At 37.6% G+C, this 72,089-nt stretch overlaps 2 protein-coding genes across 2 annotated transcripts; both read left to right on the top strand.

The window, feature by feature from the left end:
- Positions 1-8,121: 8,121 nt before the first annotated feature.
- Positions 8,122-8,924, top strand: LOC127012150 (uncharacterized). Its single transcript, XM_050890370.1, has 2 exons — positions 8,122-8,745; positions 8,801-8,924. Exons 1-2 carry the CDS (start codon positions 8,149-8,151, stop codon positions 8,810-8,812), a joined length of 609 nt encoding a protein of 202 aa, XP_050746327.1. The 5' UTR covers positions 8,122-8,148; the 3' UTR covers positions 8,813-8,924.
- A 26,530-nt stretch (positions 8,925-35,454) lies between these two features.
- Positions 35,455-42,593, top strand: LOC122817990 (uncharacterized). The gene is made up of 3 exons (XM_050890371.1): positions 35,455-35,880; positions 41,530-42,387; positions 42,443-42,593. The coding sequence occupies exons 1-3, from the start codon at positions 35,455-35,457 to the stop codon at positions 42,452-42,454; spliced, it is 1,296 nt and encodes a 431-aa protein (XP_050746328.1). The 3' UTR covers positions 42,455-42,593.
- The last annotated feature ends 29,496 nt before the right edge of the window (positions 42,594-72,089 follow it).

The raw sequence follows: 72,089 nt of genomic DNA, 5'->3' as shown, positions 1-72,089 counted from the left end.
CTAGGATCCTAGGATCTTGAAACTCAATCAAGAACTGAGTGTAACTTGACAGGGGATAACGTGATCAGCTGCATGCTGAAAAATTAAGGCATCTTCCATCTCATCTCCTATCCTTTTTATTTCCCTTTTCTTTGCTGCTGTATACAATTAAAATTTCTTAAATAAAAAAAAGGAAATTAATTTTGGCAAGCCATGGTTTCTAGCTAATAAAATTAAATTAAAAATAAAGAACTCATGTTCTAATGTAATTTCTAAGCTTAGCAGGTTAACACAAAAAAAAAAGATTATTTTGTAATATTATTTTCCACTAATTTTCCGATCGTTCATATACAAGCTATATGACATAGTCGTCCGATTTCGATAAAAATAAATACGACATTAAGAACTAATTTATTTTTTTCTTGTGTTCTAAAAAAACACCAAAGCTTCTATGGGAACTATAAAATATAGTTGTCCGAACCGGCTGGTTTCGATAAAGAAAAAAATACTTTTGGGAAAGTTTCAGCCAAATAGTTTTAAAACTGAAAGACTAAGTTGCGTAGAAAAGGACGGACAGTCGGACATGGCCAGATCGACTCGTCTGTGGTGCTGATCAAGAATACTATATTTATCCTTTATGGAGTCAGCGACTTCTTGGCTTTGTTGCAAACTTCTTACTGAAATCAGTATACCCTCTGCAAGGGTATAAATTCTATTGAAGCAATTTGTAATGCGCGTTAGACTCGGATTATCATAATTATGTCCTTTAGGTCCCTAAAGCCGACATATAATCGACAAACAAAAAACGTTCAGCGTTCAATAGGAGGTAGCCGACAGCCATAAAACGTAGAACGTTGCGACTAAGTTACTCAAGATTGACGGATTTCGGAGAAGTCACTTTGGAAATGTTCGAGGTTCTGAGCTGCAAAAGTTTAGTATATGGAATAAGTTTCGTTACACTTTGCATTAAAACGTTTATCCCCCAATTGGATCAGATAGTCTGCTGTGATCATAAATTGTGTTAAATCAGATTTTACTTATAAAGCTATGACGTAAAATAATTTTGAAATTTAGTTTAAGGGAAAGAAGACAATGTGTAAAAATAAGCAGCCACACTGCTTTAATAATTATTAATTAGATCAAATGATCTGAGTTTTGCTAAAAATTACAGACCTTAATTTGGTTCATTTGAAACGAAGATATATTAGAGACCTCTACTCACTGTCCGCTGCAGACAATGATATTGTCATGTTTGTGTGTACCCTTGCGTTCTTGTGAAATTAAGAATATGTCCGATGAGTTTTCATCTATTCTCTTCACCTTTTCACATTTATAAAAGTCAATAATAACACAGCGATTCCATAAGAATATTATGTTGCTAAGCTATATTCATTTATTATGCTTTCTGTTATTTCCAGTCTAAACCTCTTCGTTTTGATACTTACAAAAAAACCAAGAACCTTGGTGGTCAGATAACTTCTGTTTTTGGTTTTGAAAATTTAGCATCCTTTGAAATATAGAATAAATCGTTGCACTTTCATTGTAGATTTGTGAAGTTTATCTTTAAAAGGTGAAATATGTTGTTCTATTAAACCTTTAGAATAAAAAGATATGAAAAAACACTTAATTTAATAAAGGACCAAACAGCGATGGGATTATTGTAAAAAAAATATTGTACAATACAACCAGTTTTGTTTAACTATGTATATTGAAACACGAAAATCAAAATAAATAAGTAAATCAAATATTAGTAAATAAAAATTATAAATTTATTATATTACTAGTGTTGGAGCCCAAATCTTAATCTTATCTAATTTTATATCCTGGAATGTTAAAAGATCTAGTATTCTTCTATAATTCTTACGGTCACTTTGTAAGACTTGCCTTAAAGGAAGCTTTTTTGGGTATAAGAGAAAAACACGACGTGAAAAATAAAACTAAAGCTTAAGAACGTGAAGAAAAAAGTATTTTTTTTTCTATAAAAACCCATGCACTGTCTGTGCTTCCGAAAATGGCCCCATACCCGAAGAAATTCAGCAGATTATTCAGAGGAAGGTAAGAACATTATTTTTCGAGCGTGACAGGACGAGCGATCCGTCCGGCGTATCAAGTTGTTGGTGTTGTAGAGGCCATGCTTTTAATTTCCGCCAGACCAAAAAAGCCCCTCGCAACCAAGCTCAGGCAAAAGTGCCGCAACACAAGCCAACCAGTGCCCACAAAGGCATCAAGAAAAACAATCCAGGCAGCACTTCCAGCTCGTTTAATAGGAGGATCAAGGACTGGTACTCCATCCAACACATACCATCACACATACATGGGATGGCAATGAACCGTTCACAAGGAAACAAACAGAAACCGTAATTAACACATCCCGTTTGATCCGTTTGCATACAGTTTTTACTGCTCAGCGAAACCACTCTTGCTGGGTCTCAACTGTCTGGACGTAGATCATCGTCCAACCAATTGCCATTATACCAAGCTGATCACACCATGCTTCACAGAAAAACATTAAGAACCCAATCTGGTTGATCCGGACCTGTTGTCAATCTACCCTAACATAAAGCTATACCTCTCAAACAAACAAAGTTAGTTTTTCAAGTAAGTACTTATAATTACGCCAGCCAAAGAAGAATAGATGTGAAAACCCAAAACAATGAGCATATCCCAAATTCTATCACAAAAGTATATGTATGTACCCACACCTCAATGATTAAACCCCAGCTGAGACCACTGCGGCACAGAAAGCATCAAAAACGCTGAGCACACGGTATTCATCTACCCCCTATACGCTAGGAACTAAGCTGAATCAAGAACTGAGTGTAATTTGACAAGAGATAATGTCTTCTATCACATCTACGCCCCTCTCATTAGCATATGTAGGTTCTGGGAAAATTACCATAATCCATAAATTAAAAGATTTTAATGGGTTTCAAGGTAATAAATATGTCACGATCATATTCATAAAGAGTATACTTAATGGCCAACAGCCCCACATACCAATTAACAGTATTGATATAGGTGTTGTTGTATACGTGAGGAAGGTCCTTATTATGAGTAATTATTAGTCAACAGGTGTTACCGTGCAAGTTAACAACTTTGAGCCGAGAGCTAATTTCCAAATAACTCTGACAGACCCGAGATAAATCCGTGGTCAGCTATTTCTGTCAACCAGGCCTCCAAATCATTCCCAACCAGATCAATTTCACGCAGTCCGCATCAAACGGATGCTGTAAGCATCTAAGCCGATATTGAAAACATCGGAGTCCCAAGTGAGCCCTGAGCCCGCTAACGTTAACAAAAGAACCCCAAAGCGAGCCCCGAGTCCGCTAACGTAAGCAAAAAGATCCCCAAAGCGGTCCCTAAACTCCGCTAATGTAAACACATTCTCTTTATAATTTTTTCGGGATAAATCTCTTAGCCGAGATTTGATTATTGATTATTAAACTAGAGAGTGGGCAGTCCATTTTTGAGATCCGAATCGAGCAGTAGAACAAATTGAGAAATGGTATGTATCGAATCAACTAAGTTCCACCTATCGATAAATTGAATTAGTAAATAAAAAAAAAACAATTGTTAATAATTCACTAGTGAGAAACTTAATTTGAATGTGGAAAAGTATCCAAAGGCTGTTTTGACCATGTTTGAGAATATTATTTCCTGTGATTGTAGAAGTCATTTAGAAATCAAAAGCACCCCAATAAAACAAAATTCACAAGTAAATTATTCTTAGATTTAAAATATTTTCAAACACACAACTCTCAAGTATACCTGTAATTCAAACTCAAAGTAAAAATCAGATTTTTATTTTGTAGTACTATAATAAATTCAATTATTTAATTTGGTAATGTGTTCAAGTTTTTGCTATATATTGATATTCATTTTCTTGCTATGTTCCGGCTATTTACTTAGAAGAAACAGGCGCACGTTTTCGATGTTAATTCAGGATTACAAGATGTAAAGTGTTTATCAAGTTCTTTTCAAATCATGTCCACCTTGAATTATGAACATAGTTCTTGTTTTTAGAAGTTATTGAAAGTGTTGATCCATTATCTGCGCGTTAGATTACTCGACAAATTGGTACATTTTCTCATGAAATTTTCTTTTAATAATGTTGTTGTCTTGTAGCTCTTTATACATCTAGTCTTAACATTAAAATTATGTAGATTAAATAAGGTTCTTGTTTTGGTGCTACTTGTATGCATTGTGTACAGTACAAGCACCGCCCTTAAGATGTGTCTAGCAACATAGAAACCGGTTTGCCTTAAATTTCCTTCTCCTATTGATGATCTGATAACTCCGAAAAACTTCTGTAGAAACAGTTTCTTCCACATTTTCTTAACGTTAAACGACCGCAATAACAGGGTCCTTCAATTTAAGTTTATTTTGGATCAAAAATTATGGAGATTCACGACTATAGTAAGTAGATTGATATCTTGTATATATTTCATATTAATAAGCATATTCATTGTTCGTAAAAGCGACATTCAAGTGAACTTTTAAGTTTCATAAGTTTTATGTGATAATAGTGAACCCAATTATTACGAATCGAGGTTTTTCGAGGTAAGCCGACTATTTCAGATTCCACCTTTATTGGTTACCAATCCCAATTTGGGGTTAACAAATGAATCCCAACTACGAAATGCGATTGGTAAGTAAGAATGGTAGGAATTTTCCAGGTTATATTCGTTATTTAAAATTTGATCATTTCTGGTTTGTTAAAACACATTTTTAGTTAGTATCAATACTAGTTCTTGGTTTTAATTTAATAAAACTTTTGTATAACCTTCAGCAATTCCCAGAATATTGTTTAATAGTTCAGAAAATTTGAAGTTCGTCTCCAATGCTCCATCCAGAGTTTAATAGATCTTGGCTTTTAGGATTCTCCAACTTTAGTTGTATTGCACTCCGCCTTAAGGATCGGGAATCTTACATTTTCAGGTCCTTCTCTTCGATATCAACGTCTTTTTATTACGTTTATCAAACTCTTTAATTATACTGTTCATCTAAATTTCGTGATTCATAATTGTGGTTGAGCTTTTCGAACTTGATACAATTGTAGCTCGTTGTATTTAGATGTTACCTTGATAGATTAGACTTTGTTTTGAATGGTTACTATTTCTTTAGACTTGTACACCACCTGTATAGTAACTGTTAAGTTATTGTTCAAGATAGTAACTAACTGTTATTAAACTGTCTATTGTTTAGTATGATCAGATTTCACAAGTAAATGTTCGTCAAATGCCTTATCCATTCCGTTTTAGAATCATTATCTATTAAATGAGAAAGATTTATTTTTGTCGACAAGTATCTAAAAACATTTTACTGATAAAAGGGATGCACACCTAACTACTCTACCGTCATAAAAGTCACACAAAAGTCACACAAGACGCAATCCGCAGTACCGCTAATAAGATAATACTTTAATTTCATGGCACGTAGATTTTCGATTGATTTCAATAGATAGTTGTAAATATTAATAGATTATTTTTAAAAGATTAATTTGTTCCATCCGACATTACTAATACAACGTGTTTCAGGCATCATCAAAGACATCATTGACCTAATATAGGATTTCTGACTCAAGTCTATGGTAGAGGTGTTGCGGACTGGAAATACATGTTTTCTAGATATATTTTATATATACACTATTTGTGAACATTGTGGTTTGAAAGCTGAAAAACAGTGTAATGGGCCTGTAATTTGGAATTTGGAATAAGTAGTTTTATTCTACCGATGATCAATTTTGATTCATGTTATCAGGTTACAAAATAACATGACATGAATAACATTTAATTCTCATTCTTGTATCTTATACAGATACAAAATCGAAAGCTAGTTTTACAGCCAAAAGCCCAGTTATTAGTTATGAAGAAGAAGAAGAAAAAGGAGATTTTTAAATTTGGTAAAGTACACAGAGAGAGAAAATTGTAAATTTCACAGTTGAAAATATTCTAAAAAAAGAAAGGAAGTTAACTTCGGAAAACCGAAGTTTGTATACCCTTGCAGCTATAAAAAATAATCAATAATTTTATAAAATTGAATTCGAAATTCTTAAAAATATAAAAATTTATATTTACAATATTAAAAGATAATAAGTCAAAAAGCCTCAAAGCTATAATTTGTTTCACATTATTTTCCACCAATTATCCGATCGTTCCTATGACAGCTATATGATATAGTCGTCCGATTTTAATAAAATTTAATTCGAAATTCAGAACTAATTAAAAATGTTATTTTTAAGAGTAGGAGGTTATAAGTTAAAAAACACCGAAGATATAATTTTTCAATATTATTTTACCACTAATTTTCCGATTGTTCCTATTGGAGCTATATGAATAGTTGTCCGATTTTGATAAAATGTAATGCAAAATTCAGAACTAATTTAAAAATGGTATATCCAAGCTTAGAGAGGTATATGTTAAAAAACACCTAAGATATAATTTTTTTACAATTTTTTCCCCGATAGTTCCTATGGGCTCTATAAGATATAATTGTCCGACCCGGCTGGTTCCGACTTATATACTACCTGCAATAGAAAGAAGATTTTTGGGCAAGTTTCAGCTTTAAAACTGAGAGACTAGTTTGCGTAGAAACGGACGTACAGACGGACATGGCTAGATCGACTCGTCTTGTGATGCTGATCAAGAATATATATACTTTATGGTCCGACCCCATACTTCTCCTTTACTGCGTTGTAAACTTCTGCCTGAAATCATTATACCCTCTGAAAGGGTATAAAAAATATGATATTTCGGAAGTTACAACTTTTTTTTGTGCTTGAATCAAGTTAAAGTGATTGATTATCTCAACTACTAAACTATTAGTACAGTCATAAGTATAAGTATAATTATCAAAAAGTTTGTTTAAAAAACGTTTTTAATTTTTCTTTTCGTTCTTATATAGAGAGCATTTATATCAGAATATTCTTACAAGTTTTTTAAGAATGAATATTCTGTTTTCAAAATAATACACTTAAATATGGTTAAAATCGCTCTGGTGTAAATCTGTAAAAACAAAAACTCAAACTTATCCCATTTTCTACCACCTTAGCAAATATGTGTACACACACCTAAATTGTAAATTTGTATTGGGAGGAACTTCCTTTGTAACATGTGTAGTAGGATAAGTGACTTGATATAAGTATAACTAAGTACAACTCTGCTATGTATAGGTATAGGTAACTTTAACCTTTCGATGTAAGTGTATATTATTTAGTATTTAAATGTAACGGCTAGTGTCTTTAATAGTCTCTAGCAATTACAAGTATCTTCTGTGATAAAGCGGCCAATCTGGCAACTCTGGTAAAATGCTAAGTATCGATATTGATCGCAGCCAACTTCAAGTAATCGTATGTAAAACCAAGCAATTGCGTATAGGAAGTGAAAGAGAACGGTCAAGTCTAATAAAGTTAATTAATTCGTGTAACAGTTTATACTGCTATAAACTTCAGAAGTGGTCCTGACCCATAAAATGGATCTAATTGATGCACAACAATTTACGGTCGTCCAGCTCGAACGGTGGTTGGCGGCACTGAACTTGCCGACAATCGGCAATAAGGCCGAACTCGCGGCCCGACTAAACAGTGTGGACCCGTTAGTTCGTGGAACTCGCCCGGAGTCCCCAGTACCGGTGGACGCTGAAAACGAAGACTTGGCTGAGCACGTTCAGGAGTTTGATCTAGAGGATGACTTGGGGGAGCATTTCTCTGCGACCCTAGTCGGCCCTAGGTCGGATCAGATTCCTGCCGTGGCCGAAGGAGTATCGTCGCTACAACAAATACGCGCTGAAATCGAAGCTGGAAGAAAGGAGCTCCAGAACATTCTTGGGCAAGTAAGAGCTGCGTCGCAAGCAGTTGCCAATGACGTCATCAGCAAGCCCGAAAACTGCAATCAAGCAGTGAGCATCAAGGGAGGTAAGCAAGCAGTTCAATGCGAAAACTTCCAGGAAGCTGTGAGCGGAAAAATACCAAACGCCGATGGGAGTGCTCATATCGATAGCGGCACCGATAGCGATCTAGGCAACGGTGTTGAGCAACGACGAATGGCAGTTGTAAACAAAGAATCAGAATCGCCAAGTTTGTCACTTTCGTTTGCCAAAGAAATGATCATGGATTACGATGGATCATCTTGCGCAAACGTTTGGACTCAGCAAGTACGCAACATTGCTGAAATGTACAACTTGGATGCAGTGTGCGTAAAAATGGTGATTGTGGCTAAACTAAAAGGCATCGCCCAGCGCTGGTTGCATGCAAACGCAACGCGTATTATGGAGCCGGCAGAGAATCTGTTGGAACAGCTGATCCTAGCATTCGGCGATAAACTGTCCAAAGCAGAGGCGCGACGCAAATTTGAGGACTTGAAGTGGCATTACGGCGAAAAGTTTGCGGTGTATTTTGAGGCAAAGACAATGCTGGCAAGCAGCATCAACATTGATCCAGACGAATTGGTTGACCAGATAGTCGAGGGAATACCAGCACAGAATTTGCGGGATCAGGCCCGGATCCAATGCTTCACAAATCCGAAGCAAATTCTCCGTGCGTTTGCTGGTATCCGTTTGGATAAGTCAAATGAGTCAGCGTCAAAGGAGCTTAACAAGAATAGGAGCAGCACCAGAGGATTCCGCTGCAGTAACTGCAACGCCAGAGGACACATCGCTAAGGATTGTCGAAAACCAGCAAGGAAGCCAGGATTCTGCTATGCTTGTGGCAAGTTTGGCCACTTTGTAGCCCAATGTGAGGAAAGAAAGGGAAATGCTGTAAATAAATATGTAAGGTATATTAAAATCCATTTTGACAGTCAAATTATATCTCCTATGGTTACAGCATGCATCTTAGACTCTGGCAGTCCAATTTCGTTGCTTAAAATATCTTTGTTGCCCAGGGAGGCCCAATTACATGAAGTCAAAGAACAATATTTTGGTATAAATAGAAGCCCATTACAAATCTACGGAAAAATTTTATGTTTTGTATTAAAAGGAACAATAAAATATTACTTTAATGTAACAGTTGTCGCCAATGAGTCTATGATACATGATGTGATTTTGGGTAGAAATTTTATGCAAGCTTGTGATTTAAATTTAGATTTAAGAACTTTAAAGATGATAACTGTAGAAGATACAACCAAAATGGACACAACGACTGCCGCTAGGGATCTGTCTTTGCGCGTCGCTGAAGTAAATCATAATATTCAGTGTTTAGATGACTGTTTAACCGATAATGTTTTGGAATTGCCGACTAAAGTTTTAAAGGCAGAACACGCAGTCGTAAAAAATCATAATGATCATAATGAAGAAACGAGTCAAACAGTTATGAGACAAAATAGTGAAAATGTAAGTCAAACAGTTATGGGACAGAATAGTAGAAGCATAGGTCAAACAGTTATGAGACAAAATAGTGAAAATGTAAGTCAAACAGTTATGGGACAGAACAGTAGAAGCAAAGGTCAAACAGTTATGAGAAAAAATAGTGAAAATGTAAGTCAAACAGTTATGGGACAGAATAGTAGAAGCAAAGGTCAAACAGTTATGAGACAAAATAGTGAAAATGTAAGTCAAACAGTTATGGGACAGAATAGTAAAAGCAGAGGTCAAACAGTTACAAGGCAAAACAACGAAGATATTGATCAGATAGTTATGAGATTTAACGGTGAAACAACTGAATTAACAAATGCAAAGCAATACAGTCAAAATATACAGAAAACGGTTATTAAAGAACCAACGACTACAGGTACAAAAGGGCAACTGGAAATTGAAAATTTTGAAACCGAAATACTTAATATCGACTTTACAAGCAGCGAAACTATAGATTTTAACTGGGACAAAAGCACTACCTATGAAATACAATGTCGTTTCTTAAAAATACTGAAAAACAGTTATGTGAAAGCAACTAGACCTGAAAAACCAATGATTAGAGCAGAAATGAAACTATGTCTAGATAATGCAAAACCTTTCAGTTGCAGTCCTCGACGATTATCATATACAGAAAAGGACAAGCTTCAAAAATTACTAGACGAATATTTGAAAAGTGAGATAATAAGACCAATCGAATCAGAATTTGCATCTCCGATAGTATTAGTGAAGAAAAAAACAGGTGAGATTAGATTATGCATTGATTATAGGAAACTGAACAAAACACTGCTGAAAGACAATTACCCTCTGCCACACATAGATGATTTATTAGATAAATTAGTTGACAAAAAAGTATTCTCAAAGTTAGATCTTAAAAATGGATATTTTCATGTTTTTGTTGATAAGGAATCTGTAAAATATACTTCCTTCGTAACACCACTAGGACAATTCGAGTTTTTAAGAATGCCAATGGGTATCAAAAATGCACCAGCTGTTTTTCAACGCTTTGTTAATAAAATCTTCGATGATATGATTAGAGAAAACAAAGTAGTAGTGTATATGGATGATATAATGGTCGCCAGCAAAGATATTAATGAACATTTAGAAACATTAGATGAAATCTTTAAAAGGCTTACACAGAACAGATTAGAACTTAAAATGGATAAATGTGAGTTTTTGAAAGCAAATATAAAGTATTTGGGATTTTTGATTTCTGAGAATGGCATTAGGGCAGATGATAAGGGCATTGAAGCCGTAAAAAATTTTCCAGTTCCCACGAAGGTTCAGGCAGTACAAAGTTTTTTGGGACTTTCTTCATATTTTCGAAGGTTTATAAAAGATTTCTCTACAATAGCAAAACCATTGTATGACTTGTTAAGGAAGGACAAACCATTTTAATTTGGTGAAGAAGAAATGAGTTGTTTTCTCACGTTAAAGGAAAAACTTATTGAGTCACCAGTACTGGAGTTATATAATCACAAGGACGATGCGGAATTACATTGTGACGCAAGCGCTCTAGGATTTGGTGCTGTACTGTTGCAGAGGAAAGATGATGGCAAGTTACATCCTGTGTTCTATTTATCTAAGCGTACTACAGCAGATGAGGCTAAGTTACATAGTTTTGAGCTTGAGACTTTGGCGGTTATCTATGCTCTTCGTAGATTTAGGATATATTTGCAGGGGAAACATGTAAAATTGGTAACCGACTGTATTGCACTTAAGTTAACACTCCATAAAGCAGAACTTAACCCGAAGATATCAAGATGGGCTTTGGAGATGGAAAACTATGATCTTGAGATATGTCACAGAGCGGGAAATAAAAGTCATCTGTCAAGGAATGGATTTAAAAATTAAGAAGCTTAAAACGATTTTAGAGGAGGCAGAACTTAAATTATTTGAAATGAGAAATGGGGTAGTGTACAGAAAAGCAAATGACGATAGGATACTATTCTATGTGCCAGAAGAAATGGAAGATCAGGTACTATATAAATACCACAACGAAATAGGACATATAGAAAGAGATAAAATGATGGACATAATTTCAAAAACTTATTGGTTTCCAAATTTAAAAGAAAAGTGCGTTGCACATATAGAAAATTGTTTAAAGTGTGTAGCGTTTTCACCAAAATCAGGTAAACAAGAAGGTTTTTTGCACAGTATTCCCAAAGGAAACAAACCATTCGAGTTAATACACATTGACCATTATGGTCCAGTAGACTCGTCAAGAGCAAAAAAACACATTTTTGTGGTAGTTGACGGATTCACAAAGTTTGTAAGACTTTATTCAACTAAATCAACAAGCACTAGGGTGGTTATAACGGCATTGAAAGATTACTTTAGGGCCTATAGTAGGCCAAAATGCATAATTTCAGACCGGGGTAGTTGTTTTACATCTAAAGACTTCGAAGAATTCATGGAAGAATGTAATGTGAAGCACATCAAGATAGCCACAGGCTCACCACAAGCCAATGGTCAAGTTGAAAGGATTAACAGGAGCCTTGGACCAATGATAGCAAAATTAGTTGATCAAAGTAAAGGTGTATACTGGGACAATGTTATAGATAAAATAGAACATGCTTTAAATAATACGTTGCACAGAAGTATAAAACAACTTCCGAGTAAAATGCTGTTTGGAGTAGAACAAAAAGGAAAGATTGTGGATGAACTTAAGGAAAAGCTGGAGGACATAAATGAAAATAAGAAATTAGATAGTTTAACAAAGATAAGAAAAAAAGCTGAGGCCTACCAAAAGCAAGTTCAAGATTATAATGCAAAAAATTGTATAACAAAAGTCGAGTAAAGGCTAGAAATTATAAAAAAGGAGACTATGTAATGGTGAAAAATTTTGACTCGACTGTTGGAACTGCTAGGAAACTGATTCCCAAACATAAAGGACCATATGTGATTGCAAAAGCGATGCGCAATGACAGATTCTTATTAAAAGACGTCGAAGTTTTCCAAGTAGCACGTAGTCCTTATTTAGGTGTTTGGAGTGCGCAAAATTTAAGACATTGGATAAAAACTAAAAAAGCTAAAAAACAGAAATAAAAATGTACCCTATAACGAGAAAATACCACTTAAGTATCTATATATTGTAAAGATAAAATAAGCATAAATTTTAAGTCAATATGTCTTGATCAGGTGATCAACCAGTCAGGATGGCCGAATTGTAGTAGGATAAGTGACTTGATATAAGTATAACTAAGTACAACTCTGCTATGTATAGGTATAGGTAACTTTAACCTTTCGATGTAAGTGTATATTATTTAGTATTTGAATGTAACGGCTAGCTATTTAATAGTCTCTAGCAATTACAAGTATCTTCTGTGATAAAGCGGCCAATCTGGCAACTCTGGTAAAATGCTAAGTATCGATGTTGATCGCAGCCAACTTCAAGTAATCGTATGTAAAACCAAGCAATTGCGAATAGGAAGTGAAAGAGAACGGTCAAGTCTAATAAAGTTAATTAATTCGTGTAACAGTTTATACTGCTATACATGTGCTGCCATTGCGAAGCAGCTCCGGAGGGTTCTTGCGGTTTCTTGAATAACCATGGATAGGCTCCTCGCTGGTAGAGTGTCAGGAGCAAAACTTCCTTAATTATAATTATATATATTCTACAATTTTCGAATGCATTTGACCTTAGAGCGTTTTAAAAAAAAAAAAGGGGGGAGAATCCATTCTGGTGTCTTGCTGACGGAAGACGCCAGCTCCGAGGAAAGGCGACTTTCCCAGGGGCAGTCGTCCACGGTGACCTCTGCCTCCAGGATCAGCCACCAGGATCCAGCAGCCCTTGAGGAGGACACAAATAGCTCGAAAGATTTTCATGTGTCAGACTATCTCCGCTATTATAATCAAAGAAAGAGGGAAGATCAACCACATGCTTGTGGCCGCAGTACTCGAAATCCTCATGCTTCTGATGATTGTTCAGCTGTTTCTTAGATAAAGTCCACTTAGGGACGACGCATGCCTCAGGCATATTGCATATGTATATTCTCGTCGCACTGGATAAAAAAGGGCGGTAAGTTTTTCGGAACCCGGTTCCTTTCTAAAAGCATATAAGTATTCGTGCAGTTCACAACAGTTTTATAGACTTTTATTAACTTTTCGACGGCCAGTATCAGCCTTGTAGTTGTATGTTCAATTGCATGAGCCCTTTGATCGATGTTTGCAGTCCTGAATAATCAGCGTTTTGCTGATGTGTGCATGATACTCTCCGCTAATAAAATAATTGTCAAGTAGATTACATATGCTTTAGCCCACACTTTACCATGGTATGCTAGAGCTGTGCATATGCAAGAAGTGGAGTAGGTCAAGAACAATGACATAACTTTCGACGAACAACCTTGACAATAAAGTACACAGAGAGGACCTTGATCGTATTGTGCGGCCTGCGACGATCTCTTAAATGTGTGAAGGGGAGGGAATATGGCCGAAACATTACACGATCGTATTGCGATCAAGCGACAGCTAAGCTTGTGGAGTGTGGACTGACGACTGACGAACTTTACGCACTAATAATATTTTCAATGCACTTTAAATATTTATACTCGTAATGTTGAAGAGGAGAGAGGCTGACCAAGATCCCATGACCCAACTACGACGTTAATTATGCCGGCAAAAACGATGCCTCTCATAATGTCAAAGAAAAATTTATTTTATCCATATTTTCTGTTTGCAGGTATAAATATGTATGCATATTTGTTTCCGTGCGAGGCCGGAAACCTTTCCTTTTTCAGCCACAAATATATATACTAATGCCAGATATGATAATAATACAATACCATACTACTATAATATATCTTAATATAATAAGCACGACTATCTCTTCTGAGACCATACAAAGGCTCATGCCAGATAAACAACCGTCTTAAGTTGAACGTAGGTGCCGCTTATGAATAACCGCACTCAGATAAGGGCAGACCATGAATATAATTTGACAACTCCCGGGTGTCGCGCTGCCAGAGCAAAGACCATGATCGACCATAACCGTACTTCGGCAGGTAGTAAAGTGCACCAGCCTGTATACAATTTTGATATATCCATATAAGTCACACAGATGTTGTTCACCTTATTCATTCATTTATCAACCTTGTTGATGCGTTACAAAGCCTATTACCAGAAGTAGGAAGTAGAACCGCGGAGTTATGAGTGCGTTGATAGCTGATTTATTCTTAAGTTGGTACTTGCTTATATACTACTTAGAACACGGAACTTTACTAACAAGAGTTATGTTCTAGAGTAGGTCAGTGGTTTGATTCGGCTGAAAATGCAACAATGTGCTGGCCGCTTCGGTGGGTCAGTCTGCCGTCGAGTTAGTGAGTCGGGATTAAATATGATCAGCAATTTTCATAGCCACTTGGTGATTCTGAGCGTCTAGTACTGTTACCAACTGGGCTACTGCTTGATTTGTTGGGTGCAGCTCATGTTGAGCACCCTTGGGTACGAAAAAATTTAGTAATAAACCTTTTAACATAAATATATACCAGAGCAGCTGTGCCTATTATCAAGTCGTTACCATAACCAGGAATAAAATTGAGGCCCACATCGAGCGTTGCTGGTATCACAGCATACTGTAGTTAATTTGGATGTCATTCTGGCAAGATTAGACTGCGCCTACGCAGATCAAAGTTCGTTGCGGCTGTTGCGACAACAGCTTGAGGCGGTTCGTCAAAGTGACCAAAGCCTCAAGCAATACTATGAAGTTGAGCGTAAACTAACCGAACTACTGAAAGAGCCACACTGCTCAACACTGAGGTAAGGGCGGACGCTTTACACGTGTTTATCTCAGTACCAAAAAAAAAAAAAAAAACAGAGGGCAGTTGTATTTGCGGCACAGCCAAAAGACTTTTCATAGGCAATGGCATTAACTAGGGAGGCTGAAACCAGAACTCACAGAATTCTGACTTTTCGCGCAATTTTTTAGAGAGTGGTCCTGGCTACCGTTCTTTGAACGACGGCTGGCTGGGAGAACTTTAAAAATTCTTCTTGACACAGGGGCAGCGAAAAGTTATATAAAGCTTAAAAATGTAACGCCAGTAGCCTCACCGTTTCGCATGAATTCAATTCACGTGTCCAGCGGCATACATTTGAAGTGCCTAGTAAACGTCTTGGGAACAACTTTCCCATTTTGTATATTAGATTCCCTAACAACATTTGACGGAATCATAGGCTTCGACGTGCTAACGCAGGTGGGAGTCACCCTCGATATGCAAACTAAAAAAATTTTGTATGGTTACGTGTCCGAGGACCTGCAGTTCCTTGAATGCGACAATGTAATTTATCAACATAAAGGACGTAGTCGTTCTAGAGTCTGTGAAAAATATGTTGATCGAAATGATGAAATAAGGATCTAAAGTCGTCTCCAACGCAACTCAAACCTTGCTGTACAACACAAATGTTGTGACAGCTATTCGCACTGATAATAACAACCCAGTATACTCTAAAACGTGCAATGGGGGTCGCAGAGTTTGTTAATAAAAGAAGTCTACTACTACTAAAGTCTAATTTTATTACCCCATCGAGATCGCCGTACAATAATCCAACTTGGGTGGTCGATAAAAAATGGTCAGATGAGACAGATGGTAGGTAGAAATGTTTGGTAATCGTTTTCAGGAAACTGAACGAAAAAAACCATTTCTGATAAATACCCCTGGCAAAGTAACGAGTTAATACTGGCAAACCTTGGCAAAGCCAAATACTTTACAACCCTGGACTTAAATTCCGGCTATCACAAAATTTTCCTGGTGGAGCAAGATTGTGAAAAACCCTGTCCACGGAGGAAAGTATGAATTCTGCCGGTTGCCTTTTTGGCTAAAAAAATGTTAGTATCATGTTTCAAAGGGCAATTGATGACGTATTGAGAGAGCAGATAGGGAAATCGTTTTATGTCTATGTTGACGATGTCATAATCTTTTTGGAAAACGAAAAAGAGCATGTCAGTCAAAGCCATTTTTTAAAGAAAGTGTCCAATACCTCGGCTTCGTATTAACCCGAAACGGGGCTACAACTGACCCTGAAAAGGTAGCAGCCATTAAGCAATACACAGAACCGCCAAGCTTATACTCACTAAGATCATTCTTAGGACTGGCTAGCTATTCTAGGTGTTTCATAAAGGATTTACAAAAGCCAGGCCACTTACCAACCTCCAGGAGAAAACGGTTCCGTAAATAAACACATGTCTAAAAAAATTCAAATAAATTTTAACGATCAGAAAAAAGACGCATTATTTTGGCATCAGAAATGTCACTATGTGATGTGACTCAAGTCAATATTTGTATGGCACACGTGACATAAGAGTCTACACAGACCATAAGCCGCTAACGTTCGCTGCCCCGGACAAAAAGCCCAAATGACAAATTAAAGCGTTGGAAAGGATTTGTTAATGACTACGGCGAAAAGGTCATATACACTCCGGGCAACAAAAATTATGTCGCCGACGCTCTTTCGCGACAAAACATCAATAGAAAAAACAGAAAAACCTTTAAATTGTTTTAGGTATCAGACAATCATATAAAACGCAAAGTAGTGCCTGAACCGATACTTTATACTTTATACTTTTTCTGATAAAAGTAAACATATTAAAATAATTACAAATTTATCGAGCACGTAGAGCTGCTCAGGAAAATATCAAACAAGTCCTTCGTGAGTGTTATTTTCCATAAATGTTCATACTAGCGTCCGATGTAGTATGACAGACACCCCAAGAAACAGAACTTGGGGTAACTCCAATTCCGTCATACGTCGGCGAAATGCTACATACTGACCTTTTTTTCCACCGATAAACAACTATTTTTATCGGCCATCTACAAATTTTCAAAATTTGCGATAGTACAAGCAAGAAAAAGGAGATTTTTTAATTTGGTAAAGTACACAGGGAGAGAAAATTGTAAATTTCACAGTTGAAAATATTCTAAAAAAAGAAAGGAAGTTAACTTCGGAAAGCTGAAGTTTGTATACCCTTGCAGCTATAAAAAATAATCAATAATTTTATAAAATTGAATTCGAAATTCTTTAAAATATAAAAATTTATATTCCCAATATTAAAAGATAATAAGTCAAAAAGCCTCAAGCTATAATTTGATTCACATTATTTTCCACCAATTATCCGATCGTTCCTATAACAGCTATATGATATAGTCGTCCGATTTTAATAAAATTTAATTCGAAATTCAGAACTAATTAAAAAATGTCATTTTTAAGAGTAGGAGGTTATAAGTTAAAAAACACCGAAGATATAATTTTTCAATATTATTTTACCACTAATTTTCCGATTGTTCCTATTGGAGCTATATGAATAGTTGTCCGATTTTGATAAAATGTAATGCAAAATTCAGAACTAATTTAAAAATGGTATATCCAAGCTTAGAGAGGTATATGTTAAAAAAACACCTAAGATATAATTTTTTTACAATTTTTTCCCCGATAGTTCCTATGGGCGCTATAAGATATAGTTGTCCGACCCGGCTGGTTCCGACTTATATACTACCTGCAATAGAAAGAAGATTTTTGGGCAAGTTTCAGCTTTAAAACTGAGAGACTAGTTTGCGTAGAAACGGACGTACAGACGGACATGGCTAGATCGACTCGTCTTGTGATGCTGATCAAGAATATATATACTTTATGGGGTCGGATACTTCTCCTTTACTGCGTTGTAAACTTCTGCCTGAAATCATTATACCCTCTGAAAGGGTATAAAAAATATGATATTTCGGAAGTTACAACTTTTTTTTGTGCTTGAATCAAGTTAAAGTGATTGATTATCTCAACTACTAAACTATTAATACAGTCATAAGTATATAATTATCAAAAAGTTTGTTTAAAAAACGTTTTTAATTTTTCTTTTCGTTCTTATATAGAGAGCATTTATATCAGAATATTCTTACAAGTTTTTTAAGAATGAATATTCTGTTTTCAAAATAATACACTTAAGTATGGTTAAAATCGCTCTGGTGTAAATCTGTAAAAACAAAAACTCAAACTTATCCCATTTTCTACCACCTTAGCAAATATGTGTACACACACTTAAATTGTAAATTTGTATTGGGAGGAACTCCCTTTGTAACATGTGCTGCCATTGCGCTGCAGCTCCGGAGGGTTCTTGCGGTTTCTTCAATAACCATGGATAGGCTCCTCGCTGGTAGAGTGTCAGGAGCAAAACTTCCTTAATTATAATTATATATATTCTATAATTTTCGAATGCATTTGACCTTAGACCGTTTAAAAAAAAAGGGGGGAGAATCCATTCTGGTGTCTTGCTGACGGAAGACGCCAGCTCCGAGGAAAGGCGACTTTCCCAGGGGCAGTCGTCCACGGTGTCCTCTGCCTCCAGGATCTGCCACCAGGATCCAGCAGCCCTTGAGGAGGACACAAATAGCTCGAAAGATTTTCATGTGTCAGACTATCTCCGCTATTATAATCAAAGAAAGAGGGAAGATCAACCACATGCTTGTGGCCGCAGTACTCGAAATCCTCATGCTTCTGATGATTGTTCAGCTGTTTCTTAGATAAAGTCCACTTAGGGACGACGCATGCCTCAGGCATATTGCATATGTATATTCTCGTCGCACTGGATTAAAAAGGGCGGTAAGTATTTCGGAACCCGGTTCCTTTCTAAAAGCATATAAGTATTCGTGCTGTTCACAACAGTTTTATAGACTTTTATTAACTTTTCGACGGCCAGTATCAGCCTTGTAGTTGTATGTTCAATTGCATGAGCCCTTTGATCGATGTTTGCAGTCCTGAATAATCAGCGTTTTGCTGTTGTGTGCATGATACTCTCCGCTAATAAAATAATTGTCAAGTAGATTACATATGCTTAAGCCCACACTTTACCATGGTATGCTAGAACTGTGCATATGCAAGAAGTGGAGTAGGTCAAGAACAATGACATAACTTTCGACGAACAACCTTGACAATAAAGTACACAGAGAGGACCTTGATTGTATTGTGCGGCCTGCGACGATCTCTTAAACGTGTGAAGGGGAGGGAATATGGCCGAAACATTACACGATCGTATTGCGATCAAGCGACAGCTAAGCTTGTGGAGTGTGGACTGACGACTGACGAACTTTACGCACTAATAATATTTTCAATGCACTTTAAATATTTATACTCGTAATGTTGAAGAGGAGAGAGGCTGACCAAGATCCCATGACCCAACTACGACGTTAATTATGCCGGCAAAAACGATGCCTCTCATAATAATATGTCAAAGAAAAATTTCTTTTATCCATATTTTCTGTTTGCAGGTATAAATATGTATGCATATTTGTTTCCGTGCGAGGCCGGAAACCTTTCCTTTTTCAGCCACAAATATATATACTAATGCCAGATATGATAATAATACAATACCATACTACTATAATATATCTTAATATAATAAGCACGACTATCTCTTCTGAGACCATACAAAGGCTCATGCCAGATAAACAACCGTCTTAAGTTGAACGTAGGTGCCGCTTATGAATAACCGCACTCAGATAAGGGCAGACCATGAATATAATTTGACAACTCCCGGGTGTCGCGCTGCCAGAGCAAAGACCATGATCGACCATAACCGTACTTCGGCAGGTAGTAAAGTGCACCAGCCTGTATACAATTTTGATATATCCATATAAGTCACACAGATGTTGTTCACCTTATTCATTCATTTATCAACCTTGTTGATGCGTTACAAAGCCTATTACCAGAAGTAGGAAGTAGAACCGCGGAGTTATGAGTGCGTTGATAGCTGATTTATTCTTAAGTTGGTACTTGCTTATATACTACTTAGAACACGGAACTTTACTAACAAGAGTTATGTTCTAGAGTAGGTCAGTGGTTTGATTCGGCTGAAAATGCAACAATGTGCTGGCCGCTTCGGTGGGTCAGTCTGCCGTCGAGTTAGTGAGTCGGGATTAAATATGATCAGCAATTTTCATAGCCACTTGGTGATTCTGAGCGTCTAGTACTGTTACCAACTGGGCTACTGCTTGATTTGTTGGGTGCAGCTCATGTTGAGCACCCTTGGGTACGAAAAAATGTAGTAATAAACCTTTTAACATAAATATATACCAGAGCAGCTATGCCTATTATCAAGTCGTTACCATAACCAGGAATAAAATTGAGGCCCACATCGAGCGTTGCTGGTATCACAGCATACTGTAGTTAATTTGGATGTCATTCTGGCAAGATTAGACTGCGCCTACGCAGATCAAAGTTCGTTGCGGCTGTTGCGACAACAGCTTGAGGCGGTTCGTCAAAGTGACCAAAGCCTCAAGCAATACTATGAAGTTGAGCGTAAACTAACCGAACTACTGAAAGAGCCACACTGCTCAACACTGAGGTAAGGGCGGACGCTTTACACGTGTTTATCTCAGTACCAAAAAAAAAAAAAAAAACAGAGGGCAGTTGTATTTGCGGCACAGCCAAAAGACTTTTCATAGGCAATGACATTAACTAGGGAGGCTGAAACCAGAACTCACAGAATTCTGACTTTTCGCGCAATTTTTTAGAGAGTGGTCCTGGCTACCGTTCTTTGAACGACGGCTGGCTGGGAGAACTTTAAAAATTCTTCTTGACACAGGGGCAGCGAAAAGTTATATAAAGCTTAAAAATGTAACGCCAGTAGCCTCACCGTTTCGCATGAATTCAATTCACGTGTCCAGCGGCATACATTTGAAGTGCCTAGTAAACGTCTTGGGAACAACTTTCCCATTTTGTATATTAGATTCCCTAACAACATTTGACGGAATCATAGGCTTCGACGTGCTAACGCAGGTGGGAGTCACCCTCGATATGCAAACTAAAAAAATTTTGTATGGTTACGTGTCCGAGGACCTGCAGTTCCTTGAATGCGACAATGTAATTTATCAACATAAAGGACGTAGTCGTTCTAGAGTCTGTGAAAAATATGTTGATCGAAATGATGAAATAAGGATCTAAAGTCGTCTCCAACGCAACTCAAACCTTGCTGTACAACACAAATGTTGTGACAGCTATTCGCACTGATAATAACAACCCAGTATACTCTAAAACGTGCAATGGGGGTCGCAGAGTTTGTTAATAAAAGAAGTCTACTACTACTAAAGTCTAATTTTATTACCCCATCGAGATCGCCGTACAATAATCCAACTTGGGTGGTCGATAAAAAATGGTCAGATGAGACAGATGGTAGGTAGAAATGTTTGGTAATCGTTTTCAGGAAACTGAACGAAAAAAACCATTTCTGATAAATACCCCTGGCAAAGTAACGAGTTAATACTGGCAAACCTTGGCAAAGCCAAATACTTTACAACCCTGGACTTAAATTCCGGCTATCACAAAATTTTCCTGGTGGAGCAAGATTGTGAAAAACCCTAATTTTCTGTCCACGGAGGAAAGTATGAATTCTGCCGGTTGCCTTTTTGGCTAAAAAAATGTTAGTATCATGTTTCAAAGGGCAATTGATGACGTATTGAGAGAGCAGATAGGGAAATCGTTTTATGTCTATGTTGACGATGTCATAATCTTTTTGGAAAACGAAAAAGAGCATGTCAGTCAAAGCCATTTTTTAAAGAAAGTGTCCAATACCTCGGCTTCGTATTAACCCGAAACGGGGCTACAACTGACCCTGAAAAGGTAGCAGCCATTAAGCAATACACAGAACCGCCAAGCTTATACTCACTAAGATCATTCTTAGGACTGGCTAGCTATTCTAGGTGTTTCATAAAGGATTTACAAAAGCCAGGCCACTTACCAACCTCCAGGAGAAAACGGTTCCGTAAATAAACACATGTCTAAAAAAATTCAAATAAATTTTAACGATCAGAAAAAAGACGCATTATTTTGGCATCAGAAATGTCACTATGTGATGTGACTCAAGTCAATATTTGTATGGCACACGTGACATAAGAGTCTACACAGACCATAAGCCGCTAACGTTCGCTGCCCCGGACAAAAAGCCCAAATGACAAATTAAAGCGTTGGAAAGGATTTGTTAATGACTACGGCGAAAAGGTCATATACACTCCGGGCAACAAAAATTATGTCGCCGACGCTCTTTCGCGACAAAACATCAATAGAAAAAACAGAAAAACCTTTAAATTGTTTTAGGTATCAGACAATCATATAAAACGCAAAGTAGTGCCTGAACCGATACTTTATACTTTATACTTTTTCTGATAAAAGTGAACATATTAAAATAATTACAAATTTATCGAGCACGTAGAGCTGCTCAGGAAAATATCAAACAAGTCCTTCGTGAGTGTTATTTTCCATAAATGTTCATACTAGCGTCCGATGTAGTATGACAGACACCCCAAGAAACAGAACTTGGGGTAACTCCAATTCCGTCATACGTCGGCGAAATGCTACATACTGACCTTTTTTTCCACCGATAAACAACTATTTTTATCGGCCATCTACAAATTTTCAAAATTTGCGATAGTACAAGCAAGAAAAAGGAGATTTTTTAATTTGGTAAAGTACACAGGGAGAGAAAATTGTAAATTTCACAGTTGAAAATATTCTAAAAAAAGAAAGGAAGTTAACTTCGGAAAGCTGAAGTTTGTATACCCTTGCAGCTATAAAAAATAATCAATAATTTTATAAAATTGAATTCGAAATTCTTTAAAATATAAAAATTTATATTCCCAATATTAAAAGATAATAAGTCAAAAAGCCTCAAGCTATAATTTGATTCACATTATTTTCCACCAATTATCCGATCGTTCCTATAACAGCTATATGATATAGTCGTCCGATTTTAATAAAATTTAATTCGAAATTCAGAACTAATTAAAAAATGTCATTTTTAAGAGTAGGAGGTTATAAGTTAAAAAACACCGAAGATATAATTTTTCAATATTATTTTACCACTAATTTTCCGATTGTTCCTATTGGAGCTATATGAATAGTTGTCCGATTTTGATAAAATGTAATGCAAAATTCAGAACTAATTTAAAAATGGTATATCCAAGCTTAGAGAGGTATATGTTAAAAAAACACCTAAGATATAATTTTTTTACAATTTTTTCCCCGATAGTTCCTATGGGCGCTATAAGATATAGTTGTCCGACCCGGCTGGTTCCGACTTATATACTACCTGCAATAGAAAGAAGATTTTTGGGCAAGTTTCAGCTTTAAAACTGAGAGACTAGTTTGCGTAGAAACGGACGGACAGACGGACATGGCTAGATCGACTCGTCTTGTGATGCTGATCAAGAATATATATACTTTATGGGGTCGGATACTTCTCCTTTACTGCGTTGTAAACTTCTGCCTGAAATCATTATACCCTCTGAAAGGGTATAAAAAATATGATATTTCGGAAGTTACAACTTTTTTTTGTGCTTGAATCAAGTTAAAGTGATTGATTATCTCAACTACTAAACTATTAGTACAGTCATAAGTATATAATTATCAAAAAGTTTGTTTAAAAAACGTTTTTAATTTTTCTTTTCGTTCTTATATAGAGAGCATTTATATCAGAATATTCTTACAAGTTTTTTAAGAATGAATATTCTGTTTTCAAAATAATACACTTAAGTATGGTTAAAATCGCTCTGGTGTAAATCTGTAAAAACAAAAACTCAAACTTATCCCATTTTCTACCACCTTAGCAAATATGTGTACACACACCTAAATTGTAAATTTGTATTGGGAGGAACTCCCTTTGTAACATGTGCTGCCATTGCGCTGCAGCTCCGGAGGGTTCTTGCGGTTTCTTCAATAACCATGGATAGGCTCCTCGCTGGTAGAGTGTCAGGAGCAAAACTTCCTTAATTATAATTATATATATTCTATAATTTTCGAATGCATTTGACCTTAGACCGTTTAAAAAAAAAGGGGGGAGAATCCATTCTGGTGTCTTGCTGACGGAAGACGCCAGCTCCGAGGAAAGGCGACTTTCCCAGGGGCAGTCGTCCACGGTGTCCTCTGCCTCCAGGATCTGCCACCAGGATCCAGCAGCCCTTGAGGAGGACACAAATAGCTCGAAAGATTTTCATGTGTCAGACTATCTCCGCTATTATAATCAAAGAAAGAGGGAAGATCAACCACATGCTTGTGGCCGCAGTACTCGAAATCCTCATGCTTCTGATGATTGTTCAGCTGTTTCTTAGATAAAGTCCACTTAGGGACGACGCATGCCTCAGGCATATTGCATATGTATATTCTCGTCGCACTGGATTAAAAAGGGCGGTAAGTATTTCGGAACCCGGTTCCTTTCTAAAAGCATATAAGTATTCGTGCTGTTCACAACAGTTTTATAGACTTTTATTAACTTTTCGACGGCCAGTATCAGCCTTGTAGTTGTATGTTCAATTGCATGAGCCCTTTGATCGATGTTTGCAGTCCTGAATAATCAGCGTTTTGCTGTTGTGTGCATGATACTCTCCGCTAATAAAATAATTGTCAAGTAGATTACATATGCTTAAGCCCACACTTTACCATGGTATGCTAGAACTGTGCATATGCAAGAAGTGGAGTAGGTCAAGAACAATGACATAACTTTCGACGAACAACCTTGACAATAAAGTACACAGAGAGGACCTTGATTGTATTGTGCGGCCTGCGACGATCTCTTAAACGTGTGAAGGGGAGGGAATATGGCCGAAACATTACACGATCGTATTGCGATCAAGCGACAGCTAACCTTGTGGAGTGTGGACTGACGACTGACGAACTTTACGCACTAATAATATTTTCAATGCACTTTAAATATTTATACTCGTAATGTTGAAGAGGAGAGAGGCTGACCAAGATCCCATGACCCAACTACGACGTTAATTATGCCGGCAAAAACGATGCCTCTCATAATAATATGTCAAAGAAAAATTTCTTTTATCCATATTTTCTGTTTGCAGGTATAAATATGTATGCATATTTGTTTCCGTGCGAGGCCGGAAACCTTTCCTTTTTCAGCCACAAATATATATACTAATGCCAGATATGATAATAATACAATACCATACTACTATAATATATCTTAATATAATAAGCACGACTATCTCTTCTGAGACCATACAAAGGCTCATGCCAGATAAACAACCGTCTTAAGTTGAACGTAGGTGCCGCTTATGAATAACCGCACTCAGATAAGGGCAGACCATGAATATAATTTGACAACTCCCGGGTGTCGCGCTGCCAGAGCAAAGACCATGATCGACCATAACCGTACTTCGGCAGGTAGTAAAGTGCACCAGCCTGTATACAATTTTGATATATCCATATAAGTCACACAGATGTTGTTCACCTTATTCATTCATTTATCAACCTTGTTGATGCGTTACAAAGCCTATTACCAGAAGTAGGAAGTAGAACCGCGGAGTTATGAGTGCGTTGATAGCTGATTTATTCTTAAGTTGGTACTTGCTTATATACTACTTAGAACACGGAACTTTACTAACAAGAGTTATGTTCTAGAGTAGGTCAGTGGTTTGATTCGGCTGAAAATGCAACAATGTGCTGGCCGCTTCGGTGGGTCAGTCTGCCGTCGAGTTAGTGAGTCGGGATTAAATATGATCAGCAATTTTCATAGCCACTTGGTGATTCTGAGCGTCTAGTACTGTTACCAACTGGGCTACTGCTTGATTTGTTGGGTGCAGCTCATGTTGAGCACCCTTGGGTACGAAAAAATGTAGTAATAAACCTTTTAACATAAATATATACCAGAGCAGCTATGCCTATTATCAAGTCGTTACCATAACCAGGAATAAAATTGAGGCCCACATCGAGCGTTGCTGGTATCACAGCATACTGTAGTTAATTTGGATGTCATTCTGGCAAGATTAGACTGCGCCTACGCAGATCAAAGTTCGTTGCGGCTGTTGCGACAACACTTTGAGGCGGTTCGTCAAAGTGACCAAAGCCTCAAGCAATACTATGAAGTTGAGCGTAAACTTACCGTCGTCACGAATAAAATTGTCATATCCCACGATACTGAAAGAGCCACACTGCTCAACACTGAGGTAAGGGCGGACGCTTTACACGTGTTTATCTCAGTACCAAAAAAAAAAAAAAAGCAGAGGGCAGTTGTATTTGCGGCACAGCCAAAAGACTTTCCATAGGCAATGGCATTAACTAGGGAGGCTGAAACCAGAACTCACAGAATTCTGACTTTTCGCGCAATTTTTTAGAGAGCGGTCCTGGCTACCGTTCTTTGAACGACGGCTGGCTGGGAGAACTTTAAAAATTCTTCTTGACACAGGGGCAGCGAAAAGTTATATAAAGCTTAAAAATGTAACGCCAGTAGCCTCACCGTTTCGCATGAATTCAATTCACGTGTCCAGCGGCATACATTTGAAGTGCCTAGTAAACGTCTTGGGAACAACTTTCCCATTTTGTATATTAGATTCCCTAACAACATTTGACGGAATCATAGGCTTCGACGTGCTAACGCAGGTGGGAGTCACCCTCGATATGCAAACTAAAAAAATTTTGTATGGTTACGTGTCCGAGGACCTGCAGTTCCTTGAATGCGACAATGTAATTTATCAACATAAAGGACGTAGTCGTTCTAGAGTCTGTGAAAAATATGTTGATCGAAATGATGAAATAAGGATCTAAAGTCGTCTCCGACGCAACTCAAACCTTGCTGTACAACACAAATGTTGTGACATCTATTCGCACTGATAATAACAACCCAGTATACTCTAAAACGTGCAATGGGGGTCGCAGAGTTTGTTAATAAAAGAAGTCTACTACTACTAAAGTCTAATTTTATTACCCCATCGAGATCGCCGTACAATAATCCAACTTGGGTGGTCGATAAAAAATGGTCAGATGAGACAGATGGTAGGTAGAAATGTTTGGTAATCGTTTTCAGGAAACTGAACGAAAAAAACCATTTCTGATAAATACCCCTGGCAAAGTAACGAGTTAATACTGGCAAACCTTGGCAAAGCCAAATACTTTACAACCCTGGACTTAAATTCCGGCTATCACAAAATTTTCCTGGTGGAGCAAGATTGTGAAAAAACCTAATTTTCTGTCCACGGAGGAAAGTATGAATTCTGCCGGTTGCCTTTTTGGCTAAAAATATGTTGGTATCATGTATCAAAGGGCAATCGATGACGTATTGAGAGAGCAGATAGGGAAATCGTTTCATGTCTGTGTTGACGATGTCATAATCTTTTCGGAAAACGAAAAAGAGCATGTCAGTCAAAGCCATTTTTTTAAAGAAAGTGTCCAATACCTCGGCTTCGTATTAACCCGAAACGGGGCTACAACTGACCCTGAAAAGGTAGCAGCCATTAAGCAATACACAGAACCGCCAAGCTTATACTCACTAAGATCATTCTTAGGACTGGCTAGCTATTCTAGGTGTTTCATAAAGGATTTACAAAAGCCAGGCCACTTACCAACCTCCAGGAGAAAACGGTTCCGTAAATAAACACATGTTTAAAAAAATTAAAATACATTTTAACGATCAGAAAAAAGACGCATTATTTTGGCATCAGAAATGTCACTATGTAATGTGACTCAAGTCAATATTTGTATGGCACACGTGACATAAGAGTCTACACAGACCATAAGCCGCTAACGTTCGCTGCCCCGGGCAAAAAGCCCAAATGACAAATTAAAGCGTTGGAAAGGATTTGTTGATGACTACGGCGAAAAGGTCATATACACTCCGGGCAACAAAAATTATGTCGCCGACGCTCTTTCGCGACAAAACATCAATAGAAACAACAGAAAAACCTTTAAATTGTTTTAGGTATCAGACAATCATATAAAACGCAAAGTAGTGCCTGAACCGATACTTTATACTTTATACTTTTTCTGATAAAAGTGAACATATTAAAATAATTACAAATTTATCGAGCACGTAGAGCTGCTCAGGAAAATATCAAACAAGTCCTTCGTGAGTGTTATTTTCCAAAAATGTTCATACTAGCGTCCGATGTAGTATGACAGACACCCCAAGAAACAGAACTTGGGGTAACTCCAATTCCGTCATACGTCGGCGAAATGCTACATACTGACCTTTTTTTCCACCGATAAACAACTATTTGTATCGGCCATCTACAAATTTTCAAAATTTGCGATAGTACAAGCAAGAAAAAGGAGATTTTTTAATTTGGTAAAGTACACAGGGAGAGAAAATTGTAAATTTCACAGTTGAAAATATTCTAAAAAAAGAAAGGAAGTTAACTTCGGAAAGCTGAAGTTTGTATACCCTTGCAGCTATAAAAAATAATCAATAATTTTATAAAATTGAATTCGAAATTCTTTAAAATATAAAAATTTATATTCCCAATATTAAAAGATAATAAGTCAAAAAGCCTCAAGCTATAATTTGATTCACTTTATTTTCCACCAATTATCCGATCGTTCCTATGACAGCTATATGATATAGTCGTCCGATTTTAATAAAATTTAATTCGAAATTCAGAACTAATTAAAAAATGTCATTTTTAAGAGTAGGAGGTTATAAGTTAAAAAACACCGAAGATATAATTTTTCAATATTATTTTACCACTAATTTTCCGATTGTTCCTATTGGAGCTATATGAATAGTTGTCCGATTTTGATAAAATGTAATGCAAAATTCAGAACTAATTTAAAAATGGTATATCCAAGCTTAGAGAGGTATATGTTAAAAAACACCTAAGATATAATTTTTTTACAATTTTTTCCCCGATAGTTCCTATGGGCGCTATAAGATATAGTTGTCCGACCCGGCTGGTTCCGACTTATATACTACTTTGCGTAGAAACGGACGGACAGACGGACATGGCTAGATCGACTCGTCTTGTGATGCTGATCAAGAATATATATACTTTATGGGGTCGGATACTTCTCCTTTACTGCGTTGTAAACTTCTGCCTGAAATCATTATACCCTCTGAGAGGGTATAAAAAATATGATATTTCGGAAGTTACACCTTTTTTTTGTGCTTGAATCAAGTTAAAGTGATTGATTATCTCAACTACTAAACTATTAGTACAGTCATAAGTATATAATTATCAAAAAGTTTGTTTAAAAAACGTTTTTAATTTTTCTTTTCGTTCTTATATAGAGAGCATTTATATCAGAATATTCTTACAAGTTTTTTAAGAATGAATATTCTGTTTTCAAAATAATACACTTAAATATGGTTAAAATCGCTCTGGTGTAAATCTGTAAAAACAAAAACTCAAACTTATCCCATTTTCTACCACCTTAGCAAATATGTGTACACACACTTAAATTGTAAATTTGTATTGGGAGGAACTCCCTTTGTAACATGTGCTGCTATTGCGCTGCAGCTCCGGAGGGTTCTTGCGGTTTCTTCAATAACCATGGATAGGCTCCTCGCTGGTAGAGTGTCAGGAGCAAAACTTCCTTAATTATAATTATATATATTCTATAATTTTCGAATGCATTTGACCTTAGACCGTTTAAAAAAAAAGGGGGGAGAATCCATTCTGGTGTCTTGCTGACGGAAAACGCCAGCTCCGAGGAAAGGCGACTTTCCCAGGGGCAGTCGTCCACGGTGTCCTCTGCCTCCAGGATCTGCCACCAGGATCCAGCAGCCCTTGAGGAGGACACAAATAGCTCGAAAGATTTTCATGTGTCAGACTATCTCCGCTATTATAATCAAAGAAAGAGGAAAGATCAACCACATGCTTGTGGCCGCAGTACTCGAAATCCTCATGCTTCTGATGATTGTTCAGCTGTTTCTTAGATAAAGTCCACTTAGGGACGACGCATGCCTCAGGCATATTGCATATGTATATTCTCGTCGCACTGGATAAAAAAGGGCGGTAAGTTTTTCGGAACCCGGTTCCTTTCTAAAAGCATATAAGTATTCGTGCAGTTCACAACAGTTTTATAGACTTTTATTAACTTTTCGACGGCCAGTATCAGCCTTGTAGTTGTATGTTCAATTGCATGAGCCCTTTGATCGATGTTTGCAGTCCTGAATAATCAGCGTTTTGCTAATGTGTGCATGATACTCTCCGCTAATAAAATAATTGTCAAGTAGATTACATATGCTTTAGCCCACACTTTACCATGGTATGCTAGAGCTGTGCATATGCAAGAAGTGGAGTAGGTCAAGAACAATGACATAACTTTCGACGAACAACCTTGACAATAAAGTACACAGAGAGGACCTTGATCGTATTGTGCGGCCTGCGACGATCTCTTAAATGTGTGAAGGGGAGGGAATATGGCCGAAACATTACACGATCGTATTGCGATCAAGCGACAGCTAACCTTGTGGAGTGTGGACTGACGACTGACGAACTTTACGCACTAATAATATTTTCAATGCACTTTAAATATTTATACTCGTAATGTTGAAGAGGAGAGAGGCTGACCAAGATCCCATGACCCAACTACGACGTTAATTATGCCGGCAAAAACGATGCCTCTCATAATAATATGTCAAAGAAAAATTTCTTTTATCCATATTTTCTGTTTGCAGGTATAAATATGTATGCATATTTGTTTCCGTGCGAGGCCGGAAACCTTTCCTTTTTCAGCCACAAATATATATACTAATGCCAGATATGATAATAATACAATACCATACTACTATAATATATCTTAATATAATAAGCACGACTATCTCTTCTGAGACCATACAAAGGCTCATGCCAGATAAACAACCGTCTTAAGTTGAACGTAGGTGCCGCTTATGAATAACCGCACTCAGATAAGGGCAGACCATGAATATAATTTGACAACTCCCGGGTGTCGCGCTGCCAGAGCAAAGACCATGATCGACCATAACCGTACTTCGGCAGGTAGTAAAGTGCACCAGCCTGTATACAATTTTGATATATCCATATAAGTCACACAGATGTTGTTCACCTTATTCATTCATTTATCAACCTTGTTGATGCGTTACAAAGCCTATTACCAGAAGTAGGAAGTAGAACCGCGGAGTTATGAGTGCGTTGATAGCTGATTTATTCTTAAGTTGGTACTTGCTTATATACTACTTAGAACACGGAACTTTACTAACAAGAGTTATGTTCTAGAGTAGGTCAGTGGTTTGATTCGGCTGAAAATGCAACAATGTGCTGGCCGCTTCGGTGGGTCAGTCTGCCGTCGAGTTAGTGAGTCGGGATTAAATATGATCAGCAATTTTCATAGCCACTTGGTGATTCTGAGCGTCTAGTACTGTTACCAACTGGGCTACTGCTTGATTTGTTGGGTGCAGCTCATGTTGAGCACCCTTGGGTACGAAAAAATTTAGTAATAAACCTTTTAACATAAATATATACCAGAGCAGCTGTGCCTATTATCAAGTCGTTACCATAACCAGGAATAAAATTGAGGCCCACATCGAGCGTTGCTGGTATCACAGCATACTGTAGTTAATTTGGATGTCATTCTGGCAAGATTAGACTGCGCCTACGCAGATCAAAGTTCGTTGCGGCTGTTGCGACAACAGCTTGAGGCGGTTCGTCAAAGTGACCAAAGCCTCAAGCAATACTATGAAGTTGAGCGTAAACTAACCGAACTACTGAAAGAGCCACACTGCTCAACACTGAGGTAAGGGCGGACGCTTTACACGTGTTTATCTCAGTACCAAAAAAAAAAAAAAAACAGAGGGCAGTTGTATTTGCGGCACAGCCAAAAGACTTTTCATAGGCAATGGCATTAACTAGGGAGGCTGAAACCAGAACTCACAGAATTCTGACTTTTCGCGCAATTTTTTAGAGAGTGGTCCTGGCTACCGTTCTTTGAACGACGGCTGGCTGGGAGAACTTTAAAAATTCTTCTTGACACAGGGGCAGCGAAAAGTTATATAAAGCTTAAAAATGTAACGCCAGTAGCCTCACCGTTTCGCATGAATTCAATTCACGTGTCCAGCGGCATACATTTGAAGTGCCTAGTAAACGTCTTGGGAACAACTTTCCCATTTTGTATATTAGATTCCCTAACAACATTTGACGGAATCATAGGCTTCGACGTGCTAACGCAGGTGGGAGTCACCCTCGATATGCAAACTAAAAAAATTTTGTATGGTTACGTGTCCGAGGACCTGCAGTTCCTTGAATGCGACAATGTAATTTATCAACATAAAGGACGTAGTCGTTCTAGAGTCTGTGAAAAATATGTTGATCGAAATGATGAAATAAGGATCTAAAGTCGTCTCCAACGCAACTCAAACCTTGCTGTACAACACAAATGTTGTGACAGCTATTCGCACTGATAATAACAACCCAGTATACTCTAAAACGTGCAATGGGGGTCGCAGAGTTTGTTAATAAAAGAAGTCTACTACTACTAAAGTCTAATTTTATTACCCCATCGAGATCGCCGTACAATAATCCAACTTGGGTGGTCGATAAAAAATGGTCAGATGAGACAGATGGTAGGTAGAAATGTTTGGTAATCGTTTTCAGGAAACTGAACGAAAAAAACCATTTCTGATAAATAACCCTGGCAAAGTAACGAGTTAATACTGGCAAACCTTGGCAAAGCCAAATACTTTACAACCCTGGACTTAAATTCCGGCTATCACAAAATTTTCCTGGTGGAGCAAGATTGTGAAAAAACCTAATTTTCTGTCCACGGAGGAAAGTATGAATTCTGCCGGTTGCCTTTTTGGCTAAGAAAATGTTAGTATCATGTTTCAAAGGGCAATTGATGACGTATTGAGAGAGCAGATAGGGAAATCGTTTTATGTCTATGTTGACGATGTCATAATCTTTTTGGAAAACGAAAAAGAGCATGTCAGTCAAAGCCATTTTTTAAAGAAAGTGTCCAATACCTCGGCTGCGTATTAACCCGAAACGGGGCTACAACTGACCCTGAAAAGGTAGCAGCCATTAAGCAATACACAGAACCACCAAGCTTATACTCACTAAGATCATTCTTAGGACTGGCTAGCTATTCTAGGTGTTTCATAAAGGATTTACAAAAGCCAGGCCACTTACCAACCTCCAGGAGAAAACGGTTCCGTAAATAAACACATGTCTAAAAAAATTCAAATAAATTTTAACGATCAGAAAAAAGACGCATTATTTTGGCATCAGAAATGTCACTATGTGATGTGACTCAAGTCAATATTTGTATGGCACACGTGACATAAGAGTCTACACAGACCATAAGCCGCTAACGTTCGCTGCCCCGGACAAAAAGCCCAAATGACAAATTAAAGCGTTGGAAAGGATTTGTTAATGACTACGGCGAAAAGGTCACATATACTCCGGGCAACAAAAATTATGTCGCCGACGCTCTTTCGCGACAAAACATCAATAGAAACAACAGAAAAACCTTTAAATTGTTTTAGGTATCAGACAATCATATAAAACGCAAAGTAGTGCCTGAACCGATACTTTATACTTTATACTTTTTCTGATAAAAGTGAACATATTAAAATAATTACAAATTTATCGAGCACGTAGAGCTGCTCAGGAAAATATCAAACAAGTCCTTCGTGAGTGTTATTTTCCATAAATGTTCATACTAGCGTCCGATGTAGTATGACAGACACCCCAAGAAACAGAACTTGGGGTAACTCCAATTCCGTCATACGTCGGCGAAATGCTACATACTGACCTTTTTTTCCACCGATAAACAACTATTTTTATCGGCCATCTACAAATTTTCAAAATTTGCGATAGTACAAGCAAGAAAAAGGAGATTTTTTAATTTGGTAAAGTACACAGGGAGAGAAAATTGTAAATTTCACAGTTGAAAATATTCTAAAAAAAGAAAGGAAGCTAACTTCGGAAAGGTGAAGTTTGTATACCCTTGCAGCTATAAAAAATAATCAATAATTTTATAAAATTGAATTCGAAATTCTTTAAAATATAAAAATTTATATTCCCAATATTAAAAGATAATAAGTCAAAAAGCCTCAAGCTATAATTTGATTCACATTATTTTCCACCAATTATCCGATCGTTCCTATGACAGCTATATGATATAGTCGTCCGATTTTAATAAAATTTAATTCGAAATTCAGAACTAATTAAAAAATGTCATTTTTAAGAGTAGGAGGTTATAAGTTAAAAAACACCGAAGATATAATTTTTCAATATTATTTTACCACTAATTTTCCGATTGTTCCTATTGGAGCTATATGAATAGTTGTTCGATTTTGATAAAATGTAATGCAAAATTCAGAACTAATTTAAAAATGGTATATCCAAGCTTAGAGAGGTATATGTTAAGAAAACACCTAAGATATAATTTTTTTACAATTTTTTCCCCGATAGTTCCTATGGGCGCTATAAGATATAGTTGTGCCGACCCGGCTGGTTCCGACTTATATACTACCTGCAATAGAAAGAAGATTTTTGGGCAAGTTTCAGCTTTAAAACTGAGAGACTAGTTTGCGTAGAAACGGACGGACAGACGGACATGGCTAGATCGACTCGTCTTGTGATGCTGATCAAGAATATATATACTTTATGGGGTCGGATACTTCTCCTTTACTGCGTTGTAAACTTCTGCCTGAAATCATTATACCCTCTGAAAGGGTATAAAAAATATGATATTTCGGAAGTTACAACTTTTTTTTGTGCTTGAATCAAGTTAAAGTGATTGATTATCTCAACTACTAAACTATTAGTACAGTCATAAGTATATAATTATCAAAAAGTTTGTTTGAAAAACGTTTTTAATTTTTCTTTTCGTTCTTATATAGAGAGCATTTATATCAGAATATTCTTACAAGTTTTTTAAGAATGAATATTCTGTTTTCAAAATAATACACTTAAATATGTTTAAAATCGCTCTGGTGTAAATCTGTAAGAACAAAAACAAATGAGCTTATCCCATTTTCTACCACCTTAGCAAATATGTGTACACACACCTAAATTGTAAATTTGTATTGGGAGGAACTTCCTTTGTAACATGTGTAGTAGGATAAGTGACTTGATATAAGTATAACTAAGTACAACTCTGCTATGTATAGGTATAGGTAACTTTAACCTTTCGATGTAAGTGTATATTATTTAGTATTTAAATGTAACGGCTAGTGTCTTTAATAGTCTCTAGCAATTACAAGTATCTTCTGTGATAAAGCGGCCAATCTGGCAACTCTGGTAAAATGCTAAGTATCGATATTGATCGCAGCCAACTTCAAGTAATCGTATGTAAAACCAAGCAATTGCGTATAGGAAGTGAAAGAGAACGGTCAAGTCTAATAAAGTTAATTAATTCGTGTAACAGTTTATACTGCTATAAACTTCAGAAGTGGTCCTGACCCATAAAATGGATCTAATTGATGCACAACAATTTACGGTCGTCCAGCTCGAACGGTGGTTGGCGGCACTGAACTTGCCGACAATCGGCAATAAGGCCGAACTCGCGGCCCGACTAAACAGTGTGGACCCGTTAGTTCGTGGAACTCGCCCGGAGTCCCCAGTACCGGTGGACGCTGAAAACGAAGACTTGGCTGAGCACGTTCAGGAGTTTGATCTAGAGGATGACTTGGGGGAGCATTTCTCTGCGACCCTAGTCGGCCCTAGGTCGGATCAGATTCCTGCCGTGGCCGAAGGAGTATCGTCGCTACAACAAATACGCGCTGAAATCGAAGCTGGAAGAAAGGAGCTCCAGAACATTCTTGGGCAAGTAAGAGCTGCGTCGCAAGCAGTTGCCAATGACGTCATCAGCAAGCCCGAAAACTGCAATCAAGCAGTGAGCATCAAGGGAGGTAAGCAAGCAGTTCAATGCGAAAACTTCCAGGAAGCTGTGAGCGGAAAAATACCAAACGCCGATGGGAGTGCTCATATCGATAGCGGCACCGATATCGATCTAGGCAACGGTGTTGAGCAACGACGAATGGCAGTTGTAAACAAAGAATCAGAATCGCCAAGTTTGTCACTTTCGTTTGCCAAAGAAATGATCATGGATTACGATGGATCATCTTGCGCAAACGTTTGGACTCAGCAAGTACGCAACATTGCTGAAATGTACAACTTGGATGCAGTGTGCGTAAAAATGGTGATTGTGGCTAAACTAAAAGGCATCGCCCAGCGCTGGTTGCATGCAAATGCAACGCGTATTATGGAGCCGGCAGAGAATCTGTTGGAACAGCTGATCCTAGCATTTGGCGATAAACTGTCCAAAGCAGAGGCGCGACGCAAATTTGAGGACTTGAAGTGGCATTACGGCGAAAAGTTTGCGGTGTATTTTGAGGCAAAGACAATGCTGGCAAGCAGCATCAACATTGATCCAGACGAATTGGTTGACCAGATAGTCGAGGGAATACCAGCACAGAATTTGCGGGATCAGGCCCGGATCCAATGCTTCACAAATCCGAAGCAAATTCTCCGTGCGTTTGCTGGTATCCGTTTGGATAAGTCAAATGAGTCAGCGTCAAAGGAGCTTAACAAGAATAGGAGCAGCACCAGAGGATTCCGCTGCAGTAACTGCAACGCCAGAGGACACATCGCTAAGGATTGTCGAAAACCAGCAAGGAATCCAGGATTCTGCTATGCTTGTGGCAAGTTTGGCCACTTTGTAGCCCAATGTGAGGAAAGAAAGGGAAATGCTGTAAATAAATATGTAAGGTATATTAAAATCCATTTTGACAGTCAAATTATATCTCCTATGGTTACAGCATGCATCTTAGACTCTGGCAGTCCAATTTCGTTGCTTAAAATATCTTTGTTGCCCAGGGAGGCCCAATTACATGAAGTCAAAGAACAATATTTTGGTATAAATAGAAGCCCATTACAAATCTACGGAAAAATTTTATGTTTTGTATTAAAAGGAACAATAAAATATTACTTTAATGTAACAGTTGTCGCCAATGAGTCTATGATACATGATGTGATTTTGGGTAGAAATTTTATGCAAGCTTGTGATTTAAATTTAGATTTAAGAACTTTAAAGATGATAACTGTAGAAGATACAACCAAAATGGACACAACGACTGCCGCTAGGGATCTGTCTTTGCGCGTCGCTGAAGTAAATCATAATATTGAGTGTTTAGATGACTGTTTAACCGATAATGTTTTGGAATTGCCGACTAAAGTTTTAAAGGCAGAACACGCAGTCGTAAAAAACCATAATGATCATAATGAAGAAACGAGTCAAACAGTTATGAGACAAAATAGTGAAAATGTAAGTCAAACAGTTATGGGACAGAATAGTAGAAGCATAGGTCAAACAGTTACAAGGCAAAACAACGAAAATATTGATCAGACAGTTATGAGATTTAACGGTGAAACAACTGAATTTACAAATGCAAAGCAAGACAGTCCAAAAAAAAAAAAAAAGCAGAGGGCAGTTGTATTTGCGGCACAGCCAAAAGACTTTTCATAGGCAATGGCATTAACTAGGGAGGCTGAAACCAGAACTCACAGAATTCTGACTTTTCGCGCAATTTTTTAGAGAGTGGTCCTGGCTACCGTTCTTTGAACGACGGCTGGCTGGGAGAACTTTAAAAATTCTTCTTGACACAGGGGCAGCGAAAAGTTATATAAAGCTTAAAAATGTAACGCCAGTAGCCTCACCGTTTCGCATGAATTCAATTCACGTGTCCAGCGGCATACATTTGAAGTGCCTAGTAAACGTCTTGGGAACAACTTTCCCATTTTGTATATTAGATTCCCTAACAACATTTGACGGAATCATAGGCTTCGACGTGCTAACGCAGGTGGGAGTCACCCTCGATATGCAAACTAAAAAAATTTTGTATGGTTACGTGTCCGAGGACCTGCAGTTCCTTGAATGCGACAATGTAATTTATCAACATAAAGGACGTAGTCGTTCTAGAGTCTGTGAAAAATATGTTGATCGAAATGATGAAATAAGGATCTAAAGTCGTCTCCAACGCAACTCAAACCTTGCTGTACAACACAAATGTTGTGACAGCTATTCGCACTGATAATAACAACCCAGTATACTCTAAAACGTGCAATGGGGGTCGCAGAGTTTGTTAATAAAAGAAGTCTACTACTACTAAAGTCTAATTTTATTACCCCATCGAGATCGCCGTACAATAATCCAACTTGGGTGGTCGATAAAAAATGGTCAGATGAGACAGATGGTAGGTAGAAATGTTTGGTAATCGTTTTCAGGAAACTGAACGAAAAAAACCATTTCTGATAAATACCCCTGGCAAAGTAACGAGTTAATACTGGCAAACCTTGGCAAAGCCAAATACTTTACAACCCTGGACTTAAATTCCGGCTATCACAAAATTTTCCTGGTGGAGCAAGATTGTGAAAAAACCTAATTTTCTGTCCACGGAGGAAAGTATGAATTCTGCCGGTTGCCTTTTTGGCTAAGAAAATGTTAGTATCATGTTTCAAAGGGCAATTGATGACGTATTGAGAGAGCAGATAGGGAAATCGTTTTATGTCTATGTTGACGATGTCATAATCTTTTTGGAAAACGAAAAAGAGCATGTCAGTCAAAGCCATTTTTTAAAGAAAGTGTCCAATACCTCGGCTGCGTATTAACCCGAAACGGGGCTACAACTGACCCTGAAAAGGTAGCAGCCATTAAGCAATACACAGAACCACCAAGCTTATACTCACTAAGATCATTCTTAGGACTGGCTAGCTATTCTAGGTGTTTCATAAAGGATTTACAAAAGCCAGGCCACTTACCAACCTCCAGGAGAAAACGGTTCCGTAAATAAACACATGTCTAAAAAAATTCAAATAAATTTTAACTATCAGAAAAAAGACGCATTATTTTGGCATCAGAAATGTCACTATGTGATGTGACTCAAGTCAATATTTGTATGGCACACGTGACATAAGAGTCTACACAGACCATAAGCCGCTAACGTTCGCTGCCCCGGACAAAAAGCCCAAATGACAAATTAAAGCGTTGGAAAGGATTTGTTAATGACTACAGCGAAAAGGTCACATATACTCCGGGCAACAAAAATTATGTCGCCGACGCTCTTTCGCGACAAAACATCAATAGAAACAACAGAAAAACCTTTAAATTGTTTTAGGTATCAGACAATCATATAAAACGCAAAGTAGTGCCTGAACCGATACTTTATACTTTATACTTTTTCTGATAAAAGTGAACATATTAAAATAATTACAAATTTATCGAGCACGTAGAGCTGCTCAGGAAAATATCAAACAAGTCCTTCGTGAGTGTTATTTTCCATAAATGTTCATACTAGCGTCCGATGTAGTATGACAGACACCCCAAGAAACAGAACTTGGGGTAACTCCAAATCCGTCATACGTCGGCGAAATGCTACATACTGACCTTTTTTTCCACCGATAAACAACTATTTTTATCGGCCATCTACAAATTTTCAAAATTTGCGATAGTACAAGCAAGAAAAAGGAGATTTTTTAATTTGGTAAAGTACACAGGGAGAGAAAATTGTAAATTTCACAGTTGAAAATATTCTAAAAAAAGAAAGGAAGTTAACTTCGGAAAGCTGAAGTTTGTATACCCTTGCAGCTATAAAAAATAATCAATAATTTTATAAAATTGAATTCGAAATTCTTTAAAATATAAAAATTTATATTCCCAATATTAAAAGATAATAAGTCAAAAAGCCTCAAGCTATAATTTGATTCACATTATTTTCCACCAATTATCCGATCGTTCCTATGACAGCTATATGATATAGTCGTCCGATTTTAATAAAATTTAATTCGAAATTCAGAACTAATTAAAAAATGCCATTTTTAAGAGTAGGAGGTTATAAGTTAAAAAACACCGAAGATATAATTTTTCAATATTATTTTACCACTAATTTTCCGATTGTTCCTATTGGAGCTATATGAATAGTTGTTCGATTTTGATAAAATGTAATGCAAAATTCAGAACTAATTTAAAAATGGTATATCCAAGCTTAGAGAGGTATATGTTAAGAAAACACCTAAGATATAATTTTTTTACAATTTTTTCCCCGATAGTTCCTATGGGCGCTATAAGATATAGTTGTGCCGACCCGGCTGGTTCCGACTTATATACTACCTGCAATAGAAAGAAGATTTTTGGGCAAGTTTCAGCTTTAAAACTGAGAGACTAGTTTGCGTAGAAACGGACGGACAGACGGACATGGCTAGATCGACTCGTCTTGTGATGCTGATCAAGAATATATATACTTTATGGGGTCGGATACTTCTCCTTTACTGCGTTGTAAACTTCTGCCTGAAATCATTATACCCTCTGAAAGGGTATAAAAAATATGATATTTCGGAAGTTACAACTTTTTTTTGTGCTTGAATCAAGTTAAAGTGATTGATTATCTCAACTACTAAACTATTAGTACAGTCATAAGTATATAATTATCAAAAAGTTTGTTTGAAAAACGTTTTTAATTTTTCTTTTCGTTCTTATATAGAGAGCATTTATATCAGAATATTCTTACAAGTTTTTTAAGAATGAATATTCTGTTTTCAAAATAATACACTTAAATATGTTTAAAATCGCTCTGGTGTAAATCTGTAAGAACAAAAACAAATGAGCTTATCCCATTTTCTACCACCTTAGCAAATATGTGTACACACACCTAAATTGTAAATTTGTATTGGGAGGAACTTCCTTTGTAACATGTGTAGTAGGATAAGTGACTTGATATAAGTATAACTAAGTACAACTCTGCTATGTATAGGTATAGGTAACTTTAACCTTTCGATGTAAGTGTATATTATTTAGTATTTAAATGTAACGGCTAGTGTCTTTAATAGTCTCTAGCAATTACAAGTATCTTCTGTGATAAAGCGGCCAATCTGGCAACTCTGGTAAAATGCTAAGTATCGATATTGATCGCAGCCAACTTCAAGTAATCGTATGTAAAACCAAGCAATTGCGTATAGGAAGTGAAAGAGATCGGTCAAGTCTTATAAAGTTAATTAATTCGTGTAACAGTTTATACTGCTATAAACTTCAGAAGTGGTCCTGACCCATAAAATGGATCTAATTGATGGACAACAATTTACGGTCGTCCAGCTCGAACGGTGGTTGGCGGCACTGAACTTGCCGACAATCGGCAATAAGGCCGAACTCGCGGCCCGACTAAACGGTGTGGACCCGTTAGTTCGTGGAACTCGCCCGGAGTCCCCAGTACCGGTGGACGCTGAAAACGAAGACTTGGCTGAGCACGTTCAGGAGTTTGATCTAGAGGATGACTTGGGGGAGCATTTCTCTGCGACCCTAGTCGGCCCTAGGTCGGATCAGATTCCTGCCGTGGCCGAAGGAGTATCGTCGCTACAACAAATACGCGCTGAAATCGAAGCTGGAAGAAAGGAGCTCCAGAACATTCTTGGGCAAGTAAGAGCTGCGTCGCAAGCAGTTGCCAATGACGTCATCAGCAAGCCCGAAAACTGCAATCAAGCAGTGAGCATCAAGGGAGGTAAGCAAGCAGTTCAATGCGAAAACTTCCAGGAAGCTGTGAGCGGAAAAATACCAAACGCCGATGGGAGTGCTCATATCGATAGCGGCACCGATATCGATCTAGGCAACGGTGTTGAGCAACGACGAATGGCAGTTGTAAACAAAGAATCAGAATCGCCAAGTTTGTCACTTTCGTTTGCCAAAGAAATGATCATGGATTACGATGGATCATCTTGCGCAAACGTTTGGACTCAGCAAGTACGCAACATTGCTGAAATGTACAACTTGGATGCAGTGTGCGTAAAAATGGTGATTGTGGCTAAACTAAAAGGCATCGCCCAGCGCTGGTTGCATGCAAATGCAACGCGTATTATGGAGCCGGCAGAGAATCTGTTGGAACAGCTGATCCTAGCATTTGGCGATAAACTGTCCAAAGCAGAGGCGCGACGCAAATTTGAGGACTTGAAGTGGCATTACGGCGAAAAGTTTGCGGTGTATTTTGAGGCAAAGACAATGCTGGCAAGCAGCATCAACATTGATCCAGACGAATTGGTTGACCAGATAGTCGAGGGAATACCAGCACAGAATTTGCGGGATCAGGCCCGGATCCAATGCTTCACAAATCCGAAGCAAATTCTCCGTGCGTTTGCTGGTATCCGTTTGGATAAGTCAAATGAGTCAGCGTCAAAGGAGCTTAACAAGAATAGGAGCAGCACCAGAGGATTCCGCTGCAGTAACTGCAACGCCAGAGGACACATCGCTAAGGATTGTCGAAAACCAGCAAGGAATCCAGGATTCTGCTATGCTTGTGGCAAGTTTGGCCACTTTGTAGCCCAATGTGAGGAAAGAAAGGGAAATGCTGTAAATAAATATGTAAGGTATATTAAAATCCATTTTGACAGTCAAATTATATCTCCTATGGTTACAGCATGCATCTTAGACTCTGGCAGTCCAATTTCGTTGCTTAAAATATCTTTGTTGCCCAGGGAGGCCCAATTACATGAAGTCAAAGAACAATATTTTGGTATAAATAGAAGCCCATTACAAATCTACGGAAAAATTTTATGTTTTGTATTAAAAGGAACAATAAAATATTACTTTAATGTAACAGTTGTCGCCAATGAGTCTATGATACATGATGTGATTTTGGGTAGAAATTTTATGCAAGCTTGTGATTTAAATTTAGATTTAAGAACTTTAAAGATGATAACTGTAGAAGATACAACCAAAATGGACACAACGACTGCCGCTAGGGATCTGTCTTTGCGCGTCGCTGAAGTAAATCATAATATTGAGTGTTTAGATGACTGTTTAACCGATAATGTTTTGGAATTGCCGACTAAAGTTTTAAAGGCAGAACACGCAGTCGTAAAAAATCATAATGATCATAATGAAGAAACGAGTCAAACAGTTATGAGACAAAATAGTGAAAATGTAAGTCAAACAGTTATGGGACAGAATAGTAGAAGCATAGGTCAAACAGTTATGAGACAAAATAGTGAAAATGTAAGTCAAACAGTTATGGGACAGAACAGTAGAAGCAAAGGTCAAACAGTTATGAGAAAAAATAGTGAAAATGTAAGTCAAACAGTTATGGGACAGAATAGTAGAAGCAAAGGTCAAACAGTTATGAGACAAAATAGTGAAAATGTAAGTCAAACAGTTATGGGACAGAATAGTAAAAGCAGAGGTCAAACAGTTACAAGGCAAAACAACGAAGATATTGATCAGACAGTTATGAGATTTAACGGTGAAACAACTGAATTAACAAATGCAAAGCAATACAGTCAAAATATACAGAAAACGGTTATTAAAGAACCAACGACTACAGGTACAAAAGGGCAACTGGAAATTGAAAATTTTGAAACCGAAATACTTAATATCGACTTTACAAGCAGCGAAACTATAGATTTTAACTGGGACAAAAGCACTACCTATGAAATACAATGTCGTTTCTTAAAAATACTGAAAAACAGTTATGTGAAAGCAACTAGACCTGAAAAACCAATGATTAGAGCAGAAATGAAACTATGTCTAGATAATGCAAAACCTTTCAGTTGCGGTCCTCGACGATTATCATATACAGAAAAGGACAAGCTTCAAAAATTACTAGACGAATATTTGAAAAGTGAGATAATAAGACCAATCGAATCAGAATTTGCATCTCCGATAGTATTAGTGAAGAAAAAAACAGGTGAGATTAGATTATGCATTGATTATAGGAAACTGAACAAAACACTGCTGAAAGACAATTACCCTCTGCCACACATAGATGATTTATTAGATAAATTAGTTGACATAAAAGTATTCTCAAAGTTAGATCTTAAAAATGGATATTTTCATGTTTTTGTTGATAAGGAATCTGTAAAATATACTTCCTTCGTAACACCACAAGGACAATTCGAGTTTTTAAGAATGCCAATGGGTATCAAAAATGCACCAGCTGTTTTTCAACGCTTTGTTAATAAAATCTTCGATGATATGATTAGAGAAAACAAAGTAGTAGTGTATATGGATGATATAATGGTCGCCAGCAAAGATATTAATGAACATTTAGAAACATTAGATGAAATCTTTAAAAGGCTTACACAGAACAGATTAGAACTTAAAATGGATAAATGTGAGTTTTTTAAAGCAAATATAAAGTATTTGGGATTTTTGATTTCTGAGAATGGCATTAGGGCAGATGATAAGGGCATTGAAGCCGTAAAAAATTTTCCAGTTCCCACGAAGGTTCAGGCAGTACAAAGTTTTTTGGGACTTTCTTCATATTTTCGAAGGTTTATAAAAGATTTCTCTACAATAGCAAAACCATTGTATGACTTGTTAAGGAAGGACAAACCATTTTAATTTGGTGAAGAAGAAATGAGTTGTTTTCTCACGTTAAAGGAAAAACTTATTGAGTCACCAGTACTGGAGTTATATAATCACAAGGACGATGCGGAATTACATTGTGACGCAAGCGCTCTAGGATTTGGTGCTGTACTGTTGCAGAGGAAAGATGATGGCAAGTTACATCCTGTGTTCTATTTATCTAAGCGTACTACAGCAGATGAGGCTAAGTTACATAGTTTTGAGCTTGAGACTTTGGCGGTTATCTATGCTCTTCGTAGATTTAGGATATATTTGCAGGGGAAACATGTAAAATTGGTAACCGACTGTATTGCACTAGGTATAACACTCCATAAAGCAGAACTTAACCCGAAGATATCAAGATGGGCTTTGGAGATGGAAAACTATGATCTTGAGATATGTCACAGAGCGGGAAATAAAAGTCATCTGTCAAGGAATGGATTTAAAAATTAAGAAGCTTAAAACGATTTTAGAGAAGGCAGAACTTAAATTATTTGAAATGAGAAATGGGGTAGTGTACAGAAAAGCAAATGACGATAGGATACTATTCTATGTGCCAGAAGAAATGGAAGATCAGGTACTATATAAATACCACAACGAAATAGGACATATAGAAAGAGATAAAATGATGGACATAATTTCAAAAACTTATTGGTTTCCAAATTTAAAAGAAAAGTGCGTTGCACATATAGAAAATTGTTTAAAGTGTGTAGCGTTTTCACCAAAATCAGGTAAACAAGAAGGTTTTTTGCACAGTATTCCCAAAGGAAACAAACCATTCGAGTTAATACACATTGACCATTATGGTCCAGTAGACTCGTCAAGAGCAAAAAAACACATTTTTGTGGTAGTTGACGGATTCACAAAGTTTGTAAGACTTTATTCAACTAAATCAACAAGCACTAGGGAGGTTATAACGGCATTGAAAGATTACTTTAGGGCCTATAGTAGGCCAAAATGCATAATTTCAGACCGGGGTAGTTGTTTTACATCTAAAGACTTCGAAGAATTCATGGAAGAATGTAATGTGAAGCACATCAAGATAGCCACAGGCTCACCACAAGCCAATGGTCAAGTTGAAAGGATTAACAGGAGCCTTGGACCAATGATAGCAAAATTAGTTGATCAAAGTAAAGGTGTATACTGGGACAATGTTATAGATAAAATAGAACATGCTTTAAATAATACGTTGCACAGAAGTATAAGACAACTTCCGAGTAAAATGCTGTTTGGAGTAGAACAAAAAGGAAAGATTGTGGATGAACTTAAGGAAAAGCTAGAGGACATAAATGAAAATAAGAAATTAGATAGTTTAACAAAGATAAGAAAAAAAGCTGAGGCCTACCAAAAGCAAGTTCAAGATTATAATGCAAAAAATTGTATAACAAAAGTCGAGTAAAGGCTAGAAATTATAAAAAAGGAGACTATGTAATGGTGAAAAATTTTGACTCGACTGTTGGAACTGCTAGGAAACTGATTCCCAAACATAAAGGACCATATGTGATTGCAAAAGCGATGCGCAATGACAGATTCCAAGTAGCACGTAGTCCTTATTTAGGTGTTTGGAGTGCGCAAAATTTAAGACATTGGATAAAAACTAAAAAAGCTAAAAAACAGAAATAAAAATGTACCCTATAACGAGAAAATACCACTTAAGTATCTATATATTGTAAAGATAAAATAAGCATAAATTTTAAGTCAATATGTCTTGATCAGGTGATCAACCAGTCAGGATGGCCGAATTGTAGTAGGATAAGTGACTTGATATAAGTATAACTAAGTACAACTCTGCTATGTATAGGTATAGGTAACTTTAACCTTTCGATGTAAGTGTATATTAACTAGTATTTGAATGTAACGGCTAGCTATTTAATAGTCTCTAGCAATTACAAGTATCTTCTGTGATAAAGCGGCCAATCTGGCAACTCTGGTAAAATGCTAAGTATCGATGTTGATCGCAGCCAACTTCAAGTAATCGTATGTAAAACCAAGCAATTGCGAATAGGAAGTGAAAGAGAACGGTCAAGTCTAATAAAGTTAATTAATTCGTGTAACAGTTTATACTGCTATACATGTGCTGCCATTGCGAAGCAGCTCCGGAGGGTTCTTGCGGTTTCTTGAATAACCATGGATAGGCTCCTCGCTGGTAGAGTGTCAGGAGCAAAACTTCCTTAATTATAATTATATATATTCTATAATTTTCGAATGCATTTGACCTTAGAGCGTTTTAAAAAAAAAAAAAGGGGGGAGAATCCATTCTGGTGTCTTGCTGACGGAAGACGCCAGCTCCGAGGAAAGGCGACTTTCCCAGGGGCAGTCGTCCACGGTGACCTCTGCCTCCAGGATCAGCCACCAGGATCCAGCAGCCCTTGAGGAGGACACAAATAGCTCGAAAGATTTTCATGTGTCAGACTATCTCCGCTATTATAATCAAAGAAAGAGGGAAGATCAACCACATGCTTGTGGCCGCAGTACTCGAAATCCTCATGCTTCTGATGATTGTTCAGCTGTTTCTTAGATAAAGTCCACTTAGGGACGACGCATGCCTCAGGCATATTGCATATGTATATTCTCGTCGCACTGGATAAAAAAGGGCGGTAAGTTTTTCGGAACCCGGTTCCTTTCTAAAAGCATATAAGTATTCGTGCAGTTCACAACAGTTTTATAGACTTTTATTAACTTTTCGACGGCCAGTATCAGCCTTGTAGTTGTATGTTCAATTGCATGAGCCCTTTGATCGATGTTTGCAGTCCTGAATAATCAGCGTTTTGCTGATGTGTGCATGATACTCTCCGCTAATAAAATAATTGTCAAGTAGATTACATATGCTTTAGCCCACACTTTACCATGGTATGCTAGAGCTGTGCATATGCAAGAAGTGGAGTAGGTCAAGAACAATGACATAACTTTCGACGAACAACCTTGACAATAAAGTACACAGAGAGGACCTTGATCGTATTGTGCGGCCTGCGACGATCTCTTAAATGTGTGAAGGGGAGGGAATATGGCCGAAACATTACACGATCGTATTGCGATCAAGCGACAGCTAAGCTTGTGGAGTGTGGACTGACGACTGACGAACTTTACGCACTAATAATATTTTCAATGCACTTTAAATATTTATACTCGTAATGTTGAAGAGGAGAGAGGCTGACCAAGATCCCATGACCCAACTACGACGTTAATTATGCCGGCAAAAACGATGCCTCTCATAATGTCAAAGAAAAATTTCTTTTATCCATATTTTCTGTTTGCAGGTATAAATATGTATGCATATTTGTTTCCGTGCGAGGCCGGAAACCTTTCCTTTTTCAGCCACAAATATATATACTAATGCCAGATATGATAATAATACAATACCATACTACTATAATATATCTTAATATAATAAGCACGACTATCTCTTCTGAGACCATACAAAGGCTCATGCCAGATAAACAACCGTCTTAAGTTGAACGTAGGTGCCGCTTATGAATAACCGCACTCAGATAAGGGTAGACCATGAATATAATTTGACAACTCCCGGGTGTCGCGCTGCCAGAGCAAAGACCATGATCGACCATAACCGTACTTCGGCAGGTAGTAAAGTGCACCAGCCTGTATACAATTTTGATATATCCATATAAGTCACACAGATGTTGTTCACCTTATTCATTCATTTATCAAGTTTGGCCACTTTGTAGCCCAATGTGAGGAAAGAAAGGGAAATGCTGTAAATAAATATGTAAGGTATATTAAAATCCATTTTGACAGTCAAATTATATCTCCTATGGTTACAGCATGCATCTTAGACTCTGGCAGTCCAATTTCGTTGCTTAAAATATCTTTGTTGCCCAGGGAGGCCCAATTACATGAAGTCAAAGAACAATATTTTGGTATAAATAGAAGCCCATTACAAATCTACGGAAAAATTTTGTTTTGTATTAAAAGGAACAATAAAATATTACTTTAATGTAACAGTTGTCGCCAATGAGTCTATGATACATGATGTGATTTTGGGTAGAAATTTTATGCAAGCTTGTGATTTAAATTTAGATTTAAGAACTTTAAAGATGATAACTGTAGAAGATACAACCAAAATGGACACAACGACTGCCGCTAGGGATCTGTCTTTGCGCGTCGCTGAAGTAAATCATAATATTGAGTGTTTAGATGACTGTTTAACCGATAATGTTTTGGAATTGCCGACTAAAGTTTTAAAGGCAGAACACGCAGTCGTAAAAAATCATAATGATCATAATGAAGAAACGAGTCAAACAGTTATGAGACAAAATAGTGAAAATGTAAGTCAAACAGTTATGGGACAGAATAGTAGAAGCATAGGTCAAACAGTTATGAGACAAAATAGTGAAAATGTAAGTCAAACAGTTATGGGACAGAACAGTAGAAGCAAAGGTCAAACAGTTATGAGAAAAAATAGTGAAAATGTAAGTCAAACAGTTATGGGACAGAATAGTAGAAGCAAAGGTCAAACAGTTATGAGACAAAATAGTGAAAATGTAAGTCAAACAGTTATGGGACAGAATAGTAAAAGCAGAGGTCAAACAGTTACAAGGCAAAACAACGAAGATATTGATCAGACAGTTATGAGATTTAACGGTGAAACAACTGAATTAACAAATATAGATTTTAACTGGGACAAAAGCACTACCTATGAAATACAATGTCGTTTCTTAAAAATACTGAAAAACAGTTATGTGAAAGCAACTAGACCTGAAAAACCAATGATTAGAGCAGAAATGAAACTATGTCTAGATAATGCAAAACCTTTCAGTTGCAGTCCTCGACGATTATCATATACAGAAAAGGACAAGCTTCAAAAATTACTAGACGAATATTTGAAAAGTGAGATAATAAGACCAATCGAATCAGAATTTGCATCTCCGATAGTATTAGTGAAGAAAAAAACAGGTGAGATTAGATTATGCATTGATTATAGGAAACTGAACAAAACACTGCTGAAAGACAATTACCCTCTGCCACACATAGATGATTTATTAGATAAATTAGTTGACAAAAAAGTATTCTCAAAGTTAGATCTTAAAAATGGATATTTTCATGTTTTTGTTGATAAGGAATCTGTAAAATATACTTCCTTCGTAACACCACTAGGACAATTCGAGTTTTTAAGAATGCCAATGGGTATCAAAAATGCACCAGCTGTTTTTCAACGCTTTGTTAATAAAATCTTCGATGATATGATTAGAGAAAACAAAGTAGTAGTGTATATGGATGATATAATGGTCGCCAGCAAAGATATTAATGAACATTTAGAAACATTAGATGAAATCTTTAAAAGGCTTACACAGAACAGATTAGAACTTAAAATGGATAAATGTGAGTTTTTGAAAGCAAATATAAAGTATTTGGGATTTTTGATTTCTGAGAATGGCATTAGGGCAGATGATAAGGGCATTGAAGCCGTAAAAAATTTTCCAGTTCCCACGAAGGTTCAGGCAGTACAAAGTTTTTTGGGACTTTCTTCATATTTTCGAAGGTTTATAAAAGATTTCTCTACAATAGCAAAACCATTGTATGACTTGTTAAGGAAGGACAAACCATTTTAATTTGGTGAAGAAGAAATGAGTTGTTTTCTCACGTTAAAGGAAAAACTTATTGAGTCACCAGAGTCACAAGAGCAAAAAAACACATTTTTGTGGTAGTTGACGGATTCACAAAGTTTGTAAGACTTTATTCAACTAAATCAACAAGCACTAGGGTGGTTATAACGGCATTGAAAGATTACTTTAGGGCCTATAGTAGGCCAAAATGCATAATTTCAGACCGGGGTAGTTGTTTTACATCTAAAGACTTCGAAGAATTCATGGAAGAATGTAATGTGAAGCACATCAAGATAGCCACAGGCTCACCACAAGCCAATGGTCAAGTTGAAAGGATTAACAGGAGCCTTGGACCAATGATAGCAAAATTAGTTGATCAAAGTAAAGGTGTATACTGGGACAATGTTATAGATAAAATAGAACATGCTTTAAATAATACGTTGCACAGAAGTATAAGACAACTTCCGAGTAAAATGCTGTTTGGAGTAGAACAAAAAGGAAAGATTGTGGATGAACTTAAGGAAAAGCTGGAGGACATAAATGAAAATAAGAAATTAGATAGTTTAACAAAGATAAGAAAAAAAGCTGAGGCCTACCAAAAGCAAGTTCAAGATTATAATGCAAAAAATTGTATAACAAAAGTCGAGTAAAGGCTAGAAATTATAAAAAAGGAGACTATGTAATGGTGAAAAATTTTGACTCGACTGTTGGAACTGCTAGGAAACTGATTCCCAAACATAAAGGACCATATGTGATTGCAAAAGCGATGCGCAATGACAGATTCTTATTAAAAGACGTCGAAGTTTTCCAAGTAGCACGTAGTCCTTATTTAGGTGTTTGGAGTGCGCAAAATTTAAGACATTGGATAAAAACTAAAAAAGCTAAAAAACAGAAATAAAAATGTACCCTATAACGAGAAAATACCACTTAAGTATCTATATATTGTAAAGATAAAATAAGCATAAATTTTAAGTCAATATGTCTTGATCAGGTGATCAACCAGTCAGGATGGCCGAATTGTAGTAGGATAAGTGACTTGATATAAGTATAACTAAGTACAACTCTGCTATGTATAGGTATAGGTAACTTTAACCTTTCGATGTAAGTGTATATTAACTAGTATTTGAATGTAACGGCTAGCTATTTAATAGTCTCTAGCAATTACAAGTATCTTCTGTGATAAAGCGGCCAATCTGGCAACTCTGGTAAAATGCTAAGTATCGATGTTGATCGCAGCCAACTTCAAGTAATCGTATGTAAAACCAAGCAATTGCGAATAGGAAGTGAAAGAGAACGGTCAAGTCTAATAAAGTTAATTAATTCGTGTAACAGTTTATACTGCTATACATGTGCTGCCATTGCGAAGCAGCTCCGGAGGGTTCTTGCGGTTTCTTGAATAACCATGGATAGGCTCCTCGCTGGTAGAGTGTCAGGAGCAAAACTTCCTTAATTATAATTATATATATTCTATAATTTTCGAATGCATTTGACCTTAGACCGTTTAAAAAAAAAAGGGGGGAGAATCCATTCTGGTGTCTTGCTGACGGAAGACGCCAGCTCCGAGGAAAGGCGACTTTCCCAGGGGCAGTCGTCCACGGTGTCCTCTGCCTCCAGGATCTGCCACCAGGATCCAGCAGCCCTTGAGGAGGACACAAATAGCTCGAAAGATTTTCATGTGTCAGACTATCTCCGCTATTATAATCAAAGAAAGAGGGAAGATCAACCACATGCTTGTGGCCGCAGTACTCGAAATCCTCATGCTTCTGATGATTGTTCAGCTGTTTCTTAGATAAAGTCCACTTAGGGACGACGCATGCCTCAGGCATATTGCATATGTATATTCTCGTCGCACTGGATAAAAAAGGGCGGTAAGTTTTTCGGAACCCGGTTCCTTTCTAAAAGCATATAAGTATTCGTGCAGTTCACAACAGTTTTATAGACTTTTATTAACTTTTCGACGGCCAGTATCAGCCTTGTAGTTGTATGTTCAATTGCATGAGCCCTTTGATCGATGTTTGCAGTCCTGAATAATCAGCGTTTTGCTGATGTGTGCATGATACTCTCCGCTAATAAAATAATTGTCAAGTAGATTACATATGCTTTAGCCCACACTTTACCATGGTATGCTAGAGCTGTGCATATGCAAGAAGTGGAGTAGGTCAAGAACAATGACATAACTTTCGACGAACAACCTTGACAATAAAGTACACAGAGAGGACCTTGATCGTATTGTGCGGCCTGCGACGATCTCTTAAATGTGTGAAGGGGAGGGAATATGGCCGAAACATTACACGATCGTATTGCGATCAAGCGACAGCTAAGCTTGTGGAGTGTGGACTGACGACTGACGAACTTTACGCACTAATAATATTTTCAATGCACTTTAAATATTTATACTCGTAATGTTGAAGAGGAGAGAGGCTGACCAAGATCCCATGACCCAACTACGACGTTAATTATGCCGGCAAAAACGATGCCTCTCATAATAATATGTCAAAGAAAAATTTCTTTTATCCATATTTTCTGTTTGCAGGTATAAATATGTATGCATATTTGTTTCCGTGCGAGGCCGGAAACCTTTCCTTTTTCAGCCACAAATATATATACTAATGCCAGATATGATAATAATACAATACCATACTACTATAATATATCTTAATATAATAAGCACGACTATCTCTTCTGAGACCATACAAAGGCTCATGCCAGATAAACAACCGTCTTAAGTTGAACGTAGGTGCCGCTTATGAATAACCGCACTCAGATAAGGGCAGACCATGAATATAATTTGACAACTCCCGGGTGTCGCGCTGCCAGAGCAAAGACCATGATCGACCATAACCGTACTTCGACAGGTAGTAAAGTGCACCAGCCTGTATACAATTTTGATATATCCATATAAGTCACACAGATGTTGTTCACCTTATTCATTCATTTATCAACCTTGTTGCTGGCACGGGGACGCTTTTATAACGGGACAATCGCGTCACGACGATGGCCGGAGATGGACCGGAGTTTAACTGCTAAATGAGATGCGTTACAAAGCCTATTACCAGAAGTAGGAAGTAGAACCGCGGAGTTATGAGTGCGTTGATAGCTGATTTATTCTTAAGTTGGTACTTGCTTATATACTACTTAGAACACGGAACTTTACTGACAAGAGTTATGTTCTAGAGTAGGTCAGTGGTTTGATTCGGCTGAAAATGCAACAATGTGCTGGCCGCTTCGGTGGGTCAGTCTGCCGTCGAGTTAGTGAGTCGTGATTAAATATGATCAGCAATTTTCATAGCCACTTGGTGATTCTGAGCGTCTAGTACTGTTACCAACTGGGCTACTGCTTGATTTGTTGGGTGCAGCTCATGTTGAGCACCCTTGGGTACGAAAAAGTTTAGTAATAAACCTTTTAACATAAATATATACCAGAGCAGCTGTGCCTATTATCAAGTCGTTACCATAACCAGGAATAAAATTGAGGCCCACATCGAGCGTTGCTGGTATCACAGCATACTGTAGTTAATTTGGATGTCATTCTGGCAAGATTAGACTGCGCCTACGCAGATCAAAGTTCGTTGCGGCTGTTGCGACAACAGCTTGAGGCGGTTCGTCAAAGTGACCAAAGCCTCAAGCAATACTATGACGAAGTTGAGCGTAAACTAACCGTCGTCACGAATAAAATTGTCATATCCCACGATACTAAAAGAGCCACACTGCTCAACACTGAGGTAAGGGCGGACGCTTTACACGTGTTTATCTCAGTATCAAAAAAAAAAAAAAAAAAAACAGAGGGCAGTTGTATTCGCGGCACAGCCAAAAGACTTTCCATAGGCAATGGCATTAACTAGGGAGGCTGAAACCAGAACTCACAGAATTCTGACTTTTCGCGCAATTTTTTAGAGAGTGGTCCTGGCTACCGTTCTTTGAACGACGGCTGGCTGGGAGAACTTTAAAAATTCTTCTTGACACAGGGGCAGCGAAAAGTTATATAAAGCTTAAAAATGTAACGCCAGTAGCCTCACCGTTTCGCATGAATTCAATTCACGTGTCCAGCGGCATACATTTGAAGTTCCTAGTAAACGTCTTGGGAACAACTTTCCCATTTTGTATATTAGATTCCCTAACAACATTTGACGGAATCATAGGCTTCGACGTGCTAACGCAGGTGGGAGTCACCCTCGATATGCAAACTAAAAAAATTTTGTATGGTTACGTGTCCGAGGACCTGCAGTTCCTTGAATGCGACAATGTAATTTATCAACATAAAGGACGTAGTCGTTCTAGAGTCTGTGAAAAATATGTTGATCGAAATGATGAAATAAGGATCTAAAGTCGTCTCCGACGCAACTCAAACCTTGCTGTACAACACAAATGTTGTGACAGCTATTCGCACTGATAATAACAACCCAGTATACTCTAAAACGTGCAATGGGGGTCGCAGAGTTTGTTAATAAAAGAAGTCTACTACTACTAAAGTCTAATTTTATTACCCCATCGAGATCGCCGTACAATAATCCAACTTGGGTGGTCGATAAAAAATGGTCTGATGAGACAGATGGTAGGTAGAAATGTTTGGTAATCGTTTTCAGGAAACTGAACGAAAAAAACCATTTCTGATAAATACCCCTGGCAAAGTAACGAGTTAATACTGGCAAACCTTGGCAAAGCCAAATACTTTACAACCCTGGACTTAAATTCCGGCTATCACAAAATTTTCCTGGTGGAGCAAGATTGTGAAAAAACCTAATTTTCTGTCCACGGAGGAAAGTATGAATTCTGCCGGTTGCCTTTTTGGCTAAAAAAATGTTAGTATCATGTTTCAAAGGGCAATTGATGACGTATTGAGAGAGCAGATAGGGAAATCGTTTTATGTCTATGTTGACGATGTCATAATCTTTTTGGAAAACGAAAAAGAGCATGTCAGTCAAAGCCATTTTTTAAAGAAAGTGTCCAATACCTCGGCTTTGTATTAACCCGAAACGGGGCTACAACTGACCCTGAAAAGGTAGCAGCCATTAAGCAATACACAGAACCGCCAAGCTTATACTCACTAAGATCATTCTTAGGACTGGCTAGCTATTCTAGGTGTTTCATAAAGGATTTACAAAAGCCAGGCCACTTACCAACCTCCAGGAGAAAACGGTTCCGTAAATAAACACATGTCTAAAAAAATTAAAATACATTTTAACGATCAGAAAAAAGACGCATTATTTTGGCATCAGAAATGTCACTATGTAATGTGACTCAAGTCAATATTTGTATGGCACACGTGACATAAGAGTCTACACAGACCATAAGCCGCTAACGTTCGCTGCCCCGGACAAAAAGCCCAAATGACAAATTAAAGCGTTGGAAAGGATTTGTTGATGACTACGGCGAAAAGGTCATATACACTCCGGGCAACAAAAATTATGTCGCCGACGCTCTTTCGCGACAAAACATCAATAGAAACAACAGAAAAACCTTTAAATTGTTTTAGGTATCAGACAATCATATAAAACGCAAAGTAGTGCCTGAACCGATACTTTATACTTTATACTTTTTCTGATAAAAGTGAACATATTAAAATAATTACAAATTTATCGAGCACGTAGAGCTGCTCAGGAAAATATCAAACAAGTCCTTCGTGAGTGTTATTTTCCAAAAATGTTCATACTAGCGTCCGATGTAGTATGACAGACACCCCAAGAAACAGAACTTGGGGTAACTCCAATTCTGTCATACGTCGGCGAAATGCTACATACTGACCTTTTTTTCCACCGATAAACAACTATTTTTATCGGCCATCTACAAATTTTCAAAATTTGCGATAGTACAAGCAAGAAAAAGGAGATTTTTTAATTTGGTAAAGTACACAGGGAGAGAAAATTGTAAATTTCACAGTTGAAAATATTCTAAAAAAAGAAAGGAAGTTAACTTCGGAAAGCTGAAGTTTGTATACCCTTGCAGCTATAAAAAATAATCAATAATTTTATAAAATTGAATTCGAAATTCTTTAAAATATAAAAATTTATATTCCCAATATTAAAAGATAATAAGTCAAAAAGCCTCAAGCTATAATTTGATTCACTTTATTTTCCACCAATTATCCGATCGTTCCTATGACAGCTATATGATATAGTCGTCCGATTTTAATAAAATTTAATTCGAAATTCAGAACTAATTAAAAAATGTCATTTTTAAGAGTAGGAGGTTGTAAGTTAAAAAACACCGAAGATATAATTTTTCAATATTATTTTACCACTAATTTTCCGATTGTTCCTATTGGAGCTATATGAATAGTTGTCCGATTTTGATAAAATGTAATGCAAAATTCAGAACTAATTTAAAAATGGTATATCCAAGCTTAGAGAGGTATATGTTAAAAAACACCTAAGATATAATTTTTTTACAATTTTTTCCCCGATAGTTCCTATGGGCGCTATAAGATATAGTTGTCCGACCCGGCTGGTTCCGACTTATATACTACTTTGCGTAGAAACGGACGGACAGACGGACATGGCTAGATCGACTCGTCTTGTGATGCTGATCAAGAATATATATACTTTATGGGGTCGGATACTTCTCCTTTACTGCGTTGTAAACTTCTGCCTGAAATCATTATACCCTCTGAGAGGGTATAAAAAATATGATATTTCGGAAGTTACAACTTTTTTTTGTGCTTGAATCAAGTTAAAGTGATTGATTATCTCAACTACTAAACTATTAGTACAGTCATAAGTATATAATTATCAAAAAGTTTGTTTAAAAAACGTTTTTAATTTTTCTTTTCGTTCTTATATAGAGAGCATTTATATCAGAATATTCTTACAAGTTTTTTAAGAATGAATATTCTGTTTTTAAAATAATACACTTAAATATGGTTAAAATCGCTCTGGTGTAAATCTGTAAAAACAAAAACTCAAACTTATCCCATTTTCTACCACCTTAGCAAATATGTGTACACACACCTAAATTGTAAATTTGTATTGGGAGGAACTCCCTTTGTAACATGTGCTGCCATTGCGCTGCAGCTCCGGAGGGTTCTTGCGGTTTCTTCAATAACCATGGATAGGCTCCTCGCTGGTAGAGTGTCAGGAGCAAAACTTCCTTAATTATAATTATATATATTCTATAATTTTCGAATGCATTTGACCTTAGACCGTTTAAAAAAAAAGGGGGGAGAATCCATTCTGGTGTCTTGCTGACGGAAGACGCCAGCTCCGAGGAAAGGCGACTTTCCCAGGGGCAGTCGTCCACGGTGTCCTCTGCCTCCAGGATCTGCCACCAGGATCCAGCAGCCCTTGAGGAGGACACAAATAGCTCGAAAGATTTTCATGTGTCAGACTATCTCCGCTATTATAATCAAAGAAAGAGGGAAGATCAACCACATGCTTGTGGCCGCAGTACTCGAAATCCTCATGCTTCTGATGATTGTTCAGCTGTTTCTTAGATAAAGTCCACTTAGGGACGACGCATGCCTCAGGCATATTGCATATGTATATTCTCGTCGCACTGGATAAAAAAGGGCGGTAAGTTTTTCGGAACCCGGTTCCTTTCTAAAAGCATATAAGTATTCGTGCAGTTCACAACAGTTTTATAGACTTTTATTAACTTTTCGACGGCCAGTATCAGCCTTGTAGTTGTATGTTCAATTGCATGAGCCCTTTGATCGATGTTTGCACTCCTGAATAATCAGCGTTTTGCTGATGTGTGCATGATACATTACACGATCGTATTGCGATCAAGCGACAGCTAAGCTTGTGGAGTGTGGACTGACGACTGACGAACTTTACGCACTAATAATATTTTCAATGCACTTTAAATATTTATACTCGTAATGTTGAAGAGGAGAGAGGCTGACCAAGATCCCATGACCCAACTACGACGTTAATTATGCCGGCAAAAACGATGCCTCTCATAATAATATGTCAAAGAAAAATTTCTTTTATCCATATTTTCTGTTTGCAGGTATAAATATGTATGCATATTTGTTTCCGTGCGAGGCCGGAAACCTTTCCTTTTTCAGCCACAAATATATATACTAATGCCAGATATGATAATAATACAATACCATACTACTATAATATATCTTAATATTATAAGCACGACTATCTCTTCTGAGACCATACAAAGGCTCATGCCGGATAAACAACCGTCTTAAGTTGAACGTAGGTGCCGCTTATGAATAACCGCACTCAGACCATGAATATAATTTGACAACTCCCGGGTGTCGCGCTGCCAGAGCAAAGACCATGATCGACCATAACCGTACTTCGGCAGGTAGTAAAGTGCACCAGCCTGTATACAATTTTGATATATCCATATAAGTCACACAGATGTTGTTCACCTTATTCATTCATTTATCAACCTTGTTGATGCGTTACAAAGCCTATTACCAGAAGTAGGAAGTAGAACCGCGGAGTTATGAGTGCGTTGATAGCTGATTTATTCTTAAGTTGGTACTTGCTTATATACTACTTAGAACACGGAACTTTACTGACAAGAGTTATGTTCTAGAGTAGGTCAGTGGTTTGATTCGGCTGAAAATGCAACAATGTGCTGGCCGCTTCGGTGGGTCAGTCTGCCGTCGAGTTAGTGAGTCGTGATTAAATATGATCAGCAATTTTCATAGCCACTTGGTGATTCTGAGCGTCTAGTACTGTTACCAACTGGGCTACTGCTTGATTTGTTGGGTGCAGCTCATGTTGAGCACCCTTGGGTACGAAAAAGTTTAGTAATAAACCTTTTAACATAAATATATACCAGAGCAGCTGTGCCTATTATCAAGTCGTTACCATAACCAGGAATAAAATTGAGGCCCACATCGAGCGTTGCTGGTATCACAGCATACTGTAGTTAATTTGGATGTCATTCTGGCAAGATTAGACTGCGCCTACGCAGATCAAAGTTCGTTGCGGCTGTTGCGACAACAGCTTGAGGCGGTTCGTCAAAGTGACCAAAGCCTCAAGCAATACTATGAAGTTGAGCGTAAACTAACCGTCGTCACGAATAAAATTGTCATATCCCACGATACTGAAAGAGCCACACTGCTCAACACTGAGGTAAGGGCGGACGCTTTACACGTGTTTATCTCAGTACCAAAAAAAAAAAAAAGCAGAGGGCAGTTGTATTTGCGGCACAGCCAAAAGACTTTCCATAGGCAATGGCATTAACTAGGGAGGCTGAAACCAGAACTCACAGAATTCTGACTTTTCGCGCAATTTTTTAGAGAGCGGTCCTGGCTACCGTTCTTTGAACGACGGCTGGCTGGGAGAACTTTAAAAATTCTTCTTGACACAGGGGCAGCGAAAAGTTATATAAAGCTTAAAAATGTAACGCCAGTAGCCTCACCGTTTCGCATGAATTCAATTCACGTGTCCAGCGGCATAAATTTGAAGTGCCTAGTAAACGTCTTGGGAACAACTTTCCCATTTTGTATATTAGATTCCCTAACAACATTTGACGGAATCATAGGCTTCGACGTGCTAACGCAGGTGGGAGTCACCCTCGATATGCAAACTAAAAAAATTTTGTATGGTTACGTGTCCGAGGACCTGCAGTTCCTTGAATGCGACAATGTAATTTATCAACATAAAGGACGTAGTCGTTCTAGAGTCTGTGAAAAATATGTTAATCGAAATGATGAAATAAGGATCTAAAGTCGTCTCCGACGCAACTCAAACCTTGCTGTACAACACAAATGTTGTGACAGCTATTCGCACTGATAATAACAACCCAGTATACTCTAAAACGTGCAATGGGGGTCGCAGAGTTTGTTAATAAAAGAAGTCTACTACTACTAAAGTCTAATTTTATTACCCCATCGAGATCGCCGTACAAAAGAAGTCTACTACTACTAAAGTCTAATTTTATTACCCCATCGAGATCGCCGTACAATAATCCAACTTGGGTGGTCGATAAAAAATGGTCAGATGAGACAGATGGTAGGTAGAAATGTTTGGTAATCGTTTTCAGGAAACTGAACGAAAAAAACCATTTCTGATAAATACCCCTGGCAAAGTAACGAGTTAATACTGGCAAACCTTGGCAAAGCCAAATACTTTACAACCCTGGACTTAAATTCCGGCTATCACAAAATTTTCCTGGTGGAGCAAGATTGTGAAAAAACCTAATTTTCTGTCCACGGAGGAAAGTATGAATTCTGCCGGTTGCCTTTTTGGCTAAAAATATGTTGGTATCATGTATCAAAGGGCAATCGATGACGTATTGAGAGAGCAGATAGGGAAATCGTTTCATGTCTATGTTGACGATGTCATAATCTTTTTGGAAAACGAAAAAGAGCATGTCAGTCAAAGCCATTTTTTAAAGAAAGTGTCCAATACCTCGGCTGCGTATTAACCCGAAACGGGGCTACAACTGACCCTGAAAAGGTAGCAGCCATTAAGCAATACACAGAACCACCAAGCTTATACTCACTAAGATCATTCTTAGGACTGGCTAGCTATTCTAGGTGTTTCATAAAGGATTTACAAAAGCCAGGCCACTTACCAACCTCCAGGAGAAAACGTTTCCGTAAATAAACACATGTCTAAAAAAATTCAAATAAATTTTAACGATCAGAAAAAAGACGCATTATTTTGGCATCAGAAATGTCACTATGTGATGTGACTCAAGTCAATATTTGTATGGCACACGTGACATAAGAGTCTACACAGACCATAAGCCGCTAACGTTCGCTGCCCCGGACAAAAAGCCCAAATGACAAATTAAAGCGTTGGAAAGGATTTGTTAATGACTACGGCGAAAAGGTCATATACACTCCGGGCAACAAAAATTATGTCGCCGACGCTCTTTCGCGACAAAACATCAATAGAAAAAACAGAAAAACCTTTAAATTGTTTTAGGTATCAGACAATCATATAAAACGCAAAGTAGTGCCTGAACCGATACTTTATACTTTATACTTTTTCTGATAAAAGTGAACATATTAAAATAATTACAAATTTATCGAGCACGTAGAGCTGCTCAGGAAAATATCAAACAAGTCCTTCGTGAGTGTTATTTTCCATAAATGTTCATACTAGCGTCCGATGTAGTATGACAGACACCCCAAGAAACAGAACTTGGGGTAACTCCAATTCCGTCATACGTCGGCGAAATGCTACATACTGACCTTTTTTTCCACCGATAAACAACTATTTTTATCGGCCATCTACAAATTTTCAAAATTTGCGATAGTACAAGCAAGAAAAAGGAGATTTTTTAATTTGGTAAAGTACACAGGGAGAGAAAATTGTAAATTTCACAGTTGAAAATATTCTAAAAAAAGAAAGGAAGTTAACTTCGGAAAGCTGAAGTTTGTATACCCTTGCAGCTATAAAAAATAATCAATAATTTTATAAAATTGAATTCGAAATTCTTTAAAATATAAAAATTTATATTCCCAATATTAAAAGATAATAAGTCAAAAAGCCTCAAGCTATAATTTGATTCACATTATTTTCCACCAATTATCCGATCGTTCCTATGACAGCTATATGATATAGTCGTCCGATTTTAATAAAATTTAATTCGAAATTCAGAACTAATTAAAAAATGTCATTTTTAAGAGTAGGAGGTTATAAGTTAAAAAACACCGAAGATATAATTTTTCAATATTATTTTACCACTAATTTTCCGATTGTTCCTATTGGAGCTATATGAATAGTTGTCCGATTTTGATAAAATGTAATGCAAAATTCAGAACTAATTTAAAAATGGTATATCCAAGCTTAGAGAGGTATATGTTAAAAAACACCTAAGATATAATTTTTTTACAATTTTTTCCCCGATAGTTCCTATGGGCGCTATAAGATATAGTTGTCCGACCCGGCTGGTTCCGACTTATATACTACTTTGCGTAGAAACGGACGGACAGACGGACATGGCTAGATCGACTCGTCTTGTGATGCTGATCAAGAATATATATACTTTATGGGGTCGGATACTTCTCCTTTACTGCGTTGTAAACTTCTGCCTGAAATCATTATACCCTCTGAGAGGGTATAAAAAATATGATATTTCGGAAGTTACAACTTTTTTTTGTGCTTGAATCAAGTTAAAGTGATTGATTATCTCAACTACTAAACTATTAGTACAGTCATAAGTATATAATTATCAAAAAGTTTGTTTAAAAAACGTTTTTAATTTTTCTTTTCGTTCTTATATAGAGAGCATTTATATCAGAATATTCTTACAAGTTTTTTAAGAATGAATATTCTGTTTTTAAAATAATACACTTAAATATGGTTAAAATCGCTCTGGTGTAAATCTGTAAAAACAAAAACTCAAACTTATCCCATTTTCTACCACCTTAGCAAATATGTGTACACACACCTAAATTGTAAATTTGTATTGGGAGGAACTCCCTTTGTAACATGTGCTGCCATTGCGCTGCAGCTCCGGAGGGTTCTTGCGGTTTCTTCAATAACCATGGATAGGCTCCTCGCTGGTAGAGTGTCAGGAGCAAAACTTCCTTAATTATAATTATATATATTCTATAATTTTCGAATGCATTTGACCTTAGACCGTTTAAAAAAAAAGGGGGGAGAATCCATTCTGGTGTCTTGCTGACGGAAGACGCCAGCTTCGAGGAAAGGCGACTTTCCCAGGGGCAGTCGTCCACGGTGTCCTCTGCCTCCAGGATCTGCCACCAGGATCCAGCAGCCCTTGAGGAGGACACAAATAGCTCGAAAGATTTTCATGTGTCAGACTATCTCCGCTATTATAATCAAAGAAAGAGGGAAGATCAACCACATGCTTGTGGCCGCAGTACTCGAAATCCTCATGCTTCTGATGATTGTTCAGCTGTTTCTTAGATAAAGTCCACTTAGGGACGACGCATGCCTCAGGCATATTGCATATGTATATTCTCGTCGCACTGGATAAAAAAGGGCGGTAAGTTTTTCGGAACCCGGTTCCTTTCTAAAAGCATATAAGTATTCGTGCAGTTCACAACAGTTTTATAGACTTTTATTAACTTTTCGACGGCCAGTATCAGCCTTGTAGTTGTATGTTCAATTGCATGAGCCCTTTGATCGATGTTTGCAGTCCTGAATAATCAGCGTTTTGCTGATGTGTGCATGATACTCTCCGCTAATAAAATAATTGTCAAGTAGATTACATATGCTTTAGCCCACACTTTACCATGGTATGCTAGAGCTGTGCATATGCAAGAAGTGGAGTAGGTCAAGAACAATGACATAACTTTCGACGAACAACCTTGACAATAAAGTACACAGAGAGGACCTTGATCGTATTGTGCGGCCTGCGACGATCTCTTAAATGTGTGAAGGGGAGGGAATATGGCCGAAACATTACACGATCGTATTGCGATCAAGCGACAGCTAAGCTTGTGGAGTGTGGACTGACGACTGACGAACTTTACGCACTAATAATATTTTCAATGCACTTTAAATATTTATACTCGTAATGTTGAAGAGGAGAGAGGCTGACCAAGATCCCATGACCCAACTACGCGTTAATTATGCCGGCAAAAACGATGCCTCTCATAATAATATGTCAAAGAAAAATTTCTTTTATCCATATTTTCTGTTTGCAGGTATAAATATGTATGCATATTTGTTTCCGTGCGAGGCCGGAAACCTTTCCTTTTTCAGCCACAAATATATATACTAATGCCAGATATGATAATAATACAATACCATACTACTATAATATATCTTAATATAATAAGCACGACTATCTCTTCTGAGACCATACAAAGGCTCATGCCAGATAAACAACCGTCTTAAGTTGAACGTAGGTGCCGCTTATGAATAACCGTACTCAGATAAGGGCAGACCATGAATGTAATTTGACAACTCCCGGGTGTCGCGCTGCCAGAGCAAAGACCATGATCGACCATAACCGTACTTCGACAGGTAGTAAAGTGCACCAGCCTGTATACAATTTTGATATATCCATATAAGTCACACAGATGTTGTTCACCTTATTCATTCATTTATCAACCTTGTTGCTGGCACGGGGACGCTTTTATAACGGGACAATCGCGTCACGACGATGGCCGGAGATGGACCGGAGTTTAACTGCTAAATGAGATGCGTTACAAAGCCTATTACCAGAAGTAGGAAGTAGAACCGCGGAGTTATGAGTGCGTTGATAGCTGATTTATTCTTAAGTTGGTACTTGCTTATATACTACTTAGAACACGGAACTTTACTGACAAGAGTTATGTTCTAGAGTAGGTCAGTGGTTTGATTCGGCTGAAAATGCAACAATGTGCTGGCCGCTTCGGTGGGTCAGTCTGCCGTCGAGTTAGTGAGTCGTGATTAAATATGATCAGTAATTTTCATAGCCACTTGGTGATTCTGAGCGTCTAGTACTGTTACCAACTGGGCTACTGCTTGATTTGTTGGGTGCAGCTCATGTTGAGCACCCTTGGGTACGAAAAAGTTTAGTAATAAACCTTTTAACATAAATATATACCAGAGCAGCTGTGCCTATTATCAAGTCGTTACCATAACCAGGAATAAAATTGAGGCCCACATCGAGCGTTGCTGGTATCACAGCATACTGTAGTTAATTTGGATGTCATTCTGGCAAGATTAGACTGCGCCTACGCAGATCAAAGTTCGTTGCGGCTGTTGCGACAACAGCTTGAGGCGGTTCGTCAAAGTGACCAAAGCCTCAAGCAATACTATGACGAAGTTGAGCGTAAACTAACCGTCGTCACGAATAAAATTGTCATATCCCACGATACTAAAAGAGCCACACTGCTCAACACTGAGGTAAGGGCGGACGCTTTACACGTGTTTATCTCAGTATCAAAAAAAAAAAAAAAAAAAACAGAGGGCAGTTGTATTCGCGGCACAGCCAAAAGACTTTCCATAGGCAATGGCATTAACTAGGGAGGCTGAAACCAGAACTCACAGAATTCTGACTTTTCGCGCAATTTTTTAGAGAGTGGTCCTGGCTACCGTTCTTTGAACGACGGCTGGCTGGGAGAACTTTAAAAATTCTTCTTGACACAGGGGCAGCGAAAAGTTATATAAAGCTTAAAAATGTAACGCCAGTAGCCTCACCGTTTCGCATGTGTGTGTGTGCACGTGTCCAGCGGCATACATTTGAAGTTCCTAGTAAACGTCTTGGGAACAACTTTCCCATTTTGTATATTAGATTCCCTAACAACATTTGACGGAATCATAGGCTTCGACGTGCTAACGCAGGTGGGAGTCACCCTCGATATGCAAACTAAAAAAATTTTGTATGGTTACGTGTCCGAGGACCTGCAGTTCCTTGAATGCGACAATGTAATTTATCAACATAAAGGACGTAGTCGTTCTAGAGTCTGTGAAAAATATGTTGATCGAAATGATGAAATAAGGATCTAAAGTCGTCTCCGACGCAACTCAAACCTTGCTGTACAACACAAATGTTGTGACAGCTATTCGCACTGATAATAACAACCCAGTATACTCTAAAACGTGCAATGGGGGTCGCAGAGTTTGTTAATAAAAGAAGTCTACTACTACTAAAGTCTAATTTTATTACCCCATCGAGATCGCCGTACAATAATCCAACTTGGGTGGACTTAAATTCCGGCTATCACAAAATTTTCCTGGTGGAGCAAGATTGTGAAAAAACCTAATTTTCTGTCCACGGAGGAAAGTATGAATTCTGCCGGTTGCCTTTTTGGCTAAAAAAATGTTATTATCATGTTTCAAAGGGCAATTGATGACGTATTGAGGGAGCAGATAGGGAAATCGTTTTATGTCTATGTTGACGATGTCATAATCTTTTTGGAAAACGAAAAAGAGCATGTCAGTCAAAGCCATTTTTTAAAGAAAGTGTCCAATACCTCGGCTTTGTATTAACTCGAAACGGGGCTACAACTGACCCTGAAAAGGTAGCAGCCATTAAGCAATACACAGAACCGCCAAGCTTATACTCACTAAGATCATTCTTAGGACTGGCTAGCTATTCTAGGTGTTTCATAAAGGATTTACAAAAGCCAGGCCACTTACCAACCTCCAGGAGAAAACGGTTCCGTAAATAAACACATGTCTAAAAAAATTAAAATACATTTTAACGATCAGAAAAAAGACGCATTATTTTGGCATCAGAAATGTCACTATGTAATGTGACTCAAGTCAATATTTGTATGGCACACGTGACATAAGAGTCTACACAGACCATAAGCCGCTAACGTTCGCTGCCCCGGACAAAAAGCCCAAATGACAAATTAAAGCGTTGGAAAGGATTTGTTGATGACTACGGCGAAAAGGTCATATACACTCCGGGCAACAAAAATTATGTCGCCGACGCTCTTTCGCGACAAAACATCAATAGAAACAACAGAAAAACCTTTAAATTGTTTTAGGTATCAGACAATCATATAAAACGAAAAGTAGTGCCTGAACCGATACTTTATACTTTATACTTTTTCTGATAAAAGTGAACATATTAAAATAATTACAAATTTATCGAGCACGTAGAGCTGCTCAGGAAAATATCAAACAAGTCCTTCGTGAGTGTTATTTTCCAAAAATGTTCATACTAGCGTCCGATGTAGTATGACAGACACCCCAAGAAACAGAACTTGGGGTAACTCCAAATCCGTCATACGTCGGCGAAATGCTACATACTGACCTTTTTTTCCACCGATAAACAACTATTTTTATCGGCCATCTACAAATTTTCAAAATTTGCGATAGTACAAGCAAGTAAAAGGAGATTTTTTAATTTGGTAAAGTACACAGGGAGAGAAAATTGTAAATTTCACAGTTGAAAATATTCTAAAAAAAGAAAGGAAGTTAACTTCGGAAAGCTGAAGTTTGTATACCCTTGCAGCTATAAAAAATAATCAATAATTTTATAAAATTGAATTCGAAATTCTTTAAAATATAAAAATTTATATTCCCAATATTAAAAGATAATAAGTCAAAAAGCCTCAAGCTATAATTTGATTCACATTATTTTCCACCAATTATCCGATCGTTCCTATGACAGCTATATGATATAGTCGTCCGATTTTAATAAAATTTAATTCGAAATTCAGAACTAATTAAAAAATGTCATTTTTAAGAGTAGGAGGTTATAAGTTAAAAAACACCGAAGATATAATTTTTCAATATTATTTTACCACTAATTTTCCGATTGTTCCTATTGGAGCTATATGAATAGTTGTCCGATTTTGATAAAATGTAATGCAAAATTCAGAACTAATTTAAAAATGGTATATCCAAGCTTAGAGAGGTATATGTTAAAAAACACCTAAGATATAATTTTTTTACAATTTTTTCCCCGATAGTTCCAACGATAGTCCCAACTAAGATATAGTTGTCCGACCCGGCTGGTTCCGACTTATATACTACTTTGCGTAGAAACGGACGGACAGACGGACATGGCTAGATCGACTCGTCTTGTGATGCTGATCAAGAATATATATACTTTATGGGGTCGGATACTTCTCCTTTACTGCGTTGTAAACTTCTGCCTGAAATCATTATACCCTCTGAGAGGGTATAAAAAATATGATATTTCGGAAGTTACAACTTTTTTTTGTGCTTGAATCAAGTTAAAGTGATTGATTATCTCAACTACTAAACTATTAGTACAGTCATAAGTATATAATTATCAAAAAGTTTGTTTAAAAAACGTTTTTAATTTTTCTTTTCGTTCTTATATAGAGAGCATTTATATCAGAATATTCTTACAAGTTTTTTAAGAATGAATATTCTGTTTTCAAAATAATACACTTAAATATGGTTAAAATCGCTCTGGTGTAAATCTGTAAAAACAAAAACTCAAACTTATCCCATTTTCTACCACCTTAGCAAATATGTGTACACACACCTAAATTGTAAATTTGTATTGGGAGGAACTCCCTTTGTAACATGTGCTGCCATTGCGCTGCAGCTCCGGAGGGTTCTTGCGGTTTCTTCAATAACCATGGATAGGCTCTTCGCTGGTAGAGTGTCAGGAGCAAAACTTCCTTAATTATAATTATATATATTCTATAATTTTCGAATGCATTTGACCTTAGACCGTTTAAAAAAAAAGGGGGGAGAATCCATTCTGGTGTCTTGCTGACGGAAGACGCCAGCTCCGAGGAAAGGCGACTTTCCCAGGGGCAGTCGTCCACGGTGTCCTCTGCCTCCAGGATCTGCCACCAGGATCCAGCAGCCCTTGAGGAGGACACAAATAGCTCGAAAGATTTTCATGTGTCAGACTATCTCCGCTATTATAATCAAAGAAAGAGGGAAGATCAACCACATGCTTGTGGCCGCAGTACTCGAAATCCTCATGCTTCTGATGATTGTTCAGCTGTTTCTTAGATAAAGTCCACTTAGGGACGACGCATGCCTCAGGCATATTGCATATGTATATTCTCGTCGCACTGGATAAAAAAGGGCGGTAAGTTTTTCGGAACCCGGTTCCTTTCTAAAAGCATATAAGTATTCGTGCAGTTCACAACAGTTTTATAGACTTTTATTAACTTTTCGACGGCCAGTATCAGCCTTGTAGTTGTATGTTTAATTGCATGAGCCCTTTGATCGATGTTTGCAGTCCTGAATAATCAGCGTTTTGCTGATGTGTGCATGATACTCTCCGCTAATAAAATAATTGTCAAGTAAATTACATATGCTTTAGCCCACACTTTACCATGGTATGCTAGAGCTGTGCATATGCAAGAAGTGGAGTAGGTCAAGAACAATGACATAACTTTCGACGAACAACCTTGACAATAAAGTACACAGAGAGGACCTTGATCGTATTGTGCGGCCTGCGACGATCTCTTAAATGTGTGAAGGGGAGGGAATATGGCCGAAACATTACACGATCGTATTGCGATCAAGCGACAGCTAAGCTTGTGGAGTGTGGACTGACGACTGACGAACTTTACGCACTAATAATATTTTCAATGCACTTTAAATATTTATACTCGTAATGTTGAAGAGGAGAGAGGCTGACCAAGATCCCATGACCCAACTACGACGTTAATTATGCCGGCAAAAACGATGCCTCTCATAATAATATGTCAAAGAAAAATTTCTTTTATCCATATTTTCTGTTTGCAGGTATAAATATGTATGCATATTTGTTTCCGTGCGAGGCCGGAAACCTTTCCTTTTTCAGCCACAAATATATATACTAATGCCAGATATGATAATAATACAATACCATACTACTAAAATATATCTTAATATAATAAGCACGACTATCTCTTCTGAGACCATACAAAGGCTCATGCCAGATAAACAACCGTCTTAAGTTGAACGTAGGTGCCGCTTATGAATAACCGCACTCAGATAAGGGCAGACCATGAATATAATTTGACAACTCCCGGGTGTCGCGCTGCCAGAGCAAAGACCATGATCGACCATAACCGTACTTCGGCAGGTAGTAAAGTGCACCAGCCTGTATACAATTTTGATATATCCATATAACTCACACAGATGTTGTTCACCTTATTCATTCATTTATCAACCTTGTTGCTGGCACGGGGACGCTTTTATAACGGGACAATCGCGTCACGACGATGGCCGGAGATGGACCGGAGTTTAACTGCTAAATGAGATGCGTTACAAAGCCTATTACCAGAAGTAGGAAGTAGAACCGCGGAGTTATGAGTGCGTTGATAGCTGATTTATTCTTAAGTTGGTACCTGCTTATATACTACTTAGAACACGGAACTTTACTGACAAGAGTTATGTTCTAGAGTAGGTCAGTGGTTTGATTCGGCTGAAAATGCAACAATGTGCTGGCCGCTTCGGTGGGTCAGTCTGCCGTCGAGTTAGTGAGTCGTGATTAAATATGATCAGCAATTTTCATAGCCACTTGGTGATTCTGAGCGTCTAGTACTGTTACCAACTGGGCTACTGCTTGATTTGTTGGGTGCAGCTCATGTTGAGCACCCTTGGGTACGAAAAAGTTTAGTAATAAACCTTTTAACATAAATATATACCAGAGCAGCTGTGCCTATTATCAAGTCGTTACCATAACCAGGAATAAAATTGAGGCCCACATCGAGCGTTGCTGGTATCACAGCATACTGTAGTTAATTTGGATGTCATTCTGGCAAGATTAGACTGCGCCTACGCAGATCAAAGTTCGTTGCGGCTGTTGCGACAACAGCTTGAGGCGGTTCGTCAAAGTGACCAAAGCCTCAAGCAATACTATGACGAAGTTGAGCGTAAACTAACCGTCGTCACGAATAAAATTGTCATATCCCACGATACTAAAAGAGCCACACTGCTCAACACTGAGGTAAGGGCGGACGCTTTACACGTGTTTATCTCAGTATCAAAAAAAAAAAAAAAAACAGAGGGCAGTTGTATTCGCGGCACAGCCAAAAGACTTTCCATAGGCAATGGCATTAACTAGGGAGGCTGAAACCAGAACTCACAGAATTCTGACTTTTCGCGCAATTTTTTAGAGAGTGGTCCTGGCTACCGTTCTTTGAACGACGGCTGGCTGGGAGAACTTTGAAAATTCTTCTTGACACAGGGGCAGCGAAAAGTTATATAAAGCTTAAAAATGTAACGCCAGTAGCCTCACCGTTTCGCATGAATTCAATTCACGTGTCCAGCGGCATACATTTGAAGTTCCTAGTAAACGTCTTGGGAACAACTTTCCCATTTTGTATATTAGATTCCCTAACAACATTTGACGGAATCATAGGCTTCGACGTGCTAACGCAGGTGGGAGTCACCCTCGATATGCAAACTAAAAAAATTTTGTATGGTTACGTGTCCGAGGACCTGCAGTTCCTTGAATGCGACAATGTAATTTATCAACATAAAGGACGTAGTCGTTCTAGAGTCTGTGAAAAATATGTTAATCGAAATGATGAAATAAGGATCTAAAGTCGTCTCCGACGCAACTCAAACCTTGCTGTACAACACAAATGTTGTGACAGCTATTCGCACTGATAATAACAACCCAGTATACTCTAAAACGTGCAATGGGGGTCGCAGAGTTTGTTAATAAAAGAAGTCTACTACTACTAAAGTCTAATTTTATTACCCCATCGAGATCGCCGTACAATAATCCAACTTGGGTGGTCGATAAAAAATGGTCTGATGAGACAGATGGTAGGTAGAAATGTTTGGTAATCGTTTTCAGGAAACTGAACGAAAAAAACCATTTCTGATAAATACCCCTGGCAAAGTAACGAGTTAATACTGGCAAACCTTGGCAAAGCCAAATACTTTACAACCCTGGACTTAAATTCCGGCTATCACAAAATTTTCCTGGTGGAGCAAGATTGTGAAAAAACCTAATTTTCTGTCCACGGAGGAAAGTATGAATTCTGCCGGTTGCCTTTTTGGCTAAAAAAATGTTAGTATCATGTTTCAAAGGGCAATTGATGACGTATTGAGAGAGCAGATAGGGAAATCGTTTTATGTCTATGTTGACGATGTCATAATCTTTTTGGAAAACGAAAAAGAGCATGTCAGTCAAAGCCATTTTTTAAAGAAAGTGTCCAATACCTCGGCTTTGTATTAACCCGAAACGGGGCTACAACTGACCCTGAAAAGGTAGCAGCCATTAAGCAATACACAGAACCGCCAAGCTTATACTCACTAAGATCATTCTTAGGACTGGCTAGCTATTCTAGGTGTTTCATAAAGGATTTACAAAAGCCAGGCCACTTACCAACCTCCAGGAGAAAACGGTTCCGTAAATAAACACATGTCTAAAAAAATTAAAATACATTTTAACGATCAGAAAAAAGACGCATTATTTTGGCATCAGAAATGTCACTATGTAATGTGACTCAAGTCAATATTTGTATGGCACACGTGACATAAGAGTCTACACAGACCATAAGCCGCTAACGTTCGCTGCCCCGGACAAAAAGCCCAAATGACAAATTAAAGCGTTGGAAAGGATTTGTTGATGACTACGGCGAAAAGGTCATATACACTCCGGGCAACAAAAACTATGTCGCCGACGCTCTTTCGCGACAAAACATCAATAGAAACAACAGAAAAACCTTTAAATTGTTTTAGGTATCAGACAATCATATAAAACGCAAAGTAGTGCCTGAACCGATACTTTATACTTTATACTTTTTCTGATAAAAGTGAACATATTAAAATAATTACAAATTTATCGAGCACGTAGAGCTGCTCAGGAAAATATCAAACAAGTCCTTCGTGAGTGTTATTTTCCAAAAATGTTCATACTAGCGTCCGATGTAGTATGACAGACACC

This window comes from Drosophila biarmipes, unplaced genomic scaffold (assembly GCF_025231255.1).
Source record: "Drosophila biarmipes strain raj3 unplaced genomic scaffold, RU_DBia_V1.1 ptg000023l, whole genome shotgun sequence".
NCBI classification, from domain to species: Eukaryota; Metazoa; Arthropoda; class Insecta; order Diptera; family Drosophilidae; genus Drosophila; species Drosophila biarmipes.
The sequence above is the reverse complement of the archived record's forward strand: the minus strand, read 5'-3'. Positions and strand labels throughout refer to the sequence as shown.

Excerpts from the sequence above, each read along its gene's own strand:
- LOC122817990 (XM_050890371.1), top strand. The coding sequence starts at position 35,455 with ATGGATCTAATTGATGCACAACAATTTACGGTCGTCCAGCTCGAACGG. Across the intron at positions 35,881-41,529 it reads CCGAAAACTGCAATCAAGCA|GGAGGTAAGCAAGCAGTTCA; the intron begins GTGAGCATCAAG and ends GTGAGCATCAAG.
- LOC127012150 (XM_050890370.1), top strand. The coding sequence starts at position 8,149 with ATGTACAACTTGGATGCAGTGTGCGTAAAAATGGTGATTGTGGCTAAA.